At 52.6% G+C, this 69296-nt stretch overlaps 2 protein-coding genes across 12 annotated transcripts; one reads left to right on the plus strand and one right to left on the minus strand.

Moving 5' to 3' along the window:
* Nucleotides 1–5640: 5640 nt before the first annotated feature.
* On the plus strand, nucleotides 5641–57910 carry SNAP47 (synaptosome associated protein 47). 6 transcript variants are annotated; one of them, XM_028826343.2, is made up of 6 exons: nucleotides 11847–12957; nucleotides 15582–15648; nucleotides 24735–25276; nucleotides 35803–36293; nucleotides 43698–43822; nucleotides 57203–57910. In XM_028826343.2, the coding sequence occupies exons 3-6, from the start codon at nucleotides 24780–24782 to the stop codon at nucleotides 57347–57349; spliced, it is 1260 nt and encodes a 419-aa protein (XP_028682176.1). In that variant the 5' UTR covers nucleotides 11847–12957; nucleotides 15582–15648; nucleotides 24735–24779; the 3' UTR covers nucleotides 57350–57910. The 6 variants fall into 6 exon arrangements, with proteins under 6 accessions (XP_028682170.1, XP_028682176.1, XP_028682173.1 ...); XM_015114553.3 differs by lacking the exon at nucleotides 11847–12957 and adding an exon at nucleotides 13085–13128; XM_077939210.1 differs by lacking the exons at nucleotides 11847–12957; nucleotides 15582–15648 and adding exons at nucleotides 13085–13128; nucleotides 47348–47509.
* On the minus strand, nucleotides 8757–12959 carry JMJD4 (jumonji domain containing 4). 6 transcript variants are annotated; one of them, XM_077939132.1, is made up of 6 exons: nucleotides 12641–12959; nucleotides 12278–12443; nucleotides 11526–11651; nucleotides 11040–11307; nucleotides 10512–10586; nucleotides 8757–10206 (listed from the first exon to the last, which is right to left on the minus strand). In XM_077939132.1, the coding sequence occupies exons 1-6, from the start codon at nucleotides 12900–12902 to the stop codon at nucleotides 9922–9924; spliced, it is 1182 nt and encodes a 393-aa protein (XP_077795258.1). In that variant the 5' UTR covers nucleotides 12903–12959; the 3' UTR covers nucleotides 8757–9921. The 6 variants fall into 6 exon arrangements, with proteins under 6 accessions (XP_077795258.1, XP_077795252.1, XP_001086458.3 ...); XM_077939126.1 differs by having other exon boundaries at nucleotides 10422–10586; XM_001086458.5 differs by having other exon boundaries at nucleotides 10560–10658.
* Nucleotides 57911–69296: the final 11386 nt, after the last annotated feature.

A 69296-nucleotide genomic window follows, 5' to 3' on the forward strand; every position in this document is an offset into this window, starting at 1 on the left:
TCTTCTGAGAAATTTCCTTTAGCACCTATATTTATTAGTTTATAGACCAAAAAAGTCAAACACCATTTTATATTTAACAATGCTTCCTGTATGATTTTTATACCAGGTACACTAATATAAAGGTGAAATTTAGCTTGTTATTAATGTTAAACTTAATTTTAATAAAACCTTGTAGACATATTGATCCAATTTTTAATGTCTGACCACAAGGTAAGATTTTTATAGACTCTTTTTAACCTTTTATAATTGTTGTTAAAGAGCAGTTTAGTGCTTTAAGAAAAACCTGTTGTGCTTTTATTTTAATGTCCAGTTTACAGAAAAACTGGATACCTGTTTAACTTTAGCTAATATGTTTACACACAGAATTTCCTTACAATTAATGTTTTAAAACTTGCTTAAACCTTTAAAACAATATATATATATTTTTAGACCTTTTAGTGTAGGTAAAAATTCACATTCTTATGCCTCCTTATAATCTTTTTACCAAAAGTATATTTTACTTTCCTTACACACCTTGCACATAAACTGTTTCTTCAATGGTTTTACATTTAGGAGGCCTAATTACTTTTAAATTATACAACATTTCTTGCATAAATTTCGTTTTACAACCTTTTTCTTTCCCCACAACTTTCACAGATAATTATTCGACATGCCTCAATTTTCTGACTTGTCACAAACATTCTTTTTTTTTTTTTTTTTTAAACAACCAGTTCTTTTAGGACAAGAATTTACCATATAACATTCTTTTTACATAAATTCTCCCCCTTGCCTTTTTTTTCCCCCCTAAAGATGATAACCATTCTTTTTCAAAGTGAACTTCCTTCATGTCTGTGTACTGGACTGTCTAAGGCCGCGAGATTAGAAGTGAGGATGATACATGTTAAACTGTTAACTTTTAGCAAATTTTACTTTTGTTGAAAACCTTCTAAGTTTGGAATTTCAATTATTCTTTGCTATTAATAAGACCCTGTTTAGTCCAAATTAACTTAGAATTGGTATAGATGGTTCTCCTGGTTTTGCAAGTACTTTAAGGCTTGACTGAGTTCAAACAGCTCAATTATTAGGCAGTTTTCCTAACTCTGCTCTTACAAGAGTTTCCCTATCACTTACTGAATGCCTATTGTGTCTTTTTCCTTCAATCACCTGGGAGGAACCATCTATGTCATGTTTTGAAGGGAGTTCCTCCTAGGTCTGGTCAGACCTTTGTATGGTAATTAGGATTTAAATCCCCTGTTAGGAAACCTCTTGGGTTAAGGGAATTTTCAGTGGTTAATGATAAATCATCTTTTCCTAACAGAATAGCCCCAATACTCTAAGATTTTTGAGTTAGTAAGCTAGCTTTTTTGCTTTTTTTTTTGACTTAGGATAGTTCTGAAGTGGTGAGGTGTGCTCACAATGAGGTTTCCTCAAAGAGTTATTTTTCTAATTTTTTCTGTTAGAAGATTGAATGCATTTGGGCCATCTGCAGGTTACTGGGTTAAGGATTTTTTATAGGAAAGCTACAGGTTGTCAGTGGCCTTAGTGCTTTCGGGCTACGCCCTTGTTTGCACTGACAATAAGGTGGTATTGGAGTGTTACAGGGTCATGAAGAAGACCTCCAATTATCAACTATAGGTTTTAAATTTACCCTGGCTTTCGAAGGAATAGGGTACACTGTTTTTTTCTTTACTACTATTTTTCTCTTTCTTTTTATCTCTTTTTCTCTATGACTTTCTCTTTCTGAGTCCCTCTCTGTCTCTCTCTTCTCTCTCTCTCTCTCTCTCTCTCTCTCCTGTCTCTCTCTCTCCCCTCTGTCTCTCTTCTTCTCTCCTCTCTCCTGTCTTTCTCTCCTCTGTCTCTGTCTCTCTGTCTCTCTGTCTCTCTCTCTCTTTCTCTCTTCCCATAGGGTAGGGACCTACGAGAATGGAGCTACTCTTTCTTCCCCCAAGAAGAAAGGAAAGGCTGGGGGAGGGGTGTGTTTCAGGTTCAACCCTTGAAATTAGCTGAAGGCCCAACCCCTCAACACCAGGGATGTCTCACCTTGCCTGTCCCGGAAGGCTCGACCCCTCATACCATGGGGTGTCTTGCCTGTCCTGGAAGACTCAACCACTCAAACAGGGGGCATCTTGCCTTGCTTGTCCTGGAAGGCTCAACCCCTCAAACCAGGGGGTGTCTTGCCTGTCCTAGAAGGCTCAATCCCTCAAACCAGGGAGTGTCTTGCCTGTCCTGGAAGGTTGACCTGTTTCTCCCCTTTCCCCCTCTGAAAGTCCTTTGCACACTTCCCACTCATGCTGTCCTCTCTGGCTGTTCCCCCAAGGTATGAATCAGGCCCTTTTTAGTGTTGGCATACCAGTGCAAATCCTACGGCAGGATCCACCTAAGCCATGTAGCTATGGAACCACAGAGAGGACCCACTCACTCTGTCCAGCAGGACTTGTCACCATCCACACGAACAACACCACAAGCAGTGTTGTTTGTGATCATTCACGCACACACACATTTAGCCCACCAGAATTTGACCACCAAGGAAGAACTTCACCAGCTCCCGCAGCTTCTCTTTCCTTGGTCAGTGCACAGAGTGAGGATCCTTTAAGCTAGGTTGCTGGCTGGTTTTTTTCTTCTTCTTTTTCTTTCTTCTTTCTTCTTCTTTCTTCTTTCTTCTTCTTTCTTCTTTCTTCTTCTTCTTTCTTCTTCTTCTTCTTCACGCTGCTGAGAGCTCAAGTTATTCCTTGCACTGGGTGGGTCTTGATTTCTCACCCCCGAGGCCGCTACAATAGGGCAGGGTGCACTTCCTCATGAGAGAGAAACAGAGACTGTCCCCAAAGGGGGATGTAATCCTAGACAAGCCCCCAAATTGTTATATATAAAGTTTCAGTGCAGCAAAAGAAATAGCACTCAAATACAAAATTTTCTTTTTAATTCTCAGCAAGGCAAGTTACTTCTATATAGAAGGGTGTGCCCTTACAGATGGAACAATGGTGAGTGCACACGTGGACAAGGGAGGGGAAGGGGTTCTTATCCCTAATGCACGTAGGCCCTGCTGCTGTGTCTTTTCCCTATTGGCTAGGGTTAGACCACACAGGCTAAACTAATTCCAATTAGCTAATTTAAAGAGAATGACGGGATGAGTGCTTTGGCAGGAGTCAGGGCAGAGTAGGTAGCAGGTAATTGGAATGAGTTAGGGTGGAGTGGTGATTGGAATGTAGGATGGAGCAGGTGATCAGAATGAGTCAGGGTGGAATAGGTAATTGAAAAAGGTTGCTTTACAAGAAAGTTAAGTTTAAAAGTAGAAGGCAAAGAATTGAACATACTGACATATTCTTTGAAAAGAAATTTAGAACTCATATCTAACAACTCTAAGCCCCCAACCGTCCCCCAACCATCTGAATGGACTTCTGTGCCAGGGCATTCCAAAGTTAACCAGAAAGACTGGTTCTGGCAATGATGGGAAGTGAGGGTCAGACATGCCTCATTATACCTTCCAGCATTAACATTAGCACAGACCTTATGCCTGACAGGAAATATTTACAATCTATTCTCTCCAAAGCCTGCTACCTAGAGGCTGCATCTGCATGATCAAACTTTGGTCTCCTCAACCTCTTATCATAACCCAGACATTCCTTTCTATTGATAATAACTCTTTCAACCAATTGCCAATCAGAAAACTTCTAAATCTACCTAGAGCCTGGAAGCCCCACTTCAAGTTGTCCTGCCATTCTGGACCAAACTAACGCATATGTTAAATGCATTTGATTGATGTCTCATATCTCCCCAAATGTATAAAACCAAGCTGTGCTCCAACCATTTTGGGCACATGTTCTCAGGGTCTCCTGAGGGGTGTGTCATGGGCCATGGACACTCATATTTGGCTCAGAACAAATCTCTTCAAATATTTTACAGAATTTAACTCTTTTCATTGACAAGTGTGTGTGTGAGGTGGATCTGAACTAGGCAGGAGATCCTGCACAGGGTTTTCTTGGAGCCCCTGCCATCACTGCGCTTCCTCTTCAAACAACAAAATGTGGAGTTTGAGTCATTGACTTGGTCTGACCTTCAGTGGTGACATGGAGGGTGGAGCAAAGTGGGGGTAAAGTTTGGGGGGTGGTGGGTAGGAGTGTGAGAGGTTTCACTCTTGCCCAAGACCTCTTTCTGGTTTTCTATTTTCCTGGTGCATGCCCTGCCTTGTTCAGATTCCAGTATCCTGTTAGAAATGCTTGTTCCCCAGTGCCACAAACAAATAGCACTCGAACATAAACTTAATTCTCTCAGCAAGGCCATTTTTACTTTCTCTCAGTAACGGTGCTCCTTGCAGATGGAACAATGACGAGAGCACACTTGAACAAAGGAAAAGCAGACATATTTATCCCTTACACATTTGGGTCGTCTTTCTGCTGTGTCCTGCATCCATTGGCTGAAGCTGGACCTCACAATCTTAAACTGAACCTGATTTGCTAACAACCTGAAACTTTCGTAAATAGGTAAGTGCAAGGGAGAACAAAGGAGAGAAAATTGCTTATGAAAGGTTTAAAGAAGCAATAACATTTCCAAATAAGGAAGGGGAATAAGCTATGAACTAAGACTTGCAAGGGCCTGTCCGGACATGCCGGACATGCTTTGCTTAAGGCAAAGCAACTAACTGGGCTAAAGTGTAAGAACTAATAGTTGATGGGGGCTTTAGACTAAGAAGCTATTATTTCTAGTGTCTATTATTTTATTTTTAAACTAAGACGAGCTCTGAAGAGGAACTTATCTACTTTCCACACTCTCTTATCCTACAATTGACCCTCAGTGACTCCATTCTGTGGAACCTGGAAGCTAGCCTTGATCTTCCCAGGGCCCTCTTGCCCCTATGAAAGGAAAGTAAATCTCAAGACCCTAAACTAAATAAGCCAAAGTGAAAAGTCAATCTGGAAACTGGGTCACATAAACCTGCCTCCCATTTTGTGTCTAAATAAGATAGCTACAAAGATTAAAAGAAAAAAAAAAAAAAAAAAAGCATCGCACCTCTCTCACAATTTGCCCACAAATTGTGGGCCCCAAGATTTTTACCCAAAAACAGTTGTTTCATTTCACCCTGACAATGTACATTGATAGCTTATATTCACAGGTATGCAACAAAGGACAGAACTCAAAGTCATCCCTCTGCCTGAAATATATGCATATCTGATTGCTTCCTCTGCCCTATGTTTATTTTATCTTATGTAAAAATGCAGATTCACCAAGCTAGACAAATGTGTAAGTGACTATTTCTCTACCCGCCCCCCACATGTAAATTGTGTATTCATTGAATCGCTGATCAAAGACTCAAAAGGATGCAACCACTTGCCTCTTATTTACTCACACCCTTTTCAAAATTTCTTCCTCAATCCCCAATACCCACCCTTTTCCCTTTAAATGTTGAGGTCCCCAGATTCTCCTTGGAAAAACCATGGACCACAATTTTCCCTGTGGTTCTGTATTCTTTTCTGGGCACATCCTTAACCTTGGAAAATAAACCTCTTAAAATGATTGAGACTTGCCGTGGTCATTTTTTTTTATTTACACCTCAAACTTGGAATCCCTAACCCCCCTTCCTCAGACACCTGGACCCCAGGTACACAAGGGTAGGGAAGGGTTTTGTTACTGGGTTTCTTAGCTGGGGCTGCAGGGCCCGTGCTTGCCACCAGGGGGCAGCGGACCCAGCTCTGCTCAGAAGGCACCTGAAGCCAGGGAAGCCCCAGGGTCATCCTGGCCCCCGCGGCCCGCCCTGCCTGCCCCTCCCATCCCGTCCTCTCCCCGCCTCCCTCCCATCCCCGCGCCACCTTGCCCTCCCGCCCCTCCCCTCCCTATCCCGCCTCCTCCCCGCCTGTCCCTCCCGCCCCCACACAGTGCCCGACCGGAAACTTCCCACCTGGCACTGCCGCCAACCAAAGTCATGAGGGCAAGACTCCGGTTCCTGCCCTCACAGGGTCCCAGAAGCAAAGGCAGTGAGGACCTGGCCCACGTCCCTGCTGCAAGTCCCTGGCACGGGGCGTCCGATTCTCCTTCGCTGTGGCGGGAAGCTGGCCGGATTTGAAGGTAACATCCAAGACCCCGATTCCCGACACGGGGCAGAGGCCAGGGGACCGGTCTAGGGAGCAGGCAGGCCCTGCCTTGGGGCCGAAGGCCTCCAATGGGAGCAGGCACGCATCTCTCAGTGGGGCCGCGGGGGTGGACACTCTGGTGCCTTCCTGCAGGGGAGGGGGTGGCAGGCTACAGAGGAAGGCCAGGATCCACCGACCTCCGGCTCCCTAGGCGGGGCCAGAGGTCCAGGCAGGGTCTGTTTGGGGCCTGGGGCCCCAGGTGGGGTCTATTTGGGGTGTGCTTATGCAGGATTCTACCCGTGGATTTTCCTCTAGCTTCAGGACAGGGTCTGGCTCTCCCAGAGGAACAGGGTAGGAGCCCAGCTCCAGCTGTTTTCCTGTAGGTCAGAGCCTGCAGTGGGAGGGTAACTGGGGCCTGTGGAAGGGGACTTCTGGGGTCAGCCCCCAGGCAGGAGAGAGAGGCCCAGGTCCCTGGAGTTCCTGCCTCCAGGGCTGCTGAGTTTGGGGGTACAGACCACAGGACACTGGACATCTTGCTCCCTACCCTTGGCCAAGCTCAGGCCCAGGGCGTAGGGAAAAGGACTGTCCATGCTCCTCTAGTGGCCCAAGGTTGTAGCCATTGGCATTGACCACATGACTGACCACCTGGGCTAGGCCAGGGTCTCCTGGATCAGCCCTGCAACTCTGAGGATGATGCCTTTCCCCACCCCACATCCCCTCTCCCCTTCCCTGGACAGGTGGGAGGGAAACCTGTGAAGCCAGGGCTTGGAAATGAAGCCTTCTACGCCAGTGGAAGGAGTCACTGACTTGGAAACCAGGGCCTGCCTTCTGTCTGCCTGGGGATCCAAGATGCAGCTGGTAGTTGCAGTTGGGTGGGACGCTGGCACCATTACCTGCCACAACCACCCACAGTGGTGGATGGGGGACAGGGCTGAGGCTGACACTCTGGAGCATGGATGAACAAAGGGTAGGACGTGGCTATCAGGGATGCCCTACACCTGGGATGTGGGCTTCAGGGTAGCTGGCCAAGGAGTTGCCCCTTCTGCTGGCTCAGTGGGCAGAAGGGCACAAGCATGAGGATGGTCTTGGTCCCTGGGGGAGACACCTTCTCTGGAGGCCACAGCCCTCTGGATGCAGAGAACCTGGCTTCGCCACAGCCAGCAACGACTTGACTTGGGGCTCCTGTCTCTGCCTCCACGGATTCCAGCCAATCACAATTGCAAGCTCAGGGCAGGGCAGGCACCCATAGGCCCCATCATGCTCCCTTGCTCTGTGTCCTCCCAGGCTAGAGTCTGTGCAGACACAGCAGGGCCTGACTTTTCCAGCCTTCCTGTGGGGGCCCACAGGTCCCACTCCCCAAGGAATCTCGGCCACTGCACGCCCTCACCCAGGCATGGTGTGGTACACAGCCATTGTCCCCACACTTGCAAGTATATCCATCTTTGTGCAGCAAACACGTAGCCTTAGGTCGAGCATCTGCATTGTTTATCTGACCCCTTTCCTCTGGAGCACCAGTTAGCTGCAGCCTGCCTGTCCTTTCTCACACTCGATAGGGATGACACGCAAAGGGCAGGGCCTAACTGCCACACATCTGCAGCTCCTCACCTCGCACTCCAGGAGGCTGGTTCTCAGGGCAATGCAGCCTTTCAGACTTCTTGCAGAGGTGCGATTCACTCTGCGAAGACCCTCACATGTGCTGACAACATGCCTCCCCAACCCTGGACAGGATCCCAGGGCAGCATACTTGGGAAAGGGGCATCCAGCCTGATACTTCAAACTGCTGTCTAGCCACACTCTGCGCAGCGGCTGCCCCACCACCCACCTGGCCCTGGTGTCAGCATTTTTGTTTTGTTTTGCCAACCTGGAGGTAGGCAAAAGGAGTCCATGGTCTTTGAGTATGGAGTCATCGATGCCAGCTGCAGTTCAGCCGTTGCCCTGCGGAGGGCTCTATCTCCCCCACAGAGCTTCTAGCATTTGCTGCTTTGCTGCACCTGTAACAGCCCCGGCCTGAGATTCTCTATGCTTGCTTTAAGAAAAAGTGACTGACGCTAGCAGGGCTCTCGGGAGTGTCTGTGCACTGCCTCCTGACTGCAGAAACACGAGGGTCTTCACACAGTTCAGGAGCGCAGGACCACGCACGCAGCCTGGATGGTAATGGGCTGCGACCTGTGCTACCTTGAGCTGCCAGCTTGCATTGGGGGCTGCCCTGGGGTCCTCAGTGCTGCCCTCATCATGAGAGAAGCTGAAGGACACCTGGTGCCCACCACCTGGTGGTGCCCCTCCCCTGCAGGTGCTGGACCTGCTGCTCAAAGGGGAGCCCCAGCTCAGGCAGAGGCACCTCAGCTGGCTGCTGGCAGTGCCCAGGGCACATACCCCAACCCTTGGCCTCAGCCTGTGTGGTAGGTGCCAAGAGGCCCAAGCTCAGAGGTTACTGGAAGGGCTAAAAGGGTGTGCTACGCCCACACTCAGCCTGGGCCTGGTCCTGGCAAGTCTGCAGTCACGCATATTTGCTACCTCCCCCTCCTCCCCCACAAAGCACCTTTGCCACCTGTGGTTTGGGCAGTGCCAGCTCAATCTGTAGGAGGCCGGATGATGTCTCAGGGCATTTCCGTGCAGACCAGGGGTCCCTGGGAGCTAGCAGGGGGGCCCAGCATACAGGTCCCTGGAAAATTGGTGGCTGGAGCTCATTCACTGGACAGACACATACGAAGCACCTACTGTGTAAAGCTGCTTTTGCAGGCACTTCACATGATTCATTGAACAGAGCAGACAGAAACCCCGGCCCTTCTTAGGGGCTTCCATCCTATACAAGTGCCAGCAGCCCCAGTGGATGCCATGGGCAGGCAATGCACACAGTCATGGCACATGCCATCCCTGCGGATTCAGATGACTCCTCCCCTCCTGGGGTGGGGCAGCCAACCAGGGGCCAACTGAAAAAGTGCTGCACTCTGGGTCAAGGACAGGGCTGGCAGAGTGCCAGTCTCCACAAACTGTGGATCCACTAGGGAGTTCAGGCCTGGGGCATCCTCTGCAGAAGGATCCCACGAGAGTCCATTCCCCACGACAGGCCTCCACTGCTCACCGCTGTGCCTTGATTGGCCTGGACGAGTCTGCCCACACCTCCATCATGCCCAGTGTGAAGAGGGGCCAGAGACCCACCACTCCTGAGAACAGCATCCTTGCGAAGACCCAGCTGTGAGTGCACAGCAGGCACAGCCCCTCAGGCCCAAATGAGGATTCAGCAGCAGATGGGATTCCACCCCCACACCCGTGGCCTCTCCAGGTACCCACAGGCCCTTCGAAGGCTACTCCAAAGGCAGGGAGGTGGCAGAGGCCAGCCCAGCCCAGCCCTCCCCTCTGGGTACCCAGAGGAAGGCCCTGGCCACTGGCTCCACAGCCCATCACCTGGAGGTGATGGAGGCCAACCCAGTCCTGCCTGGAGGCCCTGGTGAGCTTGCCCAGCGCTGCTCCAACCTCTTCCTGAGCCCACAGGGCAGAGCCAGGGGTGGCCCAATGGCCTGAGACGAGAGGACCGGGCTGAGAGGAGCCTCCAGAGAAGGCACATCAGACACAGACTCCTGTCAGCTCAGGCATCCTGGCCTAAGGAGGCAGGGCCCCCAAAAGAGCCAGGTCATGGCGCCATCTCCAAGCTCCCAGCAGGCCTGCTGCAGGTCAGAAGGGCCACATCCCTTCTTGGGTCCCTGACCTCATTGGGCCTCACCTGAAAACAGGCACCCAGGCAGTGGCCATGGACAGGCAGGCCACGAGCCTCGACAGGGATGGGCCCCAGGTCACAGGGAGGGCAGTCTTTATTTCTGGAAGGGCCCTGGAGCAGGAGGCTGCCTCTCATCCACCCGTCCTTCTGTCCTCAAGACAGGTGCTATGGGGCCACAGCGGCATCAACAGCCTCCCTCAGCTGCTGCAGCAGCTCTTTGGGACGCAGTGAGAACGCGCTGGTGTCCACTCTCTGGAAGCTGGGGTGTGCAACCAAGGAGGCCAGCACCTCTGTGATGCGCCCAGCATCAAAGGCTGCCTGTTCGAAGCCCAACCCAGCACCGTCCTCAGCGGCCGCCTCCCTCAGGACCAGGAGCCTCTTCTCAGCGATGACCTTGAGGAAGTGGTAAAACTCTTCAAAGTTGATGCCCGAGCAGGACCTCATGATGACCTGGGCAGAGGGAAGAGGCCAGTGAGATGACACCATGGACACAGTCCAAGTTGCAAAGGATCCAACATGCGCCCAGTCCCCAAGGACGAAGAGGGGACCAATAAGACAGAGGCGCTGAGAAGCCGGGCAGTGACCAAAGGAATCTGAGCCATGCAGCCTGAAAGCCTCCCCCAGGGCTCAGCCCAGGCTGTCCCACAGTCACAGCCGGCACCTACCCACAGCTCGGCCTGACAGCCACACCCGCCCTGAGCCTGAAGGCCTCCCAGGGACCTGGCACTGATAGCCTCCACACGCAGCTGCTCCACCTGGCAGTGGTGGTGCCAGTCAGGCATGGAGTCCCTCCACTCGCTGACCTCTTCCTGCACGGCACATAGCTCCTGCTGCAGGAAGCGCCACATGTTAGCCAGGTTGAAGCCATTGACCCAGTTGTGGTTGATGGAGATGGTGTCGTCCTGGAAGGGACACAGTACAGGCAGGCCTGAGCCCATGGCAGGTGCCCCCAACTAGCCCACATCTCCTGCACCAGGAACCCACTGTGGGGTCCAGCCCTCTGCAGCCAAGAAGGCCTTCCTGTCTCCCAGCAGGGCTTGCTCAGCAGGGAAGTGGGTGGTGGGCTCGGACCACCTCAGCCAGTGAACCCAGAGCAAGTAGACCCAGGGACCAGGAGGGGGTGAAACAGAGGTTAGGCCTCAGTGACACCACCTTGTGAAAGGGTCAGCCTCACCCATGAGCCACCCCATTCCAGCCCCACTCTGGCTGGGAGAGTGGGTAGGTGGTGCTGCCGTCTTCCTGCAGGAAAGCCCCTGATAGAGGGCAGGAGAGCAGCACATTACCAGGTTGTGCACCTGGTGGTGCCAGCCACTGGGCACAAACACCATCTCGCCCGCCTCCTGCGTGATCTCCAAGGGTGGGCCCGCAAGCTGGCTCCGCGGGTGCAGGTGCGTATCGCAGAGTGCTGGGGAGGTCACGTCATAGGGCAGGTTGCCATGGCGGTCCCGCAGGGCCTCTTCCTGCCCTGGGGGGAAGAGGAGCCACTTCTTCCTCCCACAGACATTGACAGACCAGCTGAAGGAGCGGAAGATGTCAGCATGGAATGGGGACCTGCAGCAGCAAGAGCGCCTGGTTCGTGCCCGTAGGGGCTGGTATGGGCTTTGTTTGGCACCCCAGAGGCCTGGTCCAACTGAAGGAGGGGTGGCCCCTTGGTCTCAAGGAATGGCACCCACTGTGAAGCCTGTGCCAAGCAGACCCCTCCTGCCACCCTGAGCCTCCCGGTCTGCTCCGTCACCGGGTCCCTTTGGGTTCCACATCTGTGGCCTCACCAGCTGCCTGCAGGCCCTGCGTAGACAAAGCGGTAGTCATCCACATCCAGTGCGTCCCAGAACTCATTCAGCCAGTCGGATGAGAAGTACACAGGCAGGGTGAAAACGTCCTCCACCGGGAAGTCCCTGTGAGGAGGGCGCAAGGGCACCATCGACAGCACGTGAGGCACGAGGACTAGGGCAGCACGAGTGGGGCAACTGAGATCACTTGGCTTCAGTGGAGCTTTCAGATGGCTGCAGCCCCCAAAGAGCCCCAGCACCTACTCTGAGCCAGCTGCTGGTGGGGGAGTGGGGTGGGGGCAGTCTGACCACAATGGTTCTGCTTATGAAAAAGTACTGATCATGCCTATAATCCCAGTGCTTTGAGATGCTGAGGTGGATGCATCACTTGAGCTCAGGAGTTCAAGAACAGCCTGGGCAATATGGCGAAACGTAGTCTCTTAAAAAAAAAAAAAAAAAAAAAAATAGCCGGGCGTGGAGGTGCATGCCTGTAATCCCGGCTACTAGGGAGGCTGAGGGGATCTATCTCAAAAAAAAAAATAAAATAAAATAAATAAAACATACTGATCTCCCAAAGAAGAACACTTGCAGCCATGCGGAAGACAATCCAGTTTCTTTTAAACAGATTAAAGTGCCTCATGGGGAAAAATAGTTCCTCTTTGTGCAGCCGGGGGCCACCTTCATCAGAAAGGCCTCTGGGTTCCCGCAGCGCTAGGGAAGGCAGCGCCTCGGTGCGTCCCAAACCCCATTACCTGCACAGGTGCCAGTCTTTGAGGTAGAGACAGCCCCTGGGAGAGGAGTAGCCCCCCTCGATGTACTCTTTCCAGTAGGTGATGTAGTCTCTGAGAGGCATGTGCTCTTTGGGGTTCGAGTTGTATTCTTGGACCCCACAGTTTGCAACTGGTACAACCACGTCTCCTGAAATGAAAGTCAGGGACGGTCCATGCCATCTCCCTGGGCCCCGTCCTCACTCCAAACCGTCTGCAGAGGAACTCTCCAGGGCCACGCGCCTGGCCCCCCTCACCCTCCCTGGTGCCCTCTCTAGGCAAAGGCCTCCTGGGCCTGGGTCCCGCCGGCCTGTCCTCCCCGCCCGGGGTCTGTGCCCGCCGCCCCACCGTAGGTCCGTAGCAGGTGGTCGAAGTCGGGCCTCCCCGCGGGCGTCACCCAGCGCCGCCGGCTGCCCCAGCCCTGCGTGAAGGCGCTGGAGAACACGCAGGGCAGGTTGGGCAGGAGGAAGCCCCGCACAAAGTCGGCGTAGGAGAAGGCGCCCGGCTCCGAGACGAAGGCTACCCGGCCTGGAGCCTGGCCGACGCCGGGGACACCACCCCCCAGGCCTCGGAAGTGGCGGTCAGCAAGGGCGAGCGTCTCGCGGTCCATCCAGCTCCGCACGGGTCGAAGGACCCTCCTCCTCACTTCCGCCGGAGCGGAAACGGTAAGGACCAGCCTCGAAACCAGAAGACAGAGAGCGCCGCGTTTCCGCCCGACCAGCCCCTGGGGCTTCGGCCCTACACGCATGCGCGCGGCTCGCCGCTGTCTTCACTGCGCAGGCGCCGAGGGGTAGAGGCGCCGCGAACGCCTGTGGGTCACGTCTGGCTTTTCCCAGGTGAGCGACAACGGTGGTCTGTTTGGGGCCCGGCCCAAGCCGTAGCGTACTCCCTCGGCTCAGTCCGCGCGCTGTGGCTGACACCCCGAGTCCTCCTTCCCACATCCCCGGGGGGTGGGGAGTATGCGGGCTGCGCTGGAAGAGGGGCGGAGACAGAGGCGGTTCTAGGGGTGGGAGTGCGGTGGTGCGGGGGCGCCCATGGATGGTGGGACCCAGAGGGAGAGCTGGGGGGCCCTGGAATGGTGGGATCTGGCGGACATGGTAGGGTCCTGGAGGGGACGGTGGGGACCTGGAGAGGACGGTGGCACTTGGAGGGGATGGAGACAGTGGGGATCTGGAGGGGACGGTGGGACCTGTAGTGGATGGAAAGAGTTGGGACCTGGAGGGGATGGGAAGAGTGGGGACCTGGAGGGGATGGTGGGATCTGGAGGGGATGGGGAGAGTGGGGACCTGGAGGGGATGGTGGGATCTGGAGGGGATGGGGACAAGTGGGGACCTGGTGAGGACGGTGGGGACCTGGAGAGGACGGTGGCACTTGAAGGAGATGGGGACATTGGGGACCTGGAGGGGACAGTGGGGATCTGGAGGGGATGGTAGCACTTGGAGGGGATGGAGACAGTGGGGACCTGGAGGGATCAGTGGCACCTGGAGGGGACAGTGGGATCTAGAGAGGATGGTGGGGACCTGGAGGAAAATGGTGGGGGGGGGGGCTGGAGGGGGCAGGGTAACCTAGATGGGAGAATGGGGCCCACAGAGGACCTGGAGGGCATGGCAAGGGGCCCCAGGGGATGACGGGTGTCTGGAGAAGATGGTGGGGAATGAGGGAGGGTGTGAAATGAAGGTGTGGTGGGAGTGTGGGTAGGCATTTGGGGCTGTGTACACATGAGCGGGGCTGAAATGGGAGGACGTTGGAGTAGTGACATGAGTAGTGTTTTGCCAAGCTTACAACTGGAGTTACCCCAAAAGTGGTGGCAAGGGAGTTTCCCACACTGTCCTCAGGTGGGACCAGTTGGGATACCAAAGAAAGAAGTGCTAAATGCATGGTGAGCCCAGGGCGGTTTTTTTGGTGGGGGATAGGGGGGAGACAGGGTGTGCAGTGGCGCAATCACAGCTTACTGCAGCCTCCACCTCCTGGGCTTGACTAATTCTCCTGCTTCAGCCTCCCAAGTAGCTGGGACTACAGGCATGAGCCACTATGCCCAGCTTAGTTTTCTGGGTTTGTTTTTTTTTTTTTTTTTGTAGAGACAGGGTCTCTGTGTTGCCCAAGCCAGTGTCGAACTCTTGGGCTCAAGCGATCCTCCTGCCTTGGCCTCCCTGAGTGCTGAGATTACAGGTGTGAGCCACTGCGCCAGGCCCTGCCTAGAACTTTTGTTAGGGGAACTTTCATATAGAGTGGGCTGCAGCAGTCCTCGAGATGGGCAGTAAGGGAAAAGGGATGTCCTGCCTAGGTATGTCTCTTGGAAGAGGGATGGGTTATGCAGTTTATAGGAAGGTTTCAGGAATTTGGCTCAGGGCCAAGGTCATTTTCTTTGTAGTAAACCTAGATCCTTTCTTCCATGCCTGGAAATGTTCAAGGCCCTGGATTGGGTTGAAGCCTGGTGGGGAAAACCTGTGGTTGGGGCACAGAGGGGTCAGGGTACTCTGTGATTTTCAGCCAGGACACAGAAGTGGGGGCCAAGGGGGACCCTGTGTGATGTATGTCTTGGTGTGCTGGAGAAATCAGCTCAGACCTACCCACATGGATGCAGAGGGGAAGATAGCAGATTTATTGCCCATGAAGCCTGGCAGGCTGTGTGCGCATAGGCGCTCTGTGAGAGAGTGCAGAGTCTGGGCAGCATTTCCCAGGCATCTTGACAGGGAGACGGAAGGAGGAGCAGTTAGAACCGCTCATCTCTCGCAGAGAAAGGAGAGGCAGCTTGTGCTGGTTTGCACACAGTGAGAGGCCTTTGAGTTAGGTTTGGAGGTCTGATGACAGTCTAGGGGCCATCAGACCGTGACTGTGTCTTGTAAAATGTGGACACTGGGCTGTCTCATTCCAGACCAAACAGGCATGCTAAGGGAGAGAGGGGCACCTGCCTTCCCTTTATGAAGCAATGGAAATGTTTTATTTACCCTTATGAGTGGGGATACGGGAGGTTCTAGGAGTGCTGGGGCTCAGCCTTGCTGGAAGACTCTTTCCAAGGGGTGTGAGGTTTACCCAGGAGAACAGGGAGGAGCAGAAGAGGGAGGACCAAGGTCTGAGGAGTTGGAGGGAGGACTAGGAGGAAAGTGAGTTTTGGGAGTCTGAGTCCAGGTAAAGGTGGGTTATGGGGGCAGGGACAGGAGGTGGAGAGTTGTTTTGGGGATTGTGTGATTCAGTGTGTGCTATGGTCCCTTCCTGGTCAGCCCCATTGTGACTTGTGTGGTCACGGTATGCAATCGTTTATTGGTTTTTTTTTTTTTTTTTACACTAGAGAATCAGAATGTCTGGAGAAGTTACAGTGCGGAGAAAGAATCACCTCCAGTTCCATCCAGAGACGAGTGGGTTTTTTTGGTTTGTTTGTTTGTTTGGTTTTTGAGATGGCATCTTACTCTGTCGCCCAGGCTGGAGTGCAATGGCACGATTTTGGCTCACTGCAACCTCCACCTCCCAGGTTCAAGTGATTCTCCTGCCTCAGCCTCCTGAGTAGCGGGGATTACAGGCGCGTACCACCATGCCCGGCTAATTTTTGTATTTTTAGTAGAGACAGGTTTCACCATGTTGGTCAGGCTGGTCTCGAACTCCTGACCTTGTGATCTGCCCGACTTGGCCTCCCAAAGTGCTGGGATTACAGGCATGAGCCACCACGCCTGACTGAGATGACCAGTTTTTATTTCCTGGTGCAGAGCTGGCTTTTCCACGTTCCTTCACATTCATTCATTCCTTCATTCTCGCTCTCTGCTCTTCTGTCCCCCCAGTCCTTGCCTATACGTTCACGCGCATGTGCACACACACACACACACAGAGTCTCTTTCTCCATCGTGTATGATATACATATGTAAACTTTTGCTGCTTTTAGCCTTTTGTTTTTTACTTGACAATATGCTGTAGCATCTTGCCACATATTGACCTCAATATTGACAAATTGACCTTAATCGACCTTGGTCCCTGGTCCGCAGGGTGCCCCCTGGGGTCAGTGTCACTGCTGTATACACAGGAGGCCTGGAGTGTTATCAGCCCTCATGGAACTGGAACACAGGCTTGTGTCACCCAGAGCCCCCTAGGTCAGCCCTGGGATCGCTTGGGAATGGCAAGAAATCCACATTCTTGGGCCCCACACAGTACTCCATTAGGTTGTTTTTATTGTTTTTGTTTTAAGACAGGGTCTTCCATTGTCACTCAGGCTGGAGTGCAGTAGTACAATCTTGGCTCACTGCAACTTCTGCCTTCTGGGCCGAAGTGATCCTCCTACCTCAGCCTCCCAGAGTGCTGAGATTACAGGTGTGAGCCACTGTGCCTGGCCAGGAGGGGTTTTAAGTCAGCACTTTGGAGAAAATGCAGTACGCTTTGTGCCGAATGTGTGCTCCTCTGTCACTGTGTTGAATGCAAACAGCTCCAATGAGCGTATCTGCACCTTATGGCTAGAGTTGGGAACCTCTGAGGGAGTGGAAAGAGGGTCTGGGGAGGAGGGGAGGGGAGCCTGGAAAGATTGGCTGCACCCTACCGCCCCTGTGGGCACACACAGCCACCACTGTTCTCTCTGAGCTTCTTGGTCGCGAGTTAGTGGAAAGTGTGCAAGATGTTTGTTCTGTGACTGTGGAAATTAACTAAAAATAGGTTGTTTACTGGATACTGAGCCTCACTCAGGGAATCCTTGAGTGATGGAAATGCTGAAAGAGACCCATTGTACAGATTGTCCTGCGTACTGAGCCATCCCTGTGCTGCAGACTTCCTCCTCAAGAGCGTCACTTGTGTGGGTTGGCTGCAGACACCTTTGGGCCCCTGGCCATGACCTCCCTCGAGAATTCAGCTGTGTGTTCTCAGGGTCAGCATGGGTCTCCAGGCCCATACCTGCACTGGAGGAGGCAGGTTGCAGATTGCAGCAGGCAGGGACACCGGGAGGGCTCCAGGACTTAGCCTAATTGCAGAACTGTGTGGTACAGGAGGGCATTGGCACAGCCCTGTTTCCATGTGGTGTGGTTGTGGTCGACTCAGCACAAATTCACTGGGTGCCTATGGTGTACAGCAGGCCTTGCGGCCCTCCCATGACAGTTGCCTTCTCTAGTGTGACAGTCATGAAAATACCAGCTCTCTTGAGTTTTGCTTGGGCCGTGGTTGGTGACAGTGCCTTAGGAAGGTGAGGAAGCCCTCTGAACAAAGACCTGAGGAGTGGAGCCACCAATGAGACTTCCTGGCATGGAAAGGCTGCTGGGAGCAGAGGGCAGGGGGAGGCCAGGGCGGGGAGGCCACACGTCCCGCAGAGCCCAGGAGGCTGTGGTGAGGAACTTGGATCCCATTCCAAGTACACAGGGAAGGGCTTTGGGCAGAGAAGTGACATATTCTAATTCTGTTCAATGACTGTCTCATTGACTGCTGGAGGGGGAGTGGGTGATGGGTACAGCATGAGGTCAGGAGGTTGCCTGAGAGGTTGTCCAGGTGTGGAGAGAGGGAGGACTGCCTTGGATGGTAGAACTGTGGAAAGTAACTAAAAGTAGATTGTTTCCTGGATATTGAGTATCACTCAGGGGTCACACATATGATGGAAAGACTGAAAGAGAACCATTGTACAGATTGTAGTGTGTGATGAGTGAGTCCCTGTGACTACGACTCCTTCCCCAAGTGTGTTGCTTGTGCTGGTTGGCCCAGACAATACCTGTGCCAGGTCAGTGGCGTGGTCTTGGGGTGGAAGGCGGGGACACAGCTGCCAGGACATGCTCATGGCATGTTTGTGAGGGGGAGGAAGAGAGGAGTCAGAAGTCCTGGGCCGGTGGTGCCTTTACTGAAAGAGGAACCGACTCTGGTGCTGCTACACTGGGGTGCCCATTAGGGGTGGTAGGAGATGCCCAGCAGGTGATAGGAGAGGAGCTGAAGGAGGGGCTGTGAAGTTGGGGTACCCATTAGGGGTGGGGGCAAATGCCCAGTGGGTGATAGGGGAGGGACTGTGAAGTTGGGGTGCCTGTTAGGGTCGGGGACAGATGCCCAGCGGGTGATAGGGGAGGGCCTGTGAAGTTGGATTGCCCGTTGGGGTTGGGGCAGATCAGCGAGTGATCAGAGGTCCAAGTTTGAAGCGTGAGGGAGTCTGGCTGGAGTGGGTGTTTGGGAGGTAGCGGCTTGTGGGTGATGTTGAGTTTCTGGCCTGTGTTGTCTCACCTGGAAAAAGAGGGTGCAAGGAGGAGAGGTTGTGCCCTGTGCAGTCAGGTACATGAGGAGGCCAAGGCCAAGGAGAGTGGATGCAGGCGCTCATGGAAGTAGGGTTGGAGACCTGGAGAGGGTAGTGGCCAGGGAACCAGGGTTCAGTGACTCTCAGCAAGGCCCCTCGGCTCAGGGACCAGGTCCAGCTACCACGTTTTTGTAAGTGAGGTCCCGTGGGGCAGCACACCCTGTGTTGGTGTCTTGTGTGTGGCCACTTTCATTCCACCCCAGCAGAGCTGTGTAGTTGTGATGGAGACCATGCATGGTCCTTCACGGAGAGTGCAGTGCCTGGCATGGGAGGGCCGGAGAGGTCTTGGGGCTGAGAGAGAGAGGGTGGGATCAGGGCCCCAGGAGGAGGGTCTGGCGTTGGAGGTGAACAGGGACCATGTTCTCCCCTGGCCTCTGTGTGGGGCCAGGCGTGTCGTCGGGTAGGGGAATGGCTGGCCAGCGTGGGGGTCGTGTCCAAGATTGGGCTGCTTCTGATGTTCCGTGGGGTGTCCTCACTTCTGTCCTTGCACTGCATCTCCATTGGCTAAGGTTTTCTGGGAATGAAGCCCTGGAAACCTGCAATTGGAAAAGCATGGCTACAAGTTTCTCTTCTGGCTTCTTCCTGGGTTGTTGTCAAACTTGAATACTTTCCTTGTATTTATTGTTTAAAATGTGGTGATGAGAAGAGCCTTGGTTGTTCATGTCCTAGTTGTTTGGTCTTTTTACCTTCTTTCTTTTTTTTCTTTTTTTAAAGAGACGGAATTTCACTCTATTGCCCAGGCTGGAGTGCAGTGGTACAATCACGACTCACCGCAGCCTGGACCTCCCAGGCTCAAGTGATCCTCCTACCTCAGCCTCCTGAGTAGCTGGGACCACAGGTGCACACCAGCATGCCCAGCTTTCTTTTTGAATTTGAAACATTTTAGAGCTGGTGACCTTAGGTCTTCTGGTTATTTTAACAGTGGGTAAACAGGTCCAGAAGGTGAGGTGATGTTTCCAGAGCTGTAAACTGTGCTGCAATACCAGTAACAGGATTTCTCCAGGAAGTTTGTGCATAATTTCCCTCCACACTCCTGGAATACCTCCCAACCATGCCTGCTTAGCAATGGTTAGCACACGTTCACTGTCCATGCCGTGTCTAGCTCTCTGTATGGAGGTGGTGGTGGTGAGGTGTGGTCCCTCCCCTCGAAGGCCAGGTATGGCTGAGGTCTGGGCAGCCTCTTCAGCCAGGAGCACAGGCACAGCAACTCCAGCGCTAAGCAGGGAGGGCCACGGCCCCTCCTTGGGTACTGGCTTGCCTGACTTTGAGGACCATGACTGAGTTGGTATAGTTTATCCTCCTCCTAATTCTGAGAAGCAGACATCTTTGTGTACCCATAGTCCAGAACCTGCTGGGTGGCCCTGCAGCTGCTGTGGCAGGACAGCATCATGGGTCCTGTGTGTGGCCTGCCGGGCCCTCGCCATGGCCCTGGTGGGGAACAGGTGGCCCTGGAGGGGGCAGGTGCTGTGTATGGCCCACTGGGCCCTTGCTGTGACCCGGGGGGTGCTGGGGTGTAGCTACGTTGGCCATGGTACTGAAGGTCTTGGCGCCCTCTTCTGTGTCTCCTGAGGGGCCATGTGGGGTGCTCAGGTGAGTGTTCCCCTGTTGCAGAAGAAGGTGCAGTGAGATACCTGCTGCCTAGGGCTCCCTCTGGTCTCCACCTGGTGGTGACAGATGGTATCGCCTAGGAAGAGCAGCTCTGGCCCACCCGTGGATCTGCTTGGCCTTGGTATGTGCCAGACACTGGTGTGCCAGGCCCTTGGTGTGTGCTGTGAGCCCACCTGTCAGGCCCTCCCCAGAGGAAGAGGCCAGTCTTAAATTTCCCAGAGCCTTCCTGGGCAGGGAGAGTGAGAGGTGCTTTGTGTGTGTTGATGTTGGGATTCCCTGCAGTCTGGCTGAGACAGGTTCTCACAAGGTCTCCCGTGGGCTTCGGTCTCCCGTGGGCTCCAGCCTCCCTGAGCCCTGGCTCTCCTCTGTGACTGGGTGCTGTGGTCACTGCTGGCCTTGGCCTGTTGCTATCCCTGCGTTGCGTGTTCCTCGAGAGTGCAGAAGCCTCCCCTTCCCGGCAGTCCCAGGCCTTGCAGCGTCTTCCAGAAGGTTCTCTGGCACCTGCTGCCTTCACTGCTCAGTGGCAGTCAGAGGCCATGTCATCATTGCGGGCCTTTGAATGTCTCTATCTGTCTGCTCCCCTGGACCTCCCTTGGTGCCTGAACTGTGTCCTGTGCCTCCTTAAGAGCTGCTTTCTTGGAGTTGGGAGACATGGTCAGCCAAGGTGCCCTGGGTTCTTCGAGCTTTCATCATGATAAGCTGCCTACAGGGTCCCTCAAACCCTGACATTTTTGTTATTTCTAAGTCTCGTATCTTATTTTGTGTTGATGATAGAATTCTGTTACTTAATATAGCAGCTTCCTTTTTGGCTTCTCCTAATTTCAGGTATAGTCAACCCTCAGTACCTGTGGTTTGGTCCCAGGACTTCCTGCAGATGCCCAAGTCCCTGGGGTGAAGTGGCATGGTATCACGTGTCCCCTCTGCACATTCTGCCGTCAGCCTTATGCCATCTCTGTCACTTACAAGCCTGCCATGGTGGCATACTGTGGGGGTAGTTGGTGCTGTGTTGCTTAGGGAATAAAGATATGAAAAACAGTCCATGCATGTTCAGTGCAGGGACAGCTCTTTTTCTGAGTATTTTTTGACCTGTGGGTTGCTGAATACACGGATGTGGAGCCCAAGGATGTGGCGGGCTGGCTGTACTGGTGATTAGTGATTAGTTCACACGACCGATGAGAGCTGGCGATCTGTACTAATGTACAGAGTGGACATTGACAGCTGATTGGCATGTATGCGTGTCTGGGAAATTCAGTCCTGACCTTTCTACAGAGATATAAGAGGAGTACTGGGAGATATTTGTGGAACACTTGAGCCACATCAGTGTAGAAGTTAGATTCATTGTGCTATGAAGGAGTTGGGTCATTTCACTTTAATGTGACACCTTACTTTTGTATATATTGAGCACATTGTGAGTGAAGTTTCTTCCTCCTCTCTTCCCCTTCTCCCTCTCTCCCCCTTCTCCCTCTCTCCCCCTCTTCTCCTTCCTCCTCATCCTTCTGTGTGTGAGTTTTTGTGGTTAGGTGTTGTCTGTGGCCAGCTCTGTTCAGATACTAAAAACAGAGAGACCAATGGCAGATCCTGGGTGTGGCAACGCCCTGGCAGTCATGAAACGGGTGGATTCAAGACAATGGCAGGCTCTAGGCACTTCTGCCTGCCAGGCCAAGCCAGTGCTTGTGGGTGCTCCTGGGAGCTCACAGGGATAGTCCTGCCTCAGGGAGTGGCTATGCTATGCCGAGCACCTGAGAGTGCCCTGCCTGACCTCTTGAGGCTGTGGGGCCACACAACTGTCAGCCCTGCTCAGGGATAGGGGCAGGAGGGAGGGGCTTACTCACTTGCCTGAGCCCACAGACTCGGGTGGAGCTGGTTGCCCTGACTCTGCACCTGTGTTGCTGGTGAGAGGAAGCGTGCCAGGATCTGTGTGGCCTGTGCTCTTCTCCCTGGGCTTTTGCGTGAGGCAGTGGTTTCAAATGCTCTTGGAATTGTAGCACCCAGCTGAAATTAGTTCTGGTACCCCCGTCATGCATGCGTTTATTAATTTTAATGTGATTTTCTGTTGTTTATTATAAACATCCAATAAGCCTTTTATTGAACCATTATGTACAGAAATACCAACGAATCAAAACAGAGCCTGCAAAATCACAAGTGCACCCAGGGCACCAGGTGGACAGAAGCAGCCCCATAGAGGCCCCTGCAGGGCCTTCCCCTCTCCCCAGGTGCAGCCATATTCCTGACCTCCTAATGTTGAACTTTTCATATGCTTACTTTCCCAATGAAATAAAATTTGTACAAAGTCTTGACGTCCCCGAATAGAAACATCTTAGGGTGTTGTGAGCTGAGAGTGGGTGTGTGGCGTTTGCTGCCTAAATATTTACTGGCATCAGAGAGCAGTCTGGTGTGAAGGACCCACACCCTGGAGCAGAGTGGCCTTGCAGATGTCATACGCATCACCCAGGGGCTGCAGTGGGTCTGAGATGGCTTCCACCTTCCTGTAGGGGGCCCCAGCCTTCATGGTCTCGGCCGTCTCGGCACAGTGGGCTTCCTGTCTGCCTGGATCCCAGGTGGATGCTACACACGTGGTAGATCTGCGTCCCTGCTGGAGAGCCCCGGGTTCAGGAAATCCCTCATGCTATAATGGGCATGTCCGCAAGGCAAGCCTGCTTACTTCTGCCCGCAGAGGAGACGGCATCCTTAGTACCCAACTCGCATCCTCTCTCTGGCCAAGAGGGAGAAACCAGTCGCGGCCCCAGGCTGCTTGCCACAGGCATTCTGGAAAACAGTCTGGGCCGAAGCTGCCATGGACACACAGGGATGTAAGGAGAGCTGCATCCCATCCACATCCACCCAGTCTCTTCCTGTCTAGGCTTCCAGCAGGATTTCTCATTGATTAGCCTGATTGGGACCGAATCTGTCTGGTCACAGGGCATTCAGTCAAGGCCACCCCCTCAGCCATGTCCCAGGGGCCCAGCTGCACAGACATCTTAAAGCCCCAAACATCCATCCCATTCACTCAGTGATGGGTTGTTGCTGAGGAGGGTAATGAATGAAATGGGGCCCTTCTCCCTCACAACTTCCAACCAGATGAGCAGGCAGCACTCTCCATGTGCTGAGTGCCATGCCCTGGAGGGAGGGCGGATGTGGGAGAAGCTGGGTGGGGGCTCTGCCTGTGGCCACATGGGCAAGCTGTGGACTGGGGAGACTAGCCAGGCAGCCACCACAGTCCAGCCACACCTCCTTCCCTGCAGTGGTTGTGCACCCTGTGGTCTGCGTGTGATAGCATATTGTGTGTTCTCAGATGGCTGCGTCCTCATATATCCTATAGTTAGGGTCTCATTTGATACAATCTCTTCAAATGCAGGTGTGGCTTTTCAGTGTGTCTTATCTAGTCTTGTGTTGGGGACATGGTGTCTAGTGCAGCAGTTGCATGAAAGACCTGGCTCTTGAGAGTGTAAACTGTATGAGCTGCAGGAACCAGGGACCAGATCAGGGTAGGTGGTGCCCAGCAGGGCATTTGGCACACAGTGGGACTCATGAATGTGCTGCCAGAAAGTGGAGGACCCCACAGCCTCTAGCCGTGCCGTGGAAAGCCCACACTTTTTGATGTCTGGGGGAATTACACTGGCTGGCTGTCCTGTTTGTATAAGTAAAGTCATGTTACAGTGAAATTCTGTGAGAGAAGTGGGAGAAATGCCACTCTACCCTTGGACCCCTCTCTGCTGTCAGAACCTTGGCTAGGCATCGCCGGCCTGGCTCTGACCCTGGCAGAGTCCTGCACTAGTGCCTGGATCTCACACAAGGCCCTCGTATTAACTTGCACAAGGCCCTTAACCTTACATTATCTGTACGATGAGAGAGTTGGGCTGCATGTTCCATGAGGGTTCGTTCAAATCTATCATCCAAGACTTTCCAAACTGTACTGATAAATGTAGATGTGAAAACATGATAGGACACCTTCATTGCTTGCAGCTATGTAAAACTACATACATACAATAAGTTAGTACACGTACGTGTTACTACTCAGTTCTGTAGAACGCTGTAAGGTTAGCTGGGGTTATGAGAAGGGAAAACACTTGTCTGCAGGATTATTTTCTCTATGCAATGAAGTTGATGAATGGAAGTTTCTGAAGGGGAATGTGCGTCTAAAAGGAACATCACGGCCAAAAGACAGTGCTCCTTGGAACGGTCTGAGAGTATATCCTGGGACTGAGGTCTAAGGCCCAGGGCCCTGGCGAAGTCTCCAGTGATGTCCTCCTCAAGTCTCGTCCAGCAGTGGACACTGATCCAAGCAGTGTGGCTTTGCTGGGTGCAGGGACGTAGAGTGTGGTGAGGGAGATGACAGTATGAACCCTCTGCCTGGGGGATGGGCATGAGTCTGGGACTCAGGGGTCCTGGTTCCAAACCAGCCCTCCTGCTCTGGCTGCTCCTCCTTCACCTGCCGAGAGGATACAAGGGCTTTGTCCTGCAGCCATAGGTGGATAGAGAGTCAGCCATGTGCTGCAGCCGTGTGAGCCCAGAGCTGCAGGGGAGGTGGCATCCTTTCATGGTTGCTTGTGTCTCCAGTCCACGGGTGATGGCACAGTGTTACTGTCTCTTCTCCTTCAGAGGCAGAAGAGGCCTGGACCTTGGCGCAGACAGACCCAGGAACAGATGAGCAGGGACATCTGCATCCACGCCTGGCCATGCACCTACTACCTGGAGCCCGAGAGGCGATGGGTTGCTGGACAACTGTCCTTAACGTTGCCGTCACTCAGGTTCATGACTGACAGCACTGGAGAGATTCTGGTCAGCTTCCCCCTCTCCAGCATAGTTGAGATCAAGAAGGAGACTTCTCATTTTATCTTCAGCTCCATCACCATCCTGGAGAAGGGCCATGCCAAGCACTGGTTCAGCTCCCTGCGGCCAAGTCGAAATGTGGTCTTCAGCATCATTGAGCATTTCTGGAGGGAGCTGCTGCTGTCTCAGCCTGGAGCTGTGGCAGACGTGTCTGGCCCCAGGACCCGGGGCAAGGAGCTGACGGGACTCATGGCCGGATCCCAGAAACGCCTGGAGGACACGGCGAGGGTCCTGCACCACCAGGGCCAGCAGCTGGACAGCGTCATGAGAGGCCTGGACAAGATGGAGTCAGACCTAGAGGTGGCGGACAGGTGGGCTTGCTGTGTACACTTTGCAGGGCACACACAGAGTAAGATGCACGTGTGCGGACGCTCATTGTGCCAGGCACCGTTCCAGGCCACTGCACCATATTTGCCCACATCCAGCATTCTGAGATCATGGCTGTGCACCTACTGTACATGCTTAGTGGGTACACACAGTAAGATCCAGCACTCGGAGACCGAGGCTGTGAATACACTGTGCGCTCTGCTGGAAACACACAGTGAGATCTGAGTGAGTGCTGGCTCACTGGGTGCCTGGCACCACTGCTCTCCACTGCACCATGCTGAGTCCACACCCAGCAAGCAGAGACTGTGCTGTGACCTCCTGTATGCACTCCTGTTTCTGGCTTCTATGTGGTGATGGGGATAGGCCCTGGCCTCTGAGGTCACAGAGGGTGGAGTGAGGTCTATCTTGATGATGGCCTCTGTTAGTGAGGTGTCCCCTGTCAGTGTCTGTGGCTCCTATGTGGTAATGGGGATGGGCCCTGGCCTCTGAGGTCACAGAGGGTGGATTGAGGTCTGTCTTGGTGACAGTCTCTGTGAGTGAGGTGTCTCCTGTCAGCGTCTGCCATTTGTTCATGAGCTATGTTCTCCTGTTATGTTTCTTAGTATGAAAATCCTAGTGTATGTCCAGAAAATTTCTTCAGTTTGTTTAAGAATGCTTTTCTTTTTCCAAGTCCCATTTTTGCTTTCTGAGTCCTGCTGTCTTCTGTTTGGGCACTCATTTCTTATTTGGCTTTCTTTTAGTGTTGCTATTCTAGTGTATGTTTCTAGTATAGGTTTTTATCTTCCTACCATTTTTCATTTGTACTTGTAATTTCTTAGAACTCTTTCGTGTTCCTCCAGTTTCCTGGAAAAACCTTTGGGTCTTACATCATGGCCTGAGCATCTTCTCTGTTTGGATATTATTAATAGTCTTGTTTTGCTTATGGTTTCTGGGTTTTCAAGGTGCTTGTTTATTGCCTGTCTTTTTTGTCGCGGTCATTTTTCCTGAGATGGTGTGTGTGGGGCTGAGGTATCAGCCCCGGCCCCTTTACTGGGACCCTCAGTTCCTCGTCCTGGGGTCTCCTGTCTGGAGCATGAGTCTTGGAGGGCTGCTTTCTGGCTCAGGTAGAAGGTTCACTCCCTCTGCCCTCAGGTTCCGTCCAGTCCCTCTTCTGGGACCCAGGGGTGCCCACTTGGGTGGGTCCATCTGGGAGCCGAGGGTCTCCCAGTGCAGTGCCACATGGACTTCTGCCTGCGTGTTCCTGGTTCTTCCTGCCCGTGCTGGGAGGGTGCTGGTACTCCTTCCTCGTCACCCCATGGGGCTCTGGCATCCTAATTGCGTCATCTCTCAGCATCCCACTGCTGGCATACTGTCCGCTTTCCTGGATTTGCCAGTCTGCCCCCTTTTCAGTGTCAGGGTGCCACTGTGTTTGTCTGTTTCCTTTGTCTTTGGAGAAGTGTGTGTTGAATTTGCCATCCTCTATTGCTCTCTGCCCCTTTTTTAAGGACACGTCTTTGAGAGCACGTGTGTATGTGCACGCACGCGCGTCTGTGTGTGTCTGTGTGTGTCTGTGTGTTTGTGCCTGTGTGTGTCATCTGTGTGTGTGTGTTTCAGTACACATAGCTCAGGTTTTTAAATGCTTTCAATTATTTTTATTATTTCTTGAAAAGTCGTTTTGAAGCGTGTTGTTTCTTGTTTTGTGATTATTTGGAGGAAAGTGAGAACTTCCTCCCAGCACCCACAGCTGCAGTGGGCAGAACCTCTGTGTCCCTGGAACCCCGCCTCAGCATTGGCCACTGTCCTTCAGCCCTAAGGTAGGGTCGTATTGGTGCATCAGTATAGCATGCGGGTTAGTTGGACTGAGGTCACATCTTCTACTTGACTAAGAGGAGATCCTTTCAGTCAAAGCTTTGCTGGCACAAGACTGGAGCCGGAAGATGACAGAGCCCCCGACAGTCCCAGCTCCTCTGTGTAGCTGGCAGGTGTGTGTTCTACCCTGGCCAGAGTCTGCAGGGGGCCAGCAGCTGGAGCCCCAGGGACAGTCATAGGCCCAAGGCCATGACTCTGTTGCTCGGATCAGTTCTTGTTCTTTTAAGGTCTTCAGCAGGTTGCACGGGGCCTGCCCACATTACAGGCCCAGCTGCTTTCCTGGGAGTCCACCAATTTCTATTTAATCTCATGGACACACACACCATCACAGACACGTGCAGAGTAGTGCTTGACGACTGGGCCTCGTGGCCCTGCTCTGTGGACACTAATGTGACCATCCCGGCCTCCTGGTGAGGTCCCTGCCCTGGTGAGCTGGGACCAGCCCTCTGCCCTCCAGCCCATGGGATTCTGGAGCCCTCCCCATGGTGCCTCCACTCTGGCTCCTCCCTGCCCTGACTCGCTGCTGAGGGGTGTCCCAGGGCTGGACCCTGAGAGTGTCTGCAGGGGGAGGTCCGGGGATACTCGCAGAAGACTGAGCCCTGGCCATAGTTGAGGGTGCTGTGGTCCTGGAGCGGAGGCTGTGGGTGCACAGTGTGGCTTTCCCTGCTTCCTGGGGTGTCGTCCTCCTCCCAGTCACAGACAAAACAAATGCCATGGAGAAGGAGCATCTTTTTCTGTGCCCAGCCGAGTTTCCACGTGGCCACCTGGCATCCGTGCTAGCGTTGTGTGCGCCCAGAGACTGTGTAGAGGGAGATTGGGAGGAGGCTGCCAAGGCAAGCGACCTGCAGTCCTGCCGGGCTGACAACCTCAGTCCTCCTGCCTGGCGGGAAAGAGCTCTGAGCACCAGCACTAAGAACGAACGAGACACGAATGCAGGCAGGCACAGGGCCTCACTCTGACGTGCTCCTTGGCACATGAGAATGGGGGTGCCGAGGATCAGCTGAGAGCGCGCCTGGCCGGCAGCGGGGCCTGTGGTGGCCAGGATGGGTGGCGGGACAGGTGGTGGGGCTGACGCAGGGTGGCGGGCTACTCCTGGGAGACAGCTGCTGAGCAGGAGAGAGACATGGTGGTGCAGGCCGACGCAGGTGAACATAGGACGGCCTGTCCCATGAGAGTGGGAGACCCGGGGCAGGCTCTTCACCTCACAATCAAGGCCACAGTGGTCAGGGAGCACTAAAGGGGCCCAGGTGCTGGGTCAGATGCTGGTGCTGTGGGTGGAACTCTTGTTTCTCTGGCTCAGCCCGTCTTTGGGTAACCCACTGCATTTCCAGAAGGGACAGGCCCATCGCTTGGTGCCCGGCTCATTTCCCCAGGCCCACAGGCAGGGCTCCCAGCCTCCAGGACATGCAAGAAACAGAACAGACACAAGCAAGACAAATCTGACACAGGATTTTGAAAAGCAGGTCAGAAACAATGTGAAAGATTGGGGCCAATTATATAAAGACTTTGTTTTTAAGTATAATTAATTTTTGCAGCTTTATTGAGGTATTGCTGAGAAAACCTGTGTATGTTTCAGGCATGTGGCTTGGTGCTGCGATGTTTGTACCCACTGTGAAGTCGCCACCACAGTCATGCCCATGAGCACAGCTCTCACCTCACATGCCTGTCATTTTGTTCCCTTTTTCTTTTTTTCCTTGAGAGTGTTGAGAACACCTAAGATCTGTGTTCTTGGCAGATTTCAAGTGTATTATTAGTATGGAGAGCTGCAGCTACCATGTCATTACTGCCCAGAGCTTGTTCATCCTGTAACCAAAGGTGGCCCTTGGCCACCCTCTCCCAGCTTCTCCACCCGCCCCACATCTGCCCTTCTCTCTGCTTCTGTGAGTTTGGCTTCTTGAGGTCCCACATGCGTCATGCAGGGTTTGTCTCTGTGTCTGGCGCCTTTCACTCAGCATAATGTGCTCCATGTCTGTCCATCTTGGTGAAATGGCAGGATTTCCTTCTTTTTTATGGCTGAATAAAATTCCATGGCGTATAGACACTATATTTTTGTACCCGAACTCAGGTCTCGGCCACTCATTGCTTGAAAGCAAAACCCAAGAGATGAGCTTTGGTGAAAGGAAAGTTAGCTTTATTAAGGAAGCCAGCAACCTCTGGGTGGTAGACTCGTTTTCAAAGACCACCTCCCTGAGTTGTGACTACAGATCAGGGGTTTTTAAGGGAAATTAGGGGAAATGATTAAAGCACCCTTGTGAAACCTGCAAAGTCTCAGATGGGCAGTCAATCCTTGCTTTCTTGGTCAATGCTTTGTGGCCTTCTGCAGGCACCATCAGCCTGTTCTTATCAGGCTGATCAGCCCGTTCCCAGAGCTGTTGGTTCCCAGAGCTGTTGAGTCCCAGAGTGAGTTGTTGGTTCCCAGAGTTGTTGGTTGGTGTATTTTCTTTTATTTCTGTTGAAGGTCCTGTTTTCCCAAGGCATTTTTAATAATCTACAGACTCAAGCAAAGCAATAATTAAATTCAGGTAAACAAGCTTTTCTCTTAAGTTGGAGTCAGTACTGTTCCATTTTCTCAATCCATTCGTCTGTGGATGGACATGTGGTTTCCATGCCTTGGCTATAGTGAAGCACGATGCAGTGAACATGGGAGTGCCGGTGTCGCTTTGAGATACTGGTTTTATTTCCTTTGGCTATTGTGGAGGCTAAAGCAACTCTATCTTGGATGCTAATCGGCTTTGTTAACATCTGATTAACCCCAATTCTGGGGATGCCTCTTAAGATTTCTACCTCACTTATTGTTCCTTGTGTAAGGGCAGGTACTTACCACATACCCTGCCCTTGGGCAGGTTCATATGGGATTCTTTTCCTGCGGGGTCTGTCCTACACATATGCCTCCTGTGGTGCAGAAGCCCTGGGTCTGGGGGCCATGGTGTGGGATCCACTGCCTCATCTCACCGCTGCCCAAGACACAGACCTGCCTTCCTGTCCATAAGTCGCTGTTAGATGCTTCCTTCTAAGAAACGGGGTCTGTCATCTTCTTTCTGCAGCCTCTCAGCTTCCTCACGTCGCAGGCAGTTTTACACAGGCCTGCCCACCATGGAACAGGTGTAAACCCACAAGCAGGATTGCGGAATCATGGTGGTTCTGAAAAGGAAAGGTTCCCTTGTCCCCCTCACAGGGCATTCGACAGGGGGAGTGGCTGGCTTCTTCAGTGCCCTGCTGCCCAGACCTCTAGGGGAGCATACAGACGGGCAGGCTGTGGGTCTCCAACCCCATGATAGCATCTAGGGGTGGATGTTTACAGCTCCTGGAGCCCCAGTGGGTGTGTGCTACCATGTGCTCTTTTAGTTTAGCCATCTGTAGGTGGCTTGTGTTAACCAGCTCAATTAGATCCTCTATCCTGTTGCAAGGATAAAGGGCTTTCTGTATCCTGGGATTCTTGCCTTGGTGTACCAGAAGAATGAGATTGCACGTTGGCTTGGAAAATAAGTGCAAGGTTTTATTGAGTGGAAGTAGCTCTCAGCAAATGAGGAAGCCCAAAGGGAGATGGTTTTCCCCTGGAGTTGGGCCACTCAGTGGCCTGGGCTCTCCTCCAACTGCCCCAGCCAAACTCTACATCATTCTGCCCGTTGGTGGCCTGCAGCTGTGCTGATGCCTGTTGGTGCATTCCTGTCAACATCCAGCCACCCTTGTGTCCCTCTGCTGATGTGCTCCTCTTGATGTCTGGCCACCTGTGTGTCTGCCTGCTAGGGTCTCAGGGTGTTTATAGGCACAGGATGGGGGTGTAGCAGGCCAGGGTGGTCTTGGGAAATGCATTTGGGCCGGAAAACAAAAATGCCTGCCTGTCTGTCCGTGAGGATGGAGCCCTAGTCAGGGACCATGCCCTCCTCTAGCCAGCATTTCCCTTCCCCTCTTCCATATCATTTAAAGGGACCACGCCCTCCCCTTTCCAGCACTTCCAAAACTGTTCCTTGTTAATTTTTTGAGGAGCCTCCATGCTTTTTTCCGAAGTGGCTGGATATAGAGATTTTTAAAGTGTGTGCACCCATGTCATTATGTGCTTGGCAGGTCACCTCACAGCACTGTGATCAGAGCTGGTGGCCTGCCCTGCTCCTTCAGGAGGCACAGGAGCATTGTAGGCCTTTGAGGGGAACACTGAGGAAATGAGGGGGTCACAGGAAATTGAGAGGACTAAAACCAGAACCTGTGAGAGGGAATCAAAAGTATTTTGCCTGGAGAGGAAAGCTGATCAAGACTGCCTAAAATAACTGATGGCTGTCACTTGAGACCTTTTTCTTTAGAAAGCTAAACTAGGTCCTTTAGTTGTATAAACTAAAAGTAAAATCCTAAGCACCCCAGCTGACTGAATGGATCCCCTCTTGTCCAAGGGGATTCCAAAGTAATTCTGAAAAACTAGTTCAGACCATGAAAAGAAGGAGGGGGTCAGACATGCCTCATTATGCCCTCCTCCTCCTGCAGGTTGGAGTAGGAAACACTTGCCATCAGTCATCTCTCAGTGCAGCCACCTATAAGACCTAATCTCCGTAACAACCTTGGCCTCCCCCTATCTCCAGCCCAGACACTCCTTTCAGTTGATTCCAGATTTTTATTTATTTTACTTTTTGAGACAGGGTCTTACTCTGTCACTTGGGCTGGAGTGCAGTGGCGCAATCACAGCTCACTCCAGCCTCCAACTCCTGGGCTTAAGTGAGCCTCCCACCTCAGCCTCCCACGTAGCTGGACCACAGACATGCATTACCACGTCTGGCCAGTATTCTTTTCTTTCTTTTCTTTTTTCTTTTATTTGAGACGGAGTCTTGCTCTGTCACCCAGTCAGGAGTGCAGTGGCGTGATCTCGGTTCTCTGCAACATCTGCCTTCCAGGTTCAAGCAATTCTCCCACCTCAGCCTCCTAAGTAGCTGGGATAACAGACACACACCACCATGCCCAGCTAATTTTTGAATTTTTGATAGAGACAGGGTTTTGCCGTGTTGGCCGGGCTGGTCTCAAACTCCTGGGCCTCAAGTAATCCACCTCAGCCTCCTGAAGTGCTGGGATTACAGGTGTGAGCCACCGTACCCAGCCTAGTTTTTAAATTTTTTTGTAGAGATGGAGTCTCACTTTGTGCCCATGCTGGGATTCCAGGTTTTTAGATAATAACTCTTAACTAAAGGTGACAGGAATGCACCGACAGGCACCGGCTCGCCTGCAGGCCACCAACTGGCAGAACGACATGGAGTTTGTCTAGGACAATTGGAGGAGAACCTGGGCCACTGAGTGGCCCAACACCAGGGGAAAACCATCTTTTAACCAATTGCCAATCAGAAAATCTTTGAATCTACCTGTGACTTGTAAGCCTCTGCTTTGAGTTGTCCCGTCTTTCCAGACTGAACCAATGCATTGATTGATGTCTTATGTCCCACTAAAACATATAAACCCAAGCTGTAACCCAACTACCTTGGGCACATGTTCACAGGACTCCTGAGGCTGTGTCACTGGTCATGGTCCTCACATTTGGCTCAGAATAAATCTCTTAAAATATATTATGGAGTGTGGGTTTTTTGTTTTTGTTTTGTTTTGTTTTTTATCAACAGTGGTAAAATAATAGGAAAGAAAATTTGGCTTAATAAAAGCAACATTTCTGACTACATACAGTTGTTGAAAGCCTAGTAAGTTATCACATGAGTAGTGCGTCTCTCATCTCTGTTGGATTGTGTAACGTGACTCACATTGGACACTGGCCCAGAGGACCTTCAGTCCCCTTTCAGTTTTGAGATTCCTAGGTATGAGTATGATTTTTTCTTCTTCTTTTTCAATATCAGTTTCCTTTAAGATCTAATTTGCAAATTAGTCACCTTTAAGAATATCCCAGCCGGGCGCGGTGACTCACGCCTGTAATCCCAGCACTTTGGGAGGCCGAGGTGGGCAGATCACGAAGTCAGGAGATCGAGACCATCCTGGCTAACATGGTGAAACCCCGTCTCTACTAAAAATACAAAAAAATTAGCCAGGCATGGTGGTGGGTGCCCGTAGTCCCAGCTACTCGGGAGGCTGAGGCAGGAGAATGACGTGAACTCGGGAGGCGGAGCTTGCAGTGAGCTGAGAGCGTGCCACAGCACTGGAGCCTGGGTGACAGAGCAAGACTCCGTCTCAAAAAAAAAAAAGAAAAGAAAAGAAAATCCCCTGTGCGTGACCAGGTGCCACTTTGATACACAGAATATTTCTGGACCCGGCCCCAGCCATTTAGATCAGGCTCCTGCCTGTCCTTCTGTCTGCTCAGAAGCCTCCGACCATCCTCAGCAGTGCCCTGATAGTGGTGCCTCTGCCCACGTGTATTTCCAGCAAACAGTTAGGGCGCTGCCTGTCTGAAATGGGGTAGGTCTAGGAGGGGATGTCCCAATCGTGTGGAGAGGCTGGCGAGGGCCTTTGCATGGGGTCCTGGGGATTACACCTCCCGTGGTGTAGTACTGCCCAACAGCTGCTCTAGGTGTCTCCTTAGGCCCAGTTACTGTGCACAGCACCCAGGGCTGAGCGTCCTGGTCCTGCCGTGCCCCACTGTTTCTGGCTGTGCTTAGGGCCGTTTCTTCCTTGGCAGTGCTTCCTATGGGTTGAGGTAGGAGCATGCCTCCTGCCAGGGAGCCCAAGAAGGCAGGGAAGCAGGTTGTTCACCTCGATCTCTTTTTTTCCAGATAAGAGACTGTGAGTCAGGGGAACTTTATCCAGGTGAGGAGTGTCTCGGATGTGGAAGGTCAATTCCCTTAGTCCTCTGTTCGGAATTGTTCCTTTCTCTGTGGCCCCAGAGGCCATCCCATTCTCACATTTGAGTTCTGGGATATTGCTAGTGCTGTGCCTTTGTTTCTGGTTTTCAGTGGGAGGAGTGGAGCCAGTTGGTGTCTATAGTATGATTTTGGAACCAGAAATCTCCGCTTTCATCCCTAGACCTTCACTATAGTGCTAGGAGTCATCCCTGTAAAAGAAAACATGTGAGTGTTGCTCTTGGCAACTAAAACAGACCATCTTGGGTGCAGCTACCACTTTGACATTTCACATCTATCTACTGCACCACAAATATTACAGTCACTTAGAGGTAAGTCAGGGCAAGGAAGCCACGGAGTGCTCACTCATCTACCTTCATCAAAATCCCAAATGCCAGTGAGCAAACTGACTGTGCACCTTTTGTTTTAATTTGGATAATAATACATAATCTTGACTAAGAACGGCCTATAATAAGTGCAGGCTGAGGTCATATGATGTCTTCCTATTGATGTATGAGATACTGAAGCCAACGGCGGGGTCTAGTAACTGCAGTTACTTTAAAGCAGGGGTTGATGTGATATATTGAGATCTGCAATAACTAATGTGATGAGATTTCTGTTGGTGACAGACAAAGGTTCGACTAATACTCAAGCTGTCTACATTTAGGATGGAAGGAAATGCCATGTTCAACCGGAAGTTAGTGAAAGTAGCCATGATTTTCCCCCTGTAATCTTGCTAATAATTCTAATAGGCTGGCCCATGGCAGTTAGCTTAGGTGCAGTGTCACAACCATGGGAGCCATTCCTTCAAATAAGCCCATCCTTCCCTCCCCCCGACATACCCACTGATTCTGTTATCTGGAGAATCCTGACTGACACAATCACCCCTCTGGGCAGCATGGGGAAAGAAACAAATGAGCTCAGGGTGCTTCAGGAACAGCCTGGACATTTCTGGATCTGCCCCAAGGGAAGCCCTTAGCTCCTGTAGTTGCAGGACAGAGCTTTCTGAAAACAGAATCTGGAGTCTCCTGCTGCAGGTGGCTGAATTCTAACTGCGCATGGCATCTGTTGTGACATTGAGGGCGTGACCGAGACGGAACGGGACCCTGAGAACCCCAGTGCAGACATGTGACTGCAGCCTGCAGAAGCTGGGGACGCTGAGTCCCTGAAGGCTGCAGAAACTTCCTGGCCAGTAGAGGCAGCCCTTCCTCCCAGTCTAAGTAGATTCATCCTGCAAGACGTGCTGGGTTCTCCTCAGCTCCTGTCCCCACACCTGTAGATGTTCAACTAGACTCCAATTCCAGCAGAGGCTGAAAGACAGGGTACATAGTGTACTCTGAGGAGGAGGTGCAGTCGGCACCAACAGGAATCTGGAGCATGCGGATGAGAGTGGGTGTTGAGAGTGTGGGTGGTGGGGAAGCACTCTAATGCTGGGTCTGGCCGAGGCTGGGGGAAGGAGCCTGTTAGGCAGAGCTTCAGTTGTCACATGTGCCTCCTACGGTATGGACAGCGCAGATGTAGAACATTCCATCACAGCAGAAAGGTCTGTTAGATAGCTCCCTAGACAGTAAGTACAGGTTTTATTTTGAATCAAGATGACCCGTCAAGGCAGCATGGTGTGGGCAGAGCGATATTCTAGGCAGAAGGTGTGCATTTTTGCTGTTTTTTTGCTGGTTGGCTTTGCATCTGTGGATGAATGTTCTCACTGCCCTGGCCCCCAGCTTTCTCTTCTCACACTGGAGATAAAAGTCCCTGTGCCTCCTGCTTCATGGAGTGCATGTGGAAATGAAGTACAGTAAAATGGCAACATGCTTTACAAAGGTTAAAACAGTTTTCCAAAAAAAAAAAAAAAGGTATTACTCCTTAAACATGAATTGATCCAGTTTTCCATGTTTTGTTTGCTTTTTCAGATTGCTGACAGAACTGGAATCTCCTGCTTGGTGGCCCTTCAGCTCCAAGCTTTGGAAGACGCCACCGGAAACAAAGCCTAGGGAAGGTGTCCCTGTGACCAGTTGTGAACCCTTTGGGAAAGAAAGGATACTGATAAAAATTCCTGCCATTATTTCCCACAGAACAGAGTCTCACGTTAAGCCAGGGAGGCTCACTGTCCTTGTGTCTGGGTTGGAAATACATGACTCCAGTTCTTTGCTCATGCACAGGTTTGAAAGAGAGGACGTGGATGACATCAAGGTCTACTCACCTTATGAAATTAGCATCCGCCAGCGGTTTATTGGAAAGCCAGACATGGCCTATCGTTTGATATCTGCCAAGATGCCAGAGGTTATCCCCATTTTAGAAGTGCAATTCAGCAAGAAGATGGAGCTGTTAGAAGATGCGTTGGTGCTCAGAAGCACAAGAACCTCTTCCCCCGCAGAGAAGAGCTGCTCAGTCTGGCATGCAGGTTAGTGACCAACAAGGCAGTGAGCGCGTGCACAGACTTCTAAAATTACAGCCAGACTCAGCACGCCTGTGGGAAATGCCTAACAGATGCGTCACCTAGAGCAGCTGCTGGCCTCCAGCTTGCTAGAGACAGCTCGTTTGTTTATACATGAAAACAATTCCAGACCATTTTCCTTGTACTTGACATCTGTGAATCTGAAATCACTGAGAGTTAACTATACACTTGATAGGTGTATGTATTCCAAAGCAGGTCGGTACCATGCTTCGGATACAGTTTGTCCTCACCGAAGTTCATGTGTAAATTTGGTCCCTAGTGTGGCAGGGCTAGGAGGTGTTTGGTCACAAGGGCTCTGCCCTCTGGGTGGCTCAGTGATGTTCTCGTGGTAGTGAGTGCTTCCTCTGGGAAGCCTGGATGAGTTCTGGGAATGCATTAGTTCCCAAGAGTGAGTTGTTAGGAGGCAGGATGCCCCTCTGATTCTGTCTCTTTGCCTATGTCTGCTTCCACTCTTGAGTGTCTCTGCCACAACACGAGAGTCCTTGGTGGAAGCCAGGGCATGCCCTTGGACTTCCCAGCCCACAGAACTGTCAGCTGACTAAAGCTCTGTTCTTTGTAAATTACCCAGTCTCAGGTGCTCAGTTATGGTGATGCAGAACCTTCTACGACACAGTAAGGGCTTTCAGAATGAGTGCATCAGAGCAAAAGGAAGCTCCTGCTGTTGTCTTTCTCATCTCCCCTCGTTTTGATGTGGGAACCAGCACCTCAGGATTGTGACTGGCACCATCTCACTTCCCCTGGTGGGGCCATTCCCATCACCCCTACTTTGCCTACTCCTGCTTCCCTGGACGTTTAATCTAGGTTTTCCCAGCTTGGCGCCCAGACATGCTATTAGGGATATGTGTGTTTGAGAACTGTGCAGTGTGGTTCTGTGTGTTTGTGGCATTCTCAGATGTGTGGAGTGGCCACGGTGCCTTCCTGCAGACTCCGTTGTAGATTGTGAATGCTCAGCTGGCCTGTCCTCGGGGCCGGACTGAGGGGCAGACACCCTGCGTCTTGGCATGTCCCCCACGTTTGGCCCACCTCCTCCCTGGCACAGGACCGAGGCTCATGTGCTAGGAGCCACCATGGTCCTGCCTGTCTGATGGGACGCTGGTGGCCCCTTGGTGTTATTCTTGCCTTTACCCTTTCTTTGGTTAGGAGGTGGGGCCTCTGATGCCTTGTATTTGTTTTGGCCCTGCAGGTTTTGCTCTATGGATGGCCTGTTGTGTTTTCTTCTTTCCTCATATGCTTTCTTCCCCGACAGATGTGCAAGACTTTCCTACTATCCTGGACCATCAGCCTTGGCTGGCTTAGAAGCTGCAGCCACTTCCTCTAGACTCTCTTCCTCCCTTACAGGAATCTTTTATCTTGCTATGGTAAAATCCACGAATTTTCCCCTGCAGTTTGTCTTCAAGCTCTGATTAAGAAATCTCAATGTCATAAAAGACTCCATTTTCTAATATTAGCATTATAGCTAATACGCATGCATGTATGCATATGATGTACACGTGTACCAGTGCATATGTATTGTGCATGTATGTGACATGGACATCCACACTCTAATGTGTGTCTATATGTAAAGCATGTAAAGCTGTGCTCTTAGGGATTTTGATTGCCAGATGTCTGTTAAAAGGAAGAGATATTTGCTACTCTTTCAATTTCTCTAATTTTTCTCTTGAGAGAAAGATTTCAGTTCCCATAACCTGTTTCTCTAATACGAAAATGTTTTGCTTTCTATTCCAAATGGCTTCAAGTTTCAGAAAGAAATACACATAATTACAGATTGAGTCCCATGAGCCCCAGGGCTGAACACACACCCTAAAAACAAAAGGTGCACGCCTTAGATATGCAGCATGTGGTTGAATCACAGAGAACCTACCACCTTCCTGTGTATGCCTTAAAGTCAGGGGTTGCAAAGACAGGCATTGACCCCTATGGAATGGAGCACATGGTGTGACATGTAACGAAATCCATTGATCAAGGTGGGGAGATCAAAGGTCACCATGAGCTGCTGTCACTGAAGTGCAGGCCCGAACCCGAGTGTCCTAGTGGGAGACAGGCTACAGAAGCACAGGGAGTAGAGGTCTTCACCCACATTCAAGGTGAATGGCACAGGTGCACTGCTGCACATGGCTGCAGGGAGGAGGTATGTGACGTGCTGTGGAGTTGGGGACTGTCCTGGTGGTGTGGGGACTGAAGAGGGATCCCTGGGTATGGCTTCAGGCGGGAAGTTTGTGACATTCTGTGGAGTTCAGGACTACTCTCCAGGGTCCCAGTAGAGAAGCACTCAGTGTGGTTAGTGGCCCTGCCATGTTGCCAACCTGGCTGCACCGTGGTGGCCAGCACTCCTGTGTTCTGCGGGCTGGTGTTTGTAAGTGGGTTCCTGCAACCTGTGCTGTTTGAGGTCAGAGGGGAATCATGACCTTTTCTGAGGGCCTCAATGTGCATTCAGGATTCAGGACTGATGGCGTCACCCTTCCTGCTCGGCTAGGAGGGCCCCCTTAGTTTAGATCACCTGAGTGCGGGTTGTAGCCACAGCGAGCACCGTCTTTTCACTTGCACGGCTGCACCTGGCCCGTGGTGTTTCAAGTACCTGGGGCAGCCATCTTGCCACGTGGCACACGCAGCACATCGTCCCACAGGGACCTGCCGCATGTGTGAGATGGACTATGCCTCCTGTAGGGGACTGTTGTGCCTCCTCTCCGTGCTCACTTTCACCCCTATGGGCAACCTGGCCTGTCCAGGTAGGTGCTGGTCTCATGGGGCAGCTGTGCCTCCAGAGGGTGTTCTTGGAGAGGCTCCGTGCAGGCGTTGGAGCATGCAGTGCCCTGCCTGGTGCTGTGTTAGCAAGAAGGCAGCGCCCCGTTTGCTGGGAGCTCAGTAGTGTGTGGGGCACTCACGGCTCTGAGGTCTTGCCTCTGCCCGCTGCCTGCTGCTGTTGTACATGCGTCGGCACAGGGACTCTGTGCCAGCTTCCTTGTGTTTACTGCTCTCAGCTGGAAACTGTGGGCTCCCTGGAGGTGGAAACCATGACGGATGTCTTAGAAATCTCTGCCTCTGGGATGACCGCTGGTGCACGTGTGGCCACAGGGTGGCAGCCTCACGACGCTGGATGGGCGCTTGTCAGGGAGGGACACCCAGGACAGGGAGCCTTTCCAGAGACCTCTGCAGGGCTGTGTGCTGAACGCAAATTTTATTATTCTAGACACTCGTCCTTGCCTCGAGGAGCACCCAGGGCCGCACGATCACCCTCCTCACGTGTCTCTGGGCCTTCTGGAGGCCGGGCCAGGGCTTGCACAGCAGCCTCCGTCTCAAATTTTCTTGCAGTCAGCCTGGGCTGTGGTTTGGGAGGAAGGCCACAGGGTGAGGTTTCCTTCCCACACATCCTACCAAGGGACATGCACAGTATTTTCTTTTTCTTTTTATTTATTTTTTTCTTTTAGAGACAGGGCCTTACTCTGTCACCCAGGCTGGAGTGCAGTGGTGCAGTCATAGCTCACTGTAACTTCGGCCTCTCAAGGACTATAGGCACATACCACCATGCCCAGCTAATTTTTTTTTTTTTTTTTTTTTTGAGATGGGGGTCTTGCTGTGTTGCCTAGGCTGGTCTTGAACTCCTGGGCTCGAGTGATTCTCTCACCTCAGCCTCCCAGAGTGCTAGAATTTCAGGCGTGAGCCTCACCCTGCTGTGCACAGCATATTTGAAGGCTGTTTGTTCACTGAGTTTTTTCTTTGTCACTCACTGCCTGTCTTGGGGCTAAGGCCTGCCTGGGCTTGCAGCTGTCTGATGACAGCCTTTCCTGTACCTCTGCTTCCCTGGTCCATGTGTCTGTCTGCGCAACAGCACCAGCAGCAGGACAGGGCAGGAGGCCGGCACGTAGAGTGGGCAGTTAGTAAAGGACCAGAGCATCGGGGTGGCTGAGGTTGACTCTGCAGGTCATTAGTGCCAGGCGTCTTTTGAGGCAGGGAAGTTCCCACTGGAGCTGAAGCACCCAGGAGCCTGCCGTGGCACCACGGGCCCAGGATGGGCTGACTGGGGAGCCTGGGGTTACTGCGTCAGCTGGCCTAGAGCCTATCAGAGGAAGCTGCGCGGCCCCCACCTGCATGCACGTATCAGTCGAGTGGGAGATGGAGCACACAAGCTGCTATCTCCTTCATTCAGCTCCCTATGCTGTCCTTACCTGTGTGCTAGCTTCACAGGCCCACCAGGCCTAGCAGAGGCCTTTCCTGGGTGACAGGTGAGTGTTGGAGGCCAGGACTGAGGGAAGGGGCTTGCTGGGGAAAGACAGGCTGGCAGCCGAGATCCCCGCTCCCAGGCAGGTGCAGGCAGCCCCTCATCAGCACTGGCAGTGAAGACGGAGCTGTGTTTTGCACAGGGGCCTCTGGCCTCAGGGCACCCTCTTTCCAGCTGACTCAGACATTCTGCAGCCCACAGTGTGCCCTGGGCTCTTCCTGGACTGGCTTCCTACACCCCCAGGCCAGCAAGGTGACTCCCAGAGGGTCGAGTCACCCCACCCCTCTTGCCGTGAACCCACCTGTGATGCTTTTGTTTAATTGCAGTCACTCATGACCCCAAGACAGACACCATCCTTACAGAACCACATTAAGCTTTCCTGGAAGAAATGTTAAAAGCGTGACTCAGCAGCTCCACGAGCACTGTGGCTCTGGAGATGGCGGGATGCAGCCTCACCAGGACCCCAGCCGCCACACCCAACAGAAACATTGTGGCTTGAGGCTTAAGCGCTTTGTCCAGCCTTCTGAGTGTTTAAGCAAAGTCCTTTTTGTTAAAATTCCAGAACGGCCTGAGTGTCCCTGTCACGCAGCCTCAGGTGCTGAAATGAAAGCCATGTCCTAGGTAGGGAGGCCTAGGGGCTCTGCCCTTAAGAGCCTGTGTGGGCTGGACACGGTGGTTCATGCCTGCAGCCCAGCATTTTGGGAAGCCAGTGTGGGAGGATCACTTGGGTGCAGAAGACAGGATCACCTGGGTAACATAGCAAGCCCCTGTCTCTATAAAAAAATACAAAAATTAGGCCAGGTGCCGTGGCTTATACCTGTAATCCCAGCAGTTGGGGAGGCAGAGGCGGAATCACGAGGTCAGGAATTCAAGACCGGCCTGACCAATATGGTGAAATCCCGTGTCTACTAAAAATAAAAAAATTAGCCGGGTGTGGTGATGTGCGCCTGTAGTCCCAGCTACTCGGGAGGCTGAGGCAGGAGAATCCCTTGAACCTGGGAGGCGGAGGTTGTGGTGAGCTGAGATCGCGCCACTGCACTCCAGCCTGGGCGACAGAGCAAGACTCCATCTCAAAACAAACAGAAACACAAAAGTTAGCAGGTTGTAGTGCTGCATGCCTGTGGTCTCAGCTACTCGGGAGGCGGAGGCAAGAGGATCACTTGAGCCAGGAGTTTGATACCAACCTGGGGACATGCTATCTCTACAAAATAAATAGCTTTTGTTTTGTTTTGTTTTGTTTTTTTAAAGTCGATGTCGTAGCCAGGGAATTGCAGCTCAAGAAGATGCTGAGGAAAGCACATGGTCCTTCAGCTCCCAACACCCAGCAAGTCAGATCTGGGGCACCAGCACGTAGCAGTCTTGTAGACCATCACACAGCACACTGCAGGCAGACTATGAGAGCCTTGGGCAGGGCAGAGTGGGGTGTGGGACTCTTGGAGGAAGGGGGCACTGGTGCAGCACAGGCTGGGCAGTTTATGCTCCTCCATTCCTGTGGCCTAGGCTGTGCTGGTGCTGCGAGGTGGATGGGGGCCACCCTGTGATCTCAAGTCACCAGGGGCACGCATCCTCTGAGTTTGTGGCTGTGTCTTCCAGCCTAGCTTGGCCTGTGCACTATGGCTCAGCGTTTCAGAGGGCTCCTCAGTGAGCAGCTTCATGTCAGGGCCTGCGGGCTCCCACGGGTAATGTACAAATTCAGAGGAGCACAGTAGTGGGCCGCAGCTCCCCAGAGAGCACCCATATACAGCTTGTGTGTTGCAAACCTACGTTGTAAAATTGTTGTGGTTGGTTGCAACCAGATTCTGTTTCTGAAGAGTGGGACAGGAAAACAGCCTTCTGGGCGATCTGTCCCGCTGGTACTGTCTGTGAAAGGAGCCCCTCACTTCCCACCTGAGTCTCACCCAACTTCCCCACTCGCACCTGCACCCATCTGCTGGGCCTGGAGCCTCTCCCTCTTTAGGGCCATTTCTGTGCTCAGTCCCTTGTGGCCCTGGGCAAGGCTGTTCCTTCTCTGCTCAGCCGGGTGCTATCAGGGGTGGTGAGCTTGTCAGGACCATTTGGGGGGTGATAGGCTGGCGGGGGTGGCGTGTTGGAAGTGGCATCTCTCCTGTGGAGGGTAGAGTTGGAAGGTGAGCTTATAAGGATCATTTAGGGGGTGATAGGCTAGAGGGGATGTGCCCTCAGCCCCAGCAAGAGTGCACTCCCAGATATCCCCCCTTTCCTTATCTGAGGGCGTGCTCGGCCACTGCTCCCGGGCTGCCACATTCATCAGGAGTGAGGAGGGCATAGGCTCTGCTGGCTGAGGTAGGACCCTGGGAGGGATGCTGAGGCCGCCCACCTGCCTTCCTGCCCCATCGGGAGCTGGCACTGCAACTGCACTCTCCCTGCCTGTTTCCTGGCATCCTCCTAAATGACGGCTACACCAGATGTGGGGGAGCTGCCTGTGCTGCAGAAGAGCAAACAACATTGCGCCCTTATCTGGGCCCCAGGGTGTCAAGGCTGCCGTTGAAGCTGCTCTGTAAATAAAGGGCAGGTGGCCTCTGCAGGAGGCACACTGGGTCACCTTCTGTGGAGCAAGACTGCCTCTGGCAGGTAGCCTGGAGCCCCGAGGCTCACTGCAGGGTGGAAACACCCAGGTCCTCTCTGAGCCTGACCACGGGCAGCTCTGACTCACCTCCCACCTCGGTGGCGCAGACGTGTGGCTGTGCTTGGCCTGGGCTGTGGGCCACTTCCTGTGCTCTCCGGAACCGCAGCCTTCTGCAGAGTAGCTCAGATGTCACTGCAGTTTCCCAGTCGTGTGTGACGTGCATTTCACCAGAGTTCAATGATTCTTGTGTTTTATACTACAAATCTTAAGCCTTTATCAAAACAAAACCAAAACAAAACAAACCCACTTGGGATGTAGGGCTTTTACTCTGAGAGGTACAGAGTGGCCACCATGTGTTTGCAGTGTTGCAGATCCTGATCCTTCGGGGCCGGGTGGCAAGGCAAGGCTTGCAGAGGTCGAGAGAGGAAGCAGTCCTGCGTGTGGTGGCGGGAGGAACACCGCCTCAAAGACCACGCTCCGCCATCCAGAGCACACAAGGGTTGTTGCACCTCCAAGAGATTTCACCGCTGACCATCTGCTCTCCTTGCAGCATCTGGGCTGATGGGCCGTACCCTGCACCATGAGCCACCCATAGTAGACCAGGAGGGCACAGCACTGCACCTGCAGACAAGCCTGCCAGCCCTTTCTGAAGCGGATACCCAGGAACTAACCCAGGTAAGATGTCCCCAATGCCATGCCAGCCAGCGCTGTGTCCCAGTCTTCCCACAGGCTGCTCCCCTCACCCTCCTGACCACAAACAAGCTCTGGGTCGTCCATATTGGCCTTGCACCCAGGAGGAGCTGCTGGCTTCCACTCGGCAGCTGCAGGGAGGGAGGAAGGGCAGTGTCCGTCCCAGGTCCACACACTTCCTGGAACACAACATGCACCACATTCAGACACATTTGTATTTGTATGCACACATAGCTGCCTTGGCTACCACCTGCACCCATTGTACGTGTCTGTGTGTGTGTGCACAGGTGTGTATGTTTACTGTGCATGTACATGTGCATGCTGTGTGTAGCCTGCATATACTGTACACATATTGTGCATTTATATGTACTATGTGTGCTATGTGTACATATGTTATGCATGTACTTGTACCGTGTATATGTCCATGTGCATGTGTGTATACTTGCACTGTGAGTACCTGTGTGCCTTGTTTGTTGTATGTGTATGCACGTGTGTGTGCTGTGCATGTGGTGTATGTGTTGCGTGTACTGTGCATGTATATGTGCTGTATGTGTACCTTGTGTGTACTGTGCATGGGCATGTGTGTATGTGTATGTCTTGTGTGTGGAGCGTGCAGGTACTATACCTGTACATGCATGTGTACTCTGTGTCTGTGTGTGCTGTGCATGTGCATGCATGTGTACTCTGTATACTGTGCGTGCATGCAGGTACATGCCTGCTGTGTGTTACGTGTTATGTGTGTGCACTGTATGAGTGCATGCACAGTCAGGTGCATGGCTCACTCAACCCTCCTGTGCTGAGCACTGGTTCTTAAGAAGGCTCAGCACTTTGTGCCTGGGAGGCTGGAATTTTAATGTTCAGTGTAAATACTCCTGTCTTGTCCCGAGGTTGCTGGCTAATATGCTGGCTTTCCAAGCAATTTTTGAAGCTGTACCCAGTCATCATATCACTTCGTTTGTAAATATCTCCATATGTATCATTAAAGGATAAGAGCCATTCAGAAAGAACCATACTGCCACTATTGCCTTAGGAAACAGGAAGTCATTCCTCAGCACCATCCAGTATCCAGGCAGTGCTCCAACCTGCTGAGCCCTTACTGAAGAGCGTGTCCCACAGGGTGTGTGGCGCACACACAGCTCATCTCCAGGTGCAGCTTCCGTCTCATCTTCCCTTGCAGTTGATTCCTTGAAAAAGCGAAGCTGTCTGTTGGGCTGAGACTGTGCACTTTGGATCTTGCAGTTCTGTGTCCACGCAGGGCGTGGGCTCCCTGTCCCTGAGCCTCTGAGTCGGCAGGTGGGTCTAGGGCTCTGTCAGGCCTGGCCCTGTTTTTGTAGGGAGTGTTTTGTGGGTGGCTCCCACAAAAAAAAGGAGGTGGATAAAGATGCTCTGTTTCTTAAGCCTGTTTTTAAAAACCAGTTCTTACTTTATGTGTCTGTGTAGGCATAAACTCTTTTGAGGCCAGCTTATTTGGGGAAAAAGGTGTTGATCTTTGCTCTGGGGTAATTCAAGTGGACACGGCTTGTCACTTTTTCCTCTCAGCCTCACTTAGTCATGTCTGGTAATGGCACACACAGCACTGCCTGGTAGGTGTAGCCAGCTCACTCTGCAGGTTCCTAGTCACCTTCAGATATACTCACTGCCTCCAGAAGTGAGATTCTTGGCCTGGGTCTCGTTTTTGAGACCCAGGGGTCTCGGGGTTTTTGAGAAAGTCCAATACTGTAAAGACAGACTTACCTGATTCTTCCCTAGCCATCCTCCTGAGTGCCTCAGGGCACATGGCTGAGACTGGCAGGATCTGAGCACACCCCACTCCCACACCCCGCAAAGGTGTCCACATCCGAGACGCTTGCTGTAACCCACGGTTGTGTTTAGACTGAAGTAGGAACAAAGCTTTAAGATGAAAAAGTAGGAATTTTACCTGTTAATTGCAATGGCGGTCATGTAGTTGGAGAGGCCCTCAAGTGTCCACACATCAGACTCTCCTGCCATGTGTGGCGTGTTCTTCGCCTCAAAGCCTGGGAGCGATGGGGAGGTGGTCGGGTGACTGCAGAGAGCTGAGGGTGAGTGGCACTCCCCACCAGCCGTCCAGGCTGCATCTCCCCTGGGGCTGCATGGGTGCAGCCATCATTAGAGATCCAGCAAGCCTAGTGGCTCAACACCGGGAGGAACAGTCTCCACATTCAGGACTCTGGCATCAAGGCCAGTGGCAGAGCGGGAGGAAGCAGTCACCTGAGGTATGGGGTTGGGAGGGCCTAGGAAGGCCTGGCGTGCCTGGGGAGCACGGGCAGCACGTTGGTCAGATGTGGGCTCCCTTCCTTGCAGGAGGAGCCTAGTTTCACAGGAGACTGTCTTTTTGAGGCAATACATGTGTTTCCTATTTAGATAATTCCTAGTGCACAGTCGAAGCTCAAGCAGAAGCCAGAGTGAGTTACATTTCTGGGGAAAATAAAAATGCACGAAACCCCCCTTCATTTAGCTGTGGTTTTTGTTGCAGATGCTATTAAAGCCATCATGCTGAAACGTGTCCCAGTAGTGTGGGTTGCAAATGGGGTTGCTCAGGAGAGGGTGGCTGTGATCACACAGGACAGGCACGGGTGGCACAGCGAGCCCTGCTGTCTGTGGGGCCCTGGCCACTGTGTCACTGTGGCTGTGGAGGGTGGAGGGCCGGGGGCTGTAGGAGGTGGATTTGGCAGAGCCCCCGACTTGCTTCTGTTGTCTACTCCTCTTTGTGGCTGTGGAATCCATTGCAGCCCATGCCATGGACATGGGGCCTGGACACAGTAGAACTGGAGGTGGTGTCGGGCAGTTCCCTGGGACACTCCATTTCATGCATCTGTCTTGTCCTGCTTTGGGGTTGCTGTGTCCACGTCCCTCTGTCCTGAGGGAAGAATGAGGTAGACACTCAGTGTAGACAGACACTGGGTCTGGCGGGAGAGTGGGTGGGAGCCTCGCTGGCGCCTGATAGTGGGAAAGAAGCCTGCTGCACTGCTGCCGTGGTTCCTGATAGGAACGGATGTGCCATGGCCGGTCCCAGTGGGCACAGGTCCCAGGGGATGCTTGGGTGACACCTCAGCCTCCTGCCTAATGGCATGGGGCGACCAGCGTGCCACTGCCTGTGGCGTCTCCATAAACAGCAAATGCAAACACACATGGTAACAGGAAAGCCATGCAACTCATTCCGTTCAAAGTCAAAGGGTTCCCAGGAAGCCAAGCCTAGTGCTGGGATGGGGGTGAGTCTGAGGGTGTGGCCAGGCTCACTTGGGGCTCAGATAGGGCTCACGTGGGGGTGTGGGATGGCAGCATCTGGGCATATGGGGACCCAGGTGTTTCTGTCCTCGCATCTTTGTCTGGCAGAAACCCTCTGCCCACTCCACAGCGTCATGTCCCATGTGGACCAGTTCTGGTGATTTGCTGGAACATTCCGAAGTCATTCTGGGGCTCCTTGCCTTCTATGAAACTATCTTCAGAAGGTAACATCCCTTTCTTTCCTTTTATGTTTCTCTTTTTTAGGAACTGGAGAACGCATTGCATCTTCCTCAGGACCCCCGTTCCTGGTCTGGCTTCCCTCACTTCCCTGTCCCTGATGTCTCTAAACTAAACGTCCCTCAATTAATCTGTGTCCTCTCCTAGTCAGGGGAAAAAAATCAATGGTTTCCTGCATACCTAATGAACGTAAGATAATGATCTTCACAGAGTGTCTCCCTACTACTTGGAGTAAGGGTATTGATCAGTGCATGACTGCCCTGGCTTCTTTGAGCTCATCGACCACGTCGGGGGCCAAAAGCCCCATGTGACTTTGGGGCTCCGCAGTCCCTGGGGGCAGGAGAAGCTGCATGGACACCGTGCTCTGTCCTGAGCGCACCTGACACAAGTGTCGCTCTCCTGCCTGGCCCCAGTGGGAGTGTGTGAAGCAGGCGAGTTGGAGAGCAGGTTATGGGCAGAGGGGATGATGAGACTGGCCACCCCCAAGGTGACTGGGCTCTGCAGGGGCACTGGATGCAGCACCCACCCTCCGAGACTAGCCAGGCAGAAGTGGACCTTGCTTGTGAGTGAGGAGGGGTGGGGAGGCCAGGCTCCTCTTCCACTCAGGCTCTCAGCATCCCATGCCTTCCTGCTTTTTGAGGCTGTTCATGTCATGTGTTAACCACAACGTAGGTAGGAGGTCGATTTTGGGGGGCTGTGAGGTTTTGTAATGCTGTTTTTATTTATGGCCTTGATACCAGTCAGATAGGAGAGCTGAGCTGAGCCGTGTGTTTGGGGATCTGTGCCTTCACTGTGAGTTCCTATTAATCATGCTCCTGATACCACATTGCATGCACTTTCTAAATGCTGATCCGTAAGAAGAGGCTGGGAATGGGGACAGTGTGTCCTACAGCCTGACATCCACACAGCAGGAGGCCATGTCCCATGGGCACCCTGGACCAGGTGTGGGGGCCCTGCATGCATGTGGCTTGAGGGTGCCCTGTAACTCAGACCTATGGCAGCTAGGTGGAGGCAGCATCACAGGGAAACACCACGCCTTCCCTTTTAACCTGTATGCTCTTTGGCTAATGGGTTCATGACAGTGAGCGCCTGCTCACCCACCTCTGTACACCCTGTCCACCCCCACCCACACCCTCTGCTTTTGCAGGTGAGCCATTCCTGTGCCTATGTCCCCCAAACTCCCATTGCACTGGGCATGACTGCGGAGGACCCAGGACCCTGGGCTGAGCAGGGCCCGTGGCTTCAGAGCGATGGGGGCAGGAGGCCATACCAGGCACAGCCTTTGGGGTCCCAGATACACCAACCGGTACCCAGAAACCACCTGGGAAACTGCCGGTGCAAGGGGCCTGGCAGGATAGAGTGCAGGACCCGTGCTGAGGGCTGGAGGCCAGCACCTGACAAGCCCTCCCAAGGCCACTCCCAGGCTGTACCAGCTGAACAGGTCAAGCAGAGACCGAGTGCTGAGTGGGACTTCAGTCTTGGAGGACTCGCCCCACCTGGAGCCTTTCCTGTCCTCCCAGTTGTCGCGTTAATGAAGGCCAGGTGTGTGGGGCAAGTGCTGGGTGTCGTGGAGGCCCTGGCTGTGGAAGGTAATATGTGTTATAGCAGTGGAGAGTTTCTCATTATTCACTTTTTAAAAATTGGTGAAATATATAAACACAAATTTTGCCATTTTAACCATTTTTAAGTGTACGATTTAGTGGGGTTAATGAAATTCACCACCATCGTCCTGCACAGAAACTTTCTCTTGAGACACAAACCCACGTTTCTGCCCCAGCTCCCCACCCACCACTCTGCCTTCCATGTCTGCTAGCCTGCCACTCTGGGTTCCTTACAGCAGGGGAGTAACGCAGCCCTTGTCCTTTTGTGCCTGGTTTATTTCACTTGGCATGTGGTTTTCAGGACCCTGAAAACCCCTCTGTTGGTGGATGTGCGAGCTCTTTCCTCCTTTAGGCTGCTATGGAGAATGCTGCTGTAAGTGTTCACATGTGAGCGTCTGTTTGAGGTCCTGCTCTCAAGTCTTTAGGGTACACAGTGATCCCCCTTATTAAGGAAAATGCTCTAAGACCCCCAGGTCATAAAGCTTTATCCCCATGTTTTCTTAGGAGTTCTGTGGTTTTGGTTTCCTCTTTAGGTTGTGAACCCATTCTGAGTTAATGTTTGTGTGCAGAGTGAGGTGAGGACCCAGATTTATTCTGTGTGTCCAGATCGAGTTTTCCCGATACCATTTGGTAAGCCAGCCATTCTTTCCCCATTAAATGGTCTTGACACCCTTGTTGAAAATCCGTTAGCCATAGATATATGAGTTTATCTCTGGTTTCTCACTTAATTCCATTCTGTGGTCTAGTGTCGCTGTTTTGATTACTGTAGGTTTGTAGTAAGGTTTTTTGTACTTTTTATTTTGAGACAGGGTCTCACTCTATCTCCCAGGCTGGAGTGCAGTGGCATGATCTCTGTTCACTGCAACCTCCGCCTCCCGGGCTCAGATGATTCTCCCACCTCAGCCTCCCAAGTAGTTGGGACTATAGGTGTGTACCACCATGTCCACCTAAGTTGTTTTTTTATTTTTTTGTAGACATGGAGTCTCCCTATGTTGCCCAGGCTGGTCTTGAACTCTTGGGCTCAAGCAACCTTCCATCCTCAGCCTCCCAAAGTGCTGAGATTATGGGCATGAGCCACTGCGCTGGCCAAAAAAAAGTTTTAAAAGTAAAAAATAAAATAAATTAAAAAGAGAAAACAGCATATAGGATAACAATATAAAGAAAAATTATTCTGGCACGGCTATATAGTGTTGGTGTATGAAGTTTTATTACAGAAGAGTCAGAATTAAAAAAAATCGTAGTTTGTAATACACAAAAGTTATAGGAAGCTAAGGCTCACTTATTACTGAAGAAAGACTTTTTAAAATAAATTTAGTGGAGCCTTAGTGCACAGTGTTGATAAAGTCCACAGTAGTGTTCAGTCAAACCTAAGCCTTCACGGTCACTCACCACACACCCAGGGCTGCATCCAGTCCTGCCAGCCCTGCTCACGGGAAGCGCCCTATACTGCGTGCCATTTCGTATCTTTATGCTGCACGTTTACTGTACCTTCTTCACATTTAGATGTGCAGGTGGTTACCGTGGTGCTCCAGCTACTTGTGCTGCTTGGTGCTGTGGTGTGCCGTGCAGGCCTGCAGCCTGCGGGGATGTGCCCCACTACACAGCCAGGCACCACAGGCCCTGCCCCCTTGGTGTGTGTATGTGTGCTCTAGCATTGTCCCACGATGAGACCCTGAGCCATGGTTCCTCAGGATGCATCCACATCATTACGCAGCACATGACTATTTTAGTATATCATGCTTTTGTTTTCATTCATCTCAAAGAATTTACTGATTTCCCTTCCATCACCTGTTGGTTGTTTAATTTGTGAACACTGCAGTTTGCCGTGTTGCTAGCTTCCCTCTGCTGTGGTTGGAGGAGACACCTGCTGTGGATCCGTCTCTCTAGGCTTGTTGAGGGCTGCCTCCCAGTCCGTGGCCCACCTCCCAGCCTGTGGCCCATGGAGGCATCTGGTGCAGAGGAGAATGGGCTCCTGCGGTTGTGGGTGGAGCGCTCTGCACAGGTCTCCTGGGCCATGGGTTTATAGTGCTGTGCAGGCTGCCTGTTTCTGTATGGATCCTCTGCCTAGCTGTTCTGTTCATTTTGATACATTTGCTAGCCTTTAAATGTGGTCAGCAGGTATTACGCAGTCTTGGTTCAGGCTGGGAAGTAGGTTTGTGCAGCTGTTGACACCATGTGTTGAAGGATGAGAGAGCAATGCCAGAGGCAGGTTCACTGGGCCAGGCATCACCCACTGGGAGAGTGAGGCTGCAGAGTGGCCCTGGATGGCAGGGGTCAGCACTGTGGCTGCTTCTGAGCTGTGTGTCACAGCCCTGAGTGTTGGGCCCTGTTCCTGTCCCCTCTGCACAGCAGCGTCCCGCCTCAAGGTGCAGATGAGAGGCAAGGGGGACAGGGCCGCAGCGCACAGGGCAGAGCATGAGGTGCCTGGCAAGTTGGGAGCAGATTCATTGGCCACAGCTCTGGCCGTTTTGGTTCAGGCTGGGAAGTGGGTTTTGTGGGGCTGTGGCCGACCCCTTGGAAGAGCCACATTTTAGTGCGTTTTCAGTTTGTTTCCTATTTTGAGGGTACCACTGAGGTTCTTCCACGTGTGAGATGCACCTTCAGTGGCACTCAGTTCACATTCACTGAACACTTTAGTGAGGATTCATCGTCCCTCAAGCACTTGGCTCTCTTAATGGGAATCTCCATCTGTGGTCTAGGAGCAGGGAGCGCTCTTGGGCAGGACAATTTAGTCCAGGCCCGGCTCCTTGCTCTGCACAGCGTTTCCTGTGCGCGCCTGGAATGAGCTCAGCTGGCCCGGCTGACTCAAAGTCCCCTCTGAGCAGCAAGGCCTCCGTGCTCATTGCCTCAACCCACCGCCACGGGGGCATCCTGAGGAGGGGGGCCCTGCGCCTGCCCCCCTGCTAGTGCACAGACCACCTTGGCCTCCAGGAATGCAGCAGAGGGGACTCGGGCGGGCCTCAGGGTGGTCTGCGAGTGCCGAGTGTGACAGATCGCAGCAGAGAGTGTTCTTTACAGCCTCCAGAGCTTGGCTGTGGTGAGAGCCAATTTTCCCCCTTTACATTCTCTGCAGCATATTAATGGCCCCAACTGGTAGAACTATTTTGAGTTGTAGACAGCTTGATTTATCCCAGCTCTGTTCTTAAATGGTTGCTAATTTCTCACTGCAAGAAAATTCACAGTTCCTCAGTGAGTCAGCTTAATGACACGGCCAGGGCAGCACAGCTAACAGCAGACTGCTCTTGATGCTTGGCTTTGTGCAGTGATGTGCCACACTCTGGCATTGCAAGGCGAGCCAGAGCAGACATGTCGCGTGGGACACAAGAGCCAATGTCCCGCAGAGTTTGGAGGCTCAAGGCCCTGCATGCCTCTGGAGCAGCGTCTTCCCGGGCTGCTGGTGGCAGCGAAAGCACAAGCCCGGGATGTCTTCAGGCGCCCGGCACTCAGCCTTGCCCTAATGGTGCGCACATGGACACACAGCTGCTTGGTAGGTGGGCCCACCCTACTTCATTAGGCTATTTTTCCATATTTATTTTTTGTCTTTATAAACAAAATGGAAATGGTGAGAATGCTAAACGCTCTTGTCTTTGTTGTGCAGGGCTTCTGGCCTATGTCACTGTCAACCCAGACAGTGTTGGTGATGCTTTGCTCTGAGTCTGCAGGAGCTTCATGGAGACAGAGGCTTTCCTAGCAGGGCAGCGAGCAGAAGCTTTTCTTCCGGAACAGCCTTGCTTAAGGGCACGAGGGAGCCGGCCAGGCCCGCAGCACCCAGGGCATCCTCCTCACAGACGTGTTGGAGGAAAGTGGCTTTGGTGCTATCCTAGGCCATAAGCTGGCAGTGTCGGCCGCACTCAGTTGTGTTTCTTTGTTCAGGTTGTGCCTCCTGCTGCCTGCCTAAGTCACCTAGGGCTGCTCCCCTTCCTGGCTCTGACGCCCTCAGCGGGTCCCACAAGCCGCTCAGGACCACAGAGTCTGGGCCTAGGTCTGGCCAGGCATCCACTGACGCTCTAAGCCGCAGCTTCTCTTAGGAACACTTCTCTCAGGTCCGGCTCGCAGGCATGCCCCAGGGCCTACCTGGATTGTACTGTCCTTCAAGCACTCCCTGCTCTATTTCTTTGAAGTTTATAAAAGTTTGTTTCCCCCAAAACCCAAAGCACTTTTAATCAGGTGGTTTCTATGGAGGTCGAACTGGCTGGAAGGAAGGCCGGTTCCTGAGTTTCTTTACTTATGTAGCAGAGACTCAAGGAAGTCTGATTTGCACCTGGCCTCTGACTCAGAGCCCATGAGGGTTCCTCCGTGAGGCCACTGGCTGCCCTGGAGCTGACAACATCCTACACAATGGCTAGATGGCTTGTCACCCCAGGCCGCAGAGGAACAACTGTTTCTAGGGTTTGGCCAGACTTCACATTCTCCATTCTTTCCATCCCTGTTATGTGGAATGCACACGATGCCATATAATTACTTCAGTCCCTTCTTAAAGGAAAAAGAATCTGGACCCGCACTCCAGGACACTGGCAGTTTGAAGGTTCGCTCAGGAATGTTCTTTGTCTGCAGACCTAGCAGCTGTACAGATCGCTCTTGTGTTTTTGCATTATTAATTAACTTCAAGTGCAATTTTGGCAGGCAGGCCAAGGGTCTCAACAGACTATTTGGAATGAGTTCTCTTTTAAGGCCTTTAACGTGGTGAGACATTTTCAAATCAAAAAGTACAGTAGGAGCCAGCCTTTATTTTGTCTGTGTACACAATAAAATATTCTACTTCTGTAGGCAGATCAGCTGGTCTTGGTCACAAATTAAATGTGCATATTATTACTGTGCTTATTAGGCAAAAACCTAAACTACAGAAATTTTTGCTATTTCCACTGCTTTCTTATGCACTAGAAAAAGGCATGAATTTGGTGTCTTTTTTTAAAAAAGGTTATTTTCTTCTTTATATTCTGGGGAGATGTCATAGACAATATTTTTAGGTTGAGAATAATTGTACATACTCACGGCTTATGTAGTGATATTTTCCATACATGGAACATAAAGTGATCACATCACACCAGGGTCACTAGCACAGCCAGCATCTTGGGCATACACCACTCAGCCTTGCAGGGAAGGTGGCAGACATGAGTGCTGGCCTGCCTGGGTCTGTTGGAGATGAGCCGGGGGGACAGGCATCATGTGGGGAAGATAGTGAACAGGAGTGTGGGGCTCTCAGGGTCTGTGTGGAGGTGGCCCCAGGTGGATGGGCTTCACGCCTCCCTGTGGTCCTGGTCTCCATGTGGCTCCTGATCCCTGAGTTGTTGCCGGTCTCTTCTGGGCCTTGCCGTGGGTAGTATAACCTTCATGGCGGCTTGCTAGGACTATGTTTAAAAGAAGAATATGATGTATGTTTAATAATTATTGGCATTGATGTATGTCAAATGGTACTCTGTGTCTGTTGGGTTCAGTACAGGATTTTATTTGTTTTCCCTATCATTTTTACCTTCGAACATCTGGGTCAGGGTTAGACAGATTAATACGGCTTATTCCGCTACCCTTAGTGTCATCCTGCCGAAGACACTCCAGTCTGAGAGCCACAGCAGGTCCTGGCCTAGCCTCCCTTGGATGTCCCAGGGCCCTGCCACCACCTATAAGGGCTATGGGACTTCTGGCAGTGACCTGGGTCATGCCGCACAGCATCTCTATGTGCAATGAGTGTATCCTCAGGACCAGGGGCAGGTCACCCTGTCTGTGAAACAGGTAAAATGTGCCACGTTTTTAGAACAATGTCAGCTTACATTGCATATCCGATAACTCAGCTTTCATTCAGGATAGCTATGGGATGGTAAAAACAGAAGACAAAGTTGTGTGTATAGTTTAATCTCAAATTTGAGTTATTCGCAAGAGTGTATGGACATAGCAATGGGGAAAAAAGCCAGATGGGAGTGTGCTCGTGTCACTGATGGTGCCAGTCTAACAGTGGTCTGGATTATGACAGATTTTGTTTTCTTCCTTAACTTCTCTCTTGTTTCCTGGTTTTCTACATGCAGTTATTAACAGAAAAGACAAATAGTGGTGTCTCCTGATAGCACTCCACGCCGTGGTTGTGGAGAGGGCAGGGCTGACGCAGGGGCTGGTGGGAGGCCTTAGAGCTGTGGGTCCTGGCAGGGGCTTGGGCCATCTCCCCAGCTGTCAGCTTACAGGAGCCCTGTGGCCCTGAAGGACATTTAAATTCTAAATACGCTTAAATCACATTTTAGCATGGTTGACGAGGGACATAGGGACTGAGACCAGAGCCCGAGCGGATCCATATCCCTGGCTTGCGGGAGGCCTCCTCACGGGATGTAGGCACAGGGACGGTGTGAGTGTGTAGCCCGGCCATCCTTTCCAAGGACTGTGCCTGCTGGTTCCAGCAATGTCCTCAGGATCACTCTGAGAGCAGTGGCAGGTGAGAAGGGAGCGGGTTAGCAGAGCCAGCGAGGGGTGGGCTGATGCTTTCTTCCCTCTCATGGCACAGTTTGGGCGTGGGCCACGTGAGCTCATGGGCCAGGCGGTGGAAAAGACCTCCTGTGTGAGGTCATCTGCCCGTCCTCCTGGAGCCACTGACCCCACCATATACTTTCCAGAGCCCCATCCAGCGATCTAAGTCATGACTCAACAGATGGAGTTTCTGCCAGCTCCTGAGGGTGCAGAAGCCCTGCTGTCTGGAGCTGGGGCTCTAGTCAGGCATTTATTCATCTGTCTTATGACAAAGATCTCAGCAGGAAGGCTGCGTTTGGAAAGGGACATGTGGCTCATTTCACCTCTGCTGTGTGCCTGTGAGTGACCTCAGCCCCCAACTCCCTGTGCCGTCCTCAGAGAGGGGCTGGGCCCTCGGCTGGGAAAGGGCTCCTTCTGCAGCGCAGCAGCGACCCTGGCTAGGCCCTTTCCGGTTTTCACAGCTTGTTCGCATTTGTGATCTCATGTGAGCCACACTGTTCCGTGGAAGGAGCTGGATCCGACTGACTGGCCCTCTGTCCTGGCCGCCTCCATACTGTTTCTCATGGGTCAGATGAAGGCCGGACCATGGGCGGGGGCATTGCTTGTGACCCTGAATCCCGAGCTGCATGTGTTCCACCGCTGGCCGCCCTGCTGCTGGGGAGCACTGAATCCCCTGCCCTGGTCGCCCAACCCTGCAGGACGCTGAGCCTCCTGCCATGTCACTGGGCGGAGCATGAGGAGGCCGCTCCCCGAGGGCTCAGGTGTGCTATTCCTAGAGGCAACCAGAGGAGCTGTAGGGACTCCCCTCAAAATCACCACCCCCTGGACCCTGGGCGGTCACTGCTGTCCAACTGGTGGGGACACAGAACACTGAGGGTTCCTTCTCCTGTCTTAAACAGTGATCCAGAACTTTCCCTGAAAGAGGACATGGACATTTATTGCAAGTGGTGGGTCACTCAAGTTTCCTTTCCAGTGTATTCTTCTCCGTTGTCAGGTGGTGGTATGAGGCTTCTAGAGCTAGGCTGAGTGCGTAAAGCAGTGCTTTACAGTGTGGTTCACCTGCCTAGATTCCTCATAGAACACAGCCGGTTAAGGCACAGACACAGCACCAGCTCAGCCCTCAGCTTATCGCCCCCGCTGCACCCAGGGGACACATCTCTGTGCTGTCGTTCCTGGGGTGGCCCACCCATCCAGCCTTCCCCATCGACACCTGCCTGGCCCTGCGTGCCTCCAGCTTCTGCACCTGCTGGGCCGGGGACTGTCTTCCACACCCCCACGGTGCTGGCTGCCCTCCACCGTGTGGAGAGTTTCGTTCTATCATTTGCAGTGTGCATGAAACATCTCACACTTAGAGACAAGAGAAAGGGTTTGTGTTTCTTTTTAATCCTACTTTCCCACTCCATCTGCAGTTAGGGACCCACGTGCAGACAGGTCATGAGCACAGTGGCCAGGCGAGAGCTGGGACTCAAATCTGAGCTGCCTACCCAGGTCCCCAGCTGCCCTGCTGTGGGCAGGAATTCCACACCCACATGCAACGCTCCCACAGGGTCAGCCAAACAGAGCACTCCGCAGCCTGGAGATGGCAGGCCAGAGTGTGGCCGCTGCACCAGGCAGGAGGTGGGGCGGGCATCTCATCTCACCAGGCCTGTACTGGCAGAGGCAGAGCCATGACCTGACCCTGGTGCTGGGCTGCTGGCTCCCTCCCGCTGGCTCTCAGATGGCATCACCCAGGTGGTCACGCAAAGGCTCTTGGATGTGTGAGACAGGGAGATGTTGTCTCTGCTAGGGTTTGCAGAGATGGCAGCCTCTGCTGTGATTTTGTGCTTCTCCCCAGATCCTGAGGAGGATGAAGGGGCTGGCCCTGGAGGCTGAGAGTGAGCTAGAGAGACAAGACGAAGCCCTGGATGGCGTCGCAGCAGCTGTGGACAGAGCAACCTTGACCATCGACAAGCACAACAGGCGGATGAAGAAGCTGACCTAGGGGCAGAGTGTCCCTGCATTCCTGTCTCTGCCTGCACATCCCCCTGAGATGGAGGACTGAGAGTCGGTGCCAGGGCTGCAGAGGCCTGTGGCCCTCCGGTGTGGTCTTCCTCTGGATGGGGCTGCTACTGTGGGGCCACCTCCACACTAGGGGCCTCCATAGGTGTGCGCTATGCCTGCCCCCCACTCGGCTCTCCCTGTTGCCGGACAGGACCCGGCCACATGTTCTGCAGATGCCGCAGAAGTGTGGACCATGGCGGGACCCCAAGGACACTTGGCACAGGCCTGGAAGAGGCCAATGCGCTGCCCTCGTCTTGTCTTGGCTCCCTTTCATGGACAGACTGGCCTTCTAAGCTGTACTATGAATTTGTGAGTGAAGTTAGAACCCAGCTCACTGAGCCAGCTCACTTTGAGGGCATCCTATAAACACCCAGCTGTTCTTTTATCGTCTCGGTTTTAGCCAAAAGTGAAATTAGCATGACTGCACCTTTCAAACAGAAATACTGATTTCTGCTTTTATGGCCCCATTTCCATCCAGAAATAAAGGGAAATGCTGGCTTTAGAGTGGTTTTTGAAGGTGGGTGCCAATGTTTCTACCTGATGCCTTGTGTCTGGGTCAGCGGCCACTCCCTCAGAGGCCCTGGGGGAGGTGAGTATGGCCTCTGGCGGGACTGCGCGTCACATTACAGGTGGTGCCCCTTCGCCATGCTGCTTCCAGATGCCTCATGCAGGGCTGCAAGGAAGGGTGTGGGCACATGGGAGGTGAGGCCCAGGATGGTGCCATGGCCCAGCCTATGGGGCCTCCATGCTGGTGCACCCAATGCCCAGTGGTGCTGCCTTCCCAGGCTGCTCAGTGAGCCTCACACACCCTCGCAGCTCTGCAGCCAGAAGCCCCACATTGAGGTATCCCAGGTGTGCTCTCTCCAAAGGTTCTGGGGAGGACCCTGCACCCCGCACGGCCTCCTTCAGCTCCTGGTGGCTCAGGCGCCTTGGGCGCGTGGCTGCACACTCCAGTCTCTGCCCATCCTCTTATGGCCAGTTCCCGATGTGTGCACCTCAAGTCCCCCTCCCCTTTCTCTTAGAGGGTCACCTGCCACAGGTCCAGGGCCCACCCTAATCCAGGATGGCCTGGTCTTGATGTCACTCACTGAGGATGTCTGCCAAGACCCCAGTTCCACAGGAGGTCTTGCTCTGAGGCTGTAGCTGGACTAGGGGCTGCAGTGCCAGCTGCCAGAGCCGGTGCAGGTGCCTGGCAGGAAAACTGGGAAGCAGCCTCTCTAGAAAGCCACAGCCCAGGGAGCTCTGATCTTTTTTGTTTGTTTTTGTTTTTTTGAGACGGAGTTCCCTTCTTGTTGTCCAGGCTGGAATGCAATGGCTAGATCTTGGCTCACCACAACCTCCACCTCCCAGGTTCAAGTGATTCTCCTGCCTCAGTCTCCCGAGTAGCTGGGATTACAGGTATGCGCCACCACACCTGGCTAATTTTGTATTTTTAGTAGAGATGGGGTTTCTCCATGTTGGTCGGGCTGGTCTGAACCTCTCAACCTCAGGTGATCCGCCCACCTCGGCCTCCCAAAGTGTTGGGATTACAGGCGTGAGCCACTGTGCCCAGCACTCTGATGTTCTTTTTTGATTTGGGAAATTGTTTTCTGCTCTCTTTTTCTTATTTGATTTATACTTAGCAGCCTGCAAAAGGAGACCTTGCCCTCTGGGGTTTTTACACTAAGGCCACAGGTGAGTGAGTGCTCCCAGCCTGGGCACCCCAAGGAGGCCAGTGTTGGCCCCCAAGCCCAGCCCAAGACATGTGGACACCATGGCCCCTCCCTCCTCTCAGTGCTGAGAGCCAGCAGCAAGAGCTCACCATGCCTGCAGCCACCGTGTGCACCCCCATCAAGCCTGGAGGAGGCTGTGCCCTGTCCTCAGGACCTCACAGTATGCGTGGGGTCTCCCCTGTCCCTGCCCCCTCGCTCTCATCAGGACCTCACAGTGTGGGTGGGGTCTCCTGTGTTTCTAACCTCTCACTGTCAGCAAGTCCTTGCAATATCAGTTGAGGCCTTTTGTGTCACTTGGCCATTTCTTGTCCACCGGACCTCAAAACTAACATGATATACTGTAGTAAGAATGTAGAAACTTTCCCACTAAAATCACGACCAAGGTCCGTACGTCCGCTCTCACCACCTCCTTTCAGCACTTTAAGCTCTAACAGATGGAACAAGGCAAGAAAAGGAAGTTAAAGTTTAATGATACTGAAAGAAGAAACAAACTCTCTTTGTTCATAAATGACATTTTTCAGGTAGAAAGTGTAAAAAGGGATCAAGAAAATCCCCTAGAATAATGAACAACTATTCAAGATTTCAAAATATACAAAAGTTAATCACTTTCCTGTATACCGACAATGGATGAGTGGATTTGAAGTTAAAAACAAAATACTTCTACATTAGCACCCCCAAACAATAAAATACTTACATACAAGTCTAAAAAAATGTGTACTCTTTCTATATATATGAGAAAAACTACAAAACCCTGATGAAAAAAGAAGAAACAAATAGAGAAAAATTCCACATTTATGGATAAGAAGACACAGTATTTTCAACATGTTCTTTCCAGCTTGATCTATAGATTCAATGCAATTGCAATCAAAATCCCTGCAAGTTATTTTGTGGATATTAACAAATGATTCTAAAGTATATGTGGAGAGGCAAAAGACCCAGAATAATCAATTCAGTACTGAAGGAGAGGAGCAGAGTTGGAGGACTGACACTACCTGACTAGAAGACTTAGAAAGCTGGAGTTACCAAACCAGTGTGTTACTGGTAAAAGGAGAGACAAATAATAGAACAGATTAGAGGACCCAGAAATAGACCCATATAAATATAGTCAACTCATTTTCTAAGATGCACAATGCAGAAAAGACAGTCTTTTCAACAATGGTGCTGGGACAACTAGACATACACATGTGCAAAAGAAATCAAACACAGACCCTACACCCTAAACAGAAATTAATGAAAAGGAGCTGGGCGCTGTGGCTCATGCCTGTAATCCCAGAATTTTGGGAAGCCAAGGCAGGTGGATCAGTTGAGGTCAGGAGTTCAAGACCAGCCTGGCCAACATGGTGAAACTCTGTCTGTACTAAAGATACAAAATTTGCTGGCAAGCACCTGTGATCCCAGCTACTCAGGAGGCTGAGGCGGGAGAATTGCTTGAACCTGGGAGGTGGAGGTTGCAGTGAGCCAAGATCGCGTCACTGCACTCCAGTCGGTGACAGAGTGAGATTCCATCTCAAAAAAAAAAAAAAAAAAAAAAAAAAAAAAAAAAAAAAAAAAAAAAAAATTACTAAAGGGGATCATAGACCTAAAAGTAAAATGCAAACTAGAAATGTCCTGGAATATATCATAGGAGAAAATGTAGGTTATCTTGGGTACGATGATGGCTTATAAATTTTTTTTCACTCATTTATTGTTAAACTGTTTTCCCTAGTGGTTAATTGATGGCTAATTTACATTCCCTTGGTGATGGCTTTTTAGATATAGCATAATACCAAAGCCATGATCCATGAAACAATAAATTGACAAGCTAGACTTTATTAAAATGTAAAACTTAATGCTCTGCAAATGACACTGTCAAGAGAATGAAATGACAAACCACAGACTGGGAGAAATATTTGCAAAAGACGTCTGACACAGGACTTCATCCAAAATAGAAAAAGAACTCTTGAAGCCAGGCATGACTCCCAATAATTCAGGGGGCTGAGACAGGGGAGGATCCTTTGAGACCGTAAGTTTGAGACCAACCTGGGCAACCAAGCCAGACCCCATCTCTAATAACAATGCTAAAATCTAAAAAAAAAAAAAAAAAAAAAAAAAAAAAAAATTTGAACTCTTAAAACTTAGCAAAAAAAACCCAAGTAAAAATGGTACCAAAGACCATAACAAACACCTCACCAAAAAGATATAAGCAAATAAGCATCTGAAGAGATGTTTCACATTGCATGCCATTAGGGAACTGCAAATTAAAACAAGGAGGTGCAACTACACACCTGCTAGAATGGCCAGAATCCAAAACACTAACACCAGCAGTTGCTGGGGAGGACGTGGAGCAACAGGAACTCTCATCCATTGCTGGTGGAAATGCAAAATGGTGCAGCCACTTTGGAAGACAGTTTGGCAGTTTACCATATGATTCAGCAATCATGCTCCCTGGTATTTACCCACATAAATTAAAAACATGTTCACACAGAAACCTGCACATGAATGTTTATAGCAGCTTTATTCATAATTGTCCAAACATGGAAGCAGCCAAGATGGGCTTCAGCAGGTGAATGAATCAACTGTGGCCCATCCAGACAATGGTATTATTCAGTGCTCAAAATAAATGAGCCATCAGGTCATGAAAGGAAATGGAAGAAACGTGAATGCATATTGCTAAGTGAAAGAAGCCAATGTGAGAACTAGGGGACACACCGGAAAAGGCTGAACTATGGAGACAGTGAAAAGATCAGTGGTTGTCAGGCATTGGAGGGGGAGAGGGATAAACAGGCAGAGTGCAGAGGAGTTTTAGGGCAGTGACACTGCTCTGTTTGATGCTCTAATGATGGATGCATGCTGTCATACATTTGTCAAAACCCCTAGAATGTACAACATCAGGAGTGAATCTTCATGTAAACTTTGGGTGATACTGTGTCAAGCTAGGCTCACTGATTGTAATAAATGTACCACTGTGGTGGGGGATTTTTATATTAAGGGAGGCTGAGGGTGTAAGCTGGGGTATATGGGAACTATCTTCCACTCAACTATTCCGTAAACCTAAAACTATTCCTCTTTTTATTTTTTGAGATGGATTCTCACTCTGTCGCCCAAGCTGGAGTGCAGTGGCGTGATCTTGGCTCACTGCAACATCCGCCTCCCGGGTTCAAGCAATTCTCCTGGTTCAGCCTCCCAAATAGCTGGGATTACAGGCATGCATCACCATGCACAGCTAATTTTTGTATTTTTAATAGAGGTGGGATTTCACCACGTTGGCCAGGCTGGTCTTGAACTCCTTACCTCAGGTGATCTGACTGCCTCAGGCTCCCAAAGTGCTACGATTACAGGTGTGAGCCACCGCACCTGGCCTCTTTATATTATTATTTTTAATTATTATTACCATTTTTGAGACAGTGTCTCACTCTGTTGCCCAGGCTGGAGTGCAGTGGTGCAATCACAGCTCACCACAGCCTTGACCTCCTGGGCTCAAGTGATCCTCCCACCTCAGCCTCTTGAGTAGCTGGGATCACAGGCATGTGCTACCACATCCGGCTAATTTTGGTGTTTTTGGTAGAGATGAGGTCTCACCATGTTGGCTAGGCTAGTCTCAATCTCCTGCCCTGATGTAGTCCTCCCACCCCAGCCTCCCAAAGTGCTGGGATTACAGGCGTAAGCCACCGGACCCAGCCTAAAACTATTATTAAAAAAAAGAAAAAGAATGGAGTCACCATTCCCAAGCAATATTGAAATCCAGCAGAACAAATTTCATTAGGTTTCAGGACCTGAAAATAATTTTCTGGGATTTGAGGTTTTGGCCTCTTAGGCCAAAGCTCCACCTGTGGGGTCATCCTTTTTCTTTAAGGGTAGAACCTGGTCTGCAGTCCAGTAGCTCCATCAGCCTGTTTCCTGCCTGTAAGATTTTGGGATTCCAACAGCCCTTTTTCACACTGCCCCGGCTCTGCACCTTTCATCCAAGCTGGAAATGTTTCTGTTGATCTAACAATCTCAAAATCCTTGTGAGTCTCCTGTGCATGTCACAGGGATCAATGCCTTTAGATAAGTGGGTCCTCCACAGAGCTTTGCTGCCCAGCCCCATGTTGACTGCTGGCCTCTGCTGAGAGGGCAGAATGCACCGTGAGTCCCACAGCGAATCACTGTCCAGTTACTGCCCAGACTTCTCTGCAGATCACACTTTCCCAACAATGGTGCTCCTCATTCTATCATCTTTTGCTATCTGGACAGGCTGAGAATTTCTCAGATCATCAAGTGCTGGTTGTTGTTTTTTATTTCTGCAGTTCCATCCTCAGTGCTTCTTTCCTTCTGCATTTTACTACAAGCCTCAAGGAGAAAACAGGCCCACACTTCCAACACTTGGCTCAGGCCTCCCAAAGTGCTGGGATTACAGGCGAAAGCCACTGCGCCCAGTCTAAGAAACACCTGAGACTAGGTGATTTATAAAGAAAAAAGGTTTAATTGACTCACAGTTCCGCATGGCTGTGGAGGCCTTAAGTAACTTACAATCATGGCGGAAGGTGAAGCAGAAGCAGGCACCTTCACAGGGCAGCAGGAAGAAGTGAGTGAGTGCAAGCAGGGGAATTTCCAGATGCTTATAAAACCACCAGATCTCGTAAGAACTCACTGTCACAAGAACAGCATGGCAGAAACGGTCCCCATGATCCAATCACTTCCCACTGGGTCCCTCCCAATGACATGGGGATTACACAGATTACAATTCAAGATGAGATTTGGGTGGGGACACAGCCAACCCATATCATTGGGCCTTAATGACACCTGCAGAATCCTTTCCAGCCCTTAGTGTTTGGCTGAGGGGTTGAGAGAAGCTGCCAGTGCACTAGGGCCAGGAGTCATAGGTATCTTGAGATCCACCACCCAGCATTTCCTCCATCCAGGAGGCCATGGGCCAGCCCTCCCCTCTCACTTACCTGGTCGGGGTGGACGCTTCATCCCTCCATGTACTGTGTGCCAGGCCTCAGGAAGGTACCTGCCGTCTCTGAATGTCTGTCTCTGAATCAGTAACGAGGGGATGTCCACACATCCCATGCACAGCTCTGAAGACACAGTGTCCCACCCACTGGGAACCTCACCCCAACCCGGCATACAGGTCCCAGTGAGTGGGCATTGCCACCTCTCTGCAATTTCTTGTCCCACTCACAGCACATGTCACCACCTGCCACTGCTGCTTCCCCCCTCAGCTCAGGGGCTGATGGACATGTGCTGATGCCCCTCCTGAAGGTCACTCGTGTTCAGAAGTCCCACAGAGGTGGTTAGCCTGGGAGACATCCCCTTCTTCTCCCTTGGTGTCTTTGAGGTAGATGGAAGGCACACAGTGCACTGTGGAGAGACCCTGCTGCTGAGAAGGGTGTGGCACCTGTCATAGGCACCTCTGGCTGCTACAAGTTCCTGGGCATGCCAGCTACAGGGTGGCAGCCAGCCCGGAAAGCCAGGATGAGCCAGGGAGGTGTCGTGGCCCACAGCAACTGCAAGCCCCAGGAAAAGGAGGGCTTCTTCTGTTCTGTTGACTTGCTGTGAAAAAGGTCAACTGGATACAAGCCTCCGCCATGGAGATGCTAGAATTTGCTCCACATGTTTCAATTCGGTGGTCTCCGTTGGTGGAGTATTTACAGCAGTGAAGTCAGGAGTCCTGTCCAGTACAGGGGGCACTGCTACCGGTCAGGCCGAGAGGGGATGTCACAGTTTGCCCACTGGTCTCGAATACGGAACGCTTGATGGGCACCTCAGTCCCAGGGAGGAGACAGTAGGAGAGGCGGCGGGACCAGGGGCCCGGCCTTCAGCGGCTTGCTCCGCACACTCGGGGTTTCCCGGCCCTCTGGCGCTGGGGGAGTTGGGTCGGTTGTGCATGCCGCACGGCCTGAGGCTCGGGGCCAAGGCCACCTTCCCGCACCCCACTCTGGGAGGCTCCAGAGCGCGGCCCTGAGATCGTGCTACACTCACCCCCTGGGAAGGAGGTCCACCCCCTGGACCGAGGCGACTCGGAGTCCCCGGAGGAAGGAACTGGCACACGGGCCTCCCTGCGGAGGAGGGAGCGGTCGTGGTCCCCGGTGGTATCAGGGAGAGGCAAGGTCGCTGGTGGGGAGGACCGGGAGCCTCCACTGTGACTCCGAGCAGGGGCCCAGGGTCAGAGGTGAGTGTGTGTGGTGTGTGTCTCAGGAGGGCGCAGGGCACAGCTAGTCGGAGGGAACCAGGGTGTGGATCAGGGCCAGCCTGGCAGGCCGCAGTGCCTCTGACTGAAATGCATTAGACAGAGCAAGACACTGCAGCTTTGCAGCTGTGGAGAGGTGGGCACTGTTAACAGGCACAGAGCGACGCTGACACCGGCGTGTCCCCAGAAAAGTCAGGGTTCCTGACCTCCACAGGGTCTCTGGGAGGTGGAGAAGGTAGGGGTCTCGGTGTGGCCGGAGCGATTCACTGTCCAGCACCCACGATACCGGTCTCCTTTGCTTTCTTTCCATTTTGCACCATGAGTGGGAAGGAATCCGAGTGCAGGAGGGAGGAGCGGGGTCCCGCAGGGCGGGGCCGGGACAGGCAGGGCAAGCCCAGCAGAAGCGCGGTCCTGAGGCCCCCGGGTTCCGATCCAAGGCCCAGAGTGTGCACGGCAGAGCCGGGCTTCATCGAAAGCACACGCTCAGCGGCCGTCCCGGCCAACCGCAGCCCCAGTGAACCAATGGCTCAGCATTTTCAGAAGAAAGCCTGTAGGCATAGACTTCAGTGATTTCAAAGGAGACGCTTCCAAAACCAAGGGCTTGGCCTAGATTTGGAAACGATCTCTCCAGAGCTTACATTTGGAGACCGGTAGAGACCGGGCCTGTTGGGACAACAGCCCCGCGGGCTACGCTGAGTGGATGAGGTTCCAGATGCGTGCTGGGGAGGCGCCTTCCGGCTAGTTCCGAAGTGAAGTGCGTTAGGGAGGAGTGTGCGCCGCACGTGCAGGCGCCGGTACCAGCCAGGGCAGAGCTTGCAGGCCGCGGTGGGCGAGGGAGGGGCTGTGGGTGTGGCAGGGCGGGGACGGGGGTTAGGGCGCGACCTGGGTGGGCCGTGACGGTAAGCGTGAGCTGGGGTATGCGTGGGGAGATAGGCATGGCCTAAGGGTGAGCAAGACACAGGGGCTGGCCCTGGGTGGGCGCAGAAGGTGTGGGTGGGAGGGGAGGGAGTGGGTGGGAAGGAGGGCGGGACCATGGTATGGGTGGCAGGGTGGGCGAGGTCCTGGGTGGGTAGGGGCGGGCGGAGGGCGTGGGAAGCGACGGTTGGGTCCTAGGTGTGGGCGTGGTAGCGGGGCTGGGACGAAGTGGGCGGGCCGTGGGTGGGCGCAGAAGGCGTGGAGTGGGGACGGAGGGCGTGGCCAGACGAAGTGGTCGGCCTGGGACTGGGGTCTGTAGACACCCACGTTGGGATCTGGGCGGGGCGTTTGGCGCGGAAAGGGTGTCTGGCCCTGGCCCGAGGGCGGGAGCAGGGCGTCCAGCGGAGAAGGCAGAGGAGGGGAGATGCGGGCTCCTCCAGGTAGCGCAGGAGCCCGTCTGGCTGCCCGAGCCCAGCGAGGGCGCGAGTGGAGGATGGGAGCCGGGGCGGCGGAGGAGCGGAAGGGATGCTGCGTTGCCTTGGAGTGTCAGGGTGGGGGAGGAAAGACCAAGGGATCCCCGTCCTTCGCCCCCGCCGCGGAGTCCCGGGCCTGGGAGTCTTCCGCAGCCTGCTCAGCGCCCGGGACCTAGGGCTTTGCAGGAGTCCGCCCGGGAGCGCCACCAGAGCGGGCGTCCTCCCCGCCGCTCCAAAGGTGGCTTGGGGCAGGTGGGGCGTCCCCCAGGGATGGAGGGACCCTGCCTAGGAAAGGTGAGTCGTGTGTTATCGAGTGTGCGTGCACTGCGTGGTGTGTGTACACTCAGGTGTGTGTGTGTGCACTGCGTGGTGTGTGTGTGCTCGGGTTTGCTTGTGTGAGTGGGGGCGGGGCCGTATCCACTGAACACTAAGAACTCTGTTGCTTTCAAGCCCCCATTTGGGGACCATTCTGGATTTTTCACATTTCTTCCAGTCTGACACATTCCTGCCTGAACACCGGCGTCTTCCCATGGCAGGAGGGGTTTCCCTGCTTGTGGGGCTTCCGTGCTGAACCAGGCAGCCCTGAGCAGACCAGGACTGAGCTTCCCAAACCTCAGGGAGAAGGAGCCCTGGTGGATATGGGATCCACGTGGTCCACAGAGAATCAGCTCACAGCTCACCACCCCAGTGACTTCAGGGCAGCCCACCTTCCCCTGGCGCTCCTCAAATAAGCCAGGGAGTGGCCCCTGCTCAGACTCCCTTCCTGCGTCCCAGACTCTGCAGGCCCACCTGCCCCAGCTGCCCTGTGCCCTCCTGCGGCCTTCTGGGGGTGCTATGTGTCTGAGGCCCGGTCTTCTGTCCTCCTGCTCCTCTTGATCGGGGGTCTGGGCACTCTCCCTAATTCATCGCGAAGACTCTTGACACCCACTGCCCATCTTCAGGCCCCAGCACACACAGAGAAGTGGACTTCACACCCACACCTACCTGACCTCAGGTGCTGGCTCCTACAGCCACAGCCCTGAGCCTCGGCCCCTCCAGGCTGTCTCTTGCTTGTCCAGGTGGGCATGAGCTGGTCAGTTCCTGGCTGCTGCCCTTCAGACCCCATGCTGGGACTTTGGGTTGGGCTCTGGGCATGGCACTGGCCAGGTCTGGGTGCCTCCTTGAGCAGCCTTGAGCACCAACCTGGTGGCCATAGCTCTCACAGGCTATGCCCCTGCTTCCCCGGCTCCGCTCTTAGGGGCAGAAGGCCCTCAGCAGCCTCACTGTGGACTGCTGGACAGGCCCTGTGTGGAGGCACCACTCGGGTCTGCTGTGCCTCGTGGGTCAGAGCATCCCTGTGAAGTTCATGGTGTTTTCTGTGGCTGCCACAGGAGGCTCTGGCCAGGGTTGCACCCCACTGTGGCTCTCATTTTTTTCAAAACCCAGCTCACCTCCTTCCTGAGCCGCCAATGCCTGCACAGAGCACAGAGCCAGGTGGATTGGGAACCCAGTTGATGAGAAGCAGAGGCCCTTGGTTTAAGCCTGATCTTGTGACAGACAGGAAGTGGAGACCCACTAAGGGAGCTCAGGCTGCCCGAGGCCACCTGCCCAGCACCACCTGCCCAGCAGGCCCCACAAAGTTCTTCCACTCTAGGAGCACTGCAGCAAGGTGCCCTCTTATAAGCCAAAACAGACAGCTTGACTCCACTCAGGACCTCGAGTGGTCAACCCCTGAGTGGCCCCACTGGGCAAAACCATCCCTGCCCAAGGAAGGCTTCCTTAACTCAATTTTTGCCTTTCCAGGTCTTCCCTGAAAGAGGCCAAACAAGATTTAGAAAGTTTAAGAAAATCAAACAGAGGAGGAGAAAAATAAAGCCACAAATACGGAATCATGGAATAATGAGGGTCCACCATAATTATCGGGCCAATCCCTTTATCCAAGGCCTGTTTTGTTTGTTTGTTTGTTTTTGCTTTTTTTTTTTTTTGAGATGGAATCTCACTCTGTCACCCAGGCTGCAGTGCAATGACACTATCTTGGCTCACTGCAACCTCCACCTCCCAGGTTCAAGTGATTCTCCTGCCTCAGGCTCCCAAGTAGCTGGGATTACAGACACCCGCCACCACACACGACTAATTTTTGTATTTTTAGTAGAGACTGGGTTTCACCATGTTGGCCAGGCTGGTCTTGATCTCCTGACCTCAGGTGATCCACCTACCTCAGTCTCCCAGAGTGTTGGGATTACAAGCATGAGCCACCATGTCTGGCCGAGGCATGTATTCTTATGCTTGAGATAGAACATCTCTAGCAACATTGAATAGAAATCAGGGAGTGCTCACTGTTTGGAAGAGAAGGCAGACAATGAAACTGGGTAGACAGGCGGCCGTGGAACACAGCTCTGGCCTCTGAGTTACCTGGGGCCAAAGCCAAGGGGGATAGATCTGTGTTTCTGTGCCTCACAGCATGAACCTAGATAGGTGATGCTTCCTGGGAGAAGCAGGATTAATCCAGGCACTGATTTCTACAAAGAGCTGTTCTCAGAGGGCTTCTCTGAGGTCAAGGCAGGGTCTCCTGCCAAAGCATGCTGGGTGGGTGGGGTTCCAGATACCCACAGCTGCAATGGGATTTGCAGGAGATACAGATCACCTCAACCCAGTGCT

Source organism: Macaca mulatta, chromosome 1 (genome assembly GCF_049350105.2).
Source record: "Macaca mulatta isolate MMU2019108-1 chromosome 1, T2T-MMU8v2.0, whole genome shotgun sequence".
NCBI lineage: Eukaryota > Metazoa > Chordata > Mammalia > Primates > Cercopithecidae > Macaca > Macaca mulatta.

Bases quoted from the DNA above. Each gene is read 5' to 3' on its own strand.
- JMJD4 (XM_028826330.2), bottom strand. From the start codon at position 12,902: ATGGACCGCGAGACGCTCGCCCTTGCTGACCGCCACTTCCGAGGCCTG. The intron at 12,444-12,640 runs GTGGGGCGGCGG...CTTTCATTTCAG, and splicing joins CCACCTGCTACGGACCTACG to GAGACGTGGTTGTACCAGTT. The intron at 11,652-12,277 runs GTAATGGGGTTT...CCCTCCTCACAG, and splicing joins AAAGACTGGCACCTGTGCAG to GGACTTCCCGGTGGAGGACG.
- SNAP47 (XM_028826337.2), top strand. From the start codon at position 24,780: ATGAGCAGGGACATCTGCATCCACGCCTGGCCATGCACCTACTACCTG. The intron at 36,294-43,697 runs GTTAGTGACCAA...CTCTCCTTGCAG, and splicing joins CTGCTCAGTCTGGCATGCAG to CATCTGGGCTGATGGGCCGT. The intron at 43,823-57,202 runs GTAAGATGTCCC...GCTTCTCCCCAG, and splicing joins ATACCCAGGAACTAACCCAG to ATCCTGAGGAGGATGAAGGG.